The sequence below is a fragment of the Benincasa hispida genome, chromosome 9 (genome assembly GCF_027475165.1).
Source record: "Benincasa hispida cultivar pf3 chromosome 9, pf3_genome.v1.1, whole genome shotgun sequence".
NCBI classification, from domain to species: domain Eukaryota; kingdom Viridiplantae; phylum Streptophyta; class Magnoliopsida; order Cucurbitales; family Cucurbitaceae; genus Benincasa; species Benincasa hispida.
This window is the reverse complement of record NC_143486.1, coordinates 51,668,942-51,741,030: the sequence shown is the minus strand read 5'-3', so window position 1 is coordinate 51,741,030 and position 72,089 is coordinate 51,668,942. Positions and strand designations below refer to the sequence as shown.

Here is a 72,089-nt window from a genome sequence, read left to right as displayed (position 1 = left end):
AGTCCGAAGCATCAAGCAAATAAATCCCCTTATGTAGTTTACCCCTGCCAATCATCTTCAAAGTAAACTTGTCCTAAAGTATATTGTGGTCAATAAAAAATTTGACTGAAAAAGAAAAATCTCTTGTAGGCGCACTGACAGAAAGTAGATTATACTAAAATGTGAGAAAATAAAGAACATCTTGAAGAGATAAAAGATTCAATCAACTGAACAGAGCCAGTGAAATTAACTGACATATGTGAACAATTTGGTAAAGTGATAGAAAATCCCATGTAATGAAGTAAATGAAGACCAAGAAAAACATTATGTGTAGAAGCACAAGAATCCACTATCCAAAAATACCATGAAGGAACAAATAATATGAGAAGTGAACACCTCATTGTCTGGGTTTGTATTAAAGCACAAGAATCCCTATGGGTCGATTGCCCTTCTATTTACTGTATGGTTTGGTTTATGCCTATTGGATAGAAAAAGCTGCTAACACAGTGGGGGTAATACAACCAATTGTCCATTGTGGTTCTTCTTGTGTAATGAGAGAGAAAGCCGATAGTTGGTGGGGGATCCATGAGAAGAATTCGAGCGAACTTGAGTAAAAGACTCGTTAAGACCCACCAAGAAAGTCATCATGTACTCGAATTACTGGAATTTAGCGATAGCTTTGATGTCGTCTCACGAGTAGCTTTCATATGTACATGTTGTACGATATGTACCTAGTTCATCCCAAAGAGTTTCGAGTTTAATAAAATACATACCAGTGGATTGTTGATCTTAAAGGAGAGTAGCAATATTGCACTTGATTTGAAAATACGAGACCCATTTTTAGTTGGAAGCATTCACTAGGATCCAACCAAATATCACGAGCTGAATCTAAAAAAAAATATGCTGGCAGAAATTTCAATAGATGTAGAGTTGAGAGTCCATGCTATAACTCAAGGGATTGAATCCCAAATGGAAGCACGTAAATATCCTACAATTTCAATTCCAATTCGATACAAAACAGAAAAGAGAAGAAAAAGTAAAACTATTTTAGAGAATAAATTCATAAAATGAAGTGAATTGTTACATACCCTTGTAGACAATTATTCTTCACATTTCCACTCCTAATCCCACCAGGTCACAAACTCTTCTCACGAACGATTTCAAACCTTCCCCGATCTCACAAAATAAAAAATAAAAAAAAACACAGTAATGCAAATGGACACCACCACGAGGGCTTCCTCATTATTCTCTAGAATGAGAATCTTTGCAGAGTTGTGAACTCGCTATTGATGAATTTTGGGGAAAGGGAGGAGAAGATGTTTGAGGGAAAAACACCAAGAAATCCGCATGGAACTTCATCAGAGGGAGGCGTAGCATGAAGAAGGAGATCTCATCCTTCTGTCAAAACGTGGAACTAATTTCACGTATTGGGTTGATAGATTAATGGGGAAATTACCAAAATAATTTCCTCTCTAATTATTTAAAAATAAAAAATTAAATAATAATATTTTGAAATTTAAATAAAATATATAATAATTAATCTTATTTTATATAATCAAACTATATGATATATCACATATAACATATAACCTATAGTTTATATTATATTACATATAATATAACCTATAGTTCATTAATCTCTCATATAATCTATAGAATTAATATGAATCACATTCATATTAATTTTACCCTATAGTTTTTATATGAATCATATTCAAATATTTATTTCCTTTAATTAATTTCCTTTTATTTAAAGTTGTATAATATATCATATACATTATATTAACTATATTTTATATAATTAATTTCCTTTAATTTGTATAATTCAAATTAATCCTATAATGTCTCATATACATTATATTAATTATATCTCATATAATTAATTAAATTTCTTTAATTAATTTGAACAATTCAAATTAATCCAAAATTAATTCGATTCTCATCCTAATTGAGCTAACGATGGGACCTTATGGACCTACAGATTGAAGCTCCAATGGTACATGATTAATTAGTTAAACTCTTTAATTAAATTAATTAACTTCTACTAACTGTCGGTCACTTCACTAAAGACCGATAGTTGCATTCTTTGTACTATAGATATATTTCTATGTTCATTGGATATAACTAATCAATAATGCACTATAGATGCACTGGAACAACCTATGTTACCATACCCTTAACATTCTCATCACTTATCCATATCCCAATATTTTACAACTTTTGTCTTATAGTGTTCGAAAAAGTAAAGTATCTATTCTAATGAACAACCATAACATTACCATTGTTGATGTCAATTTTTGGCCAAGGAAAAATGTACCTAACCTCCACGTGACAACAATGGTAACTTTGTGATTCGGGGAAGAGATGACCTGAATAACAAAGAAAAAGGGATTTGATACCTAAGTTAGTACTAGATAATTGATAAGAAGTCAAAATTTCAACTCGAGACATTATGGTGTAATTATGGCATTCCTCCCCGATTCATTTGAGGATTCCTCGTCCTGATGAGACCATCAATAATCCTCATGATGGGAAGTGCCCCTGTATTTGGCCATGTTCTGTCTTGGGGTTTTCTTTCTTTTGCCTTTATTTCTTCAGAGTTTCCTAACCTTGATTTAACTTGCCTATGCACAAATTTTGTCGAACGGGTGGAGTTATCTTATAAGCACTTTCTCTTTTTTGTCGATCTATGGTGACAACTCGCTCTTGTCTATTCCTATTTTCTTGTCATTATATCAAATTAATCATAGCCCAAAATTTGGAGATTATTTTTATTATATTATGGCTCGTAAGAAAGCTTTGATGGGCAGTGTTTCTTCAGTGAAAAATTAGAAGGAACTTTGGTTTTTTGCTGGCAGTGATTGCTTATCTTTTGTTGAAGCGAGTATGTATAATAATATGGTTCAGATGAAGTCTAGGGATTATCGTAAGGATCTTTCCCTTTTCCTCTTGTTTGGAACCACATTGTTTTTCTCTCCTTTTACTTTTTCTCTTTACTGCCCTAGGAGTTTAATTTTTCCATTGTCGTAAGGAGTTTTTATAGGGCTATTCAAAGCTTAGATAAGGCTACGAAGCATAGTTCCAAATTTATCACCCAAGAGAACATGGTGTTTGTTGGTCTTGCCAACCCTAAGTCCCTAGAAGGTTAGCCTTTTGCTTTTTGATTTCAAAGAGAATGAGATGTCACGTTATTGCTTCGGGTCAGCCTCGGGTCAGTCTTGGCCACCAAGAGGCTAGTCTACACTGTCATGAACTAGTGAAGTCGGTGCCATCAATCTTTCTCAAGCTTTTTCTTCTACTCTCTATAGTTTCAAGTGAAGGAAATCAGACATGAATATCTCTATGAGCAGCGGAATGATCGTTCCAAATTTTCATTTGAAATTGAATGTACATAATTACAGTCAAGAAACGAAAACTTACAAGTCATGCACAATACGAAATTACAGCATGCTTTACAAGATAATTAAGGGAAAGATAACACATACCTTTGAAGACTCGTCTTCAAAATCCCTCGATCACAAACACTCGTTATATCTCCAAGATTGCAACACATGAACGCTCGAACACAGCAACCGCAACACAGTATGATCAATCAACAACCACCACACGAACACCGCGAACACAACGAACTGCCTCCAAAAACCTCGACTTCAGTTGAGTTGAGTAAGACACTACCACAATGGCTACCTTGGTACTCAGTGTGAGAATCCAGAAGTGTAGGATCTGTGTGGACTTTGTTTGAGGAAGAGACTGGAGGAATAAAAATCTTGTAAACCATTGAGCAAGTGGGAGATGAAAAAAGTCTTATCATATAGACGAATGCCCAATTGTTTAGCAAATGCTTCGCGGTCATTTAGCTATGACTAGTTGAGTGAACTATCGTGTAGTGTCACTCCACGATAATTTAGCCTCTCTTCAGCTATCGTTTAGTGAATCCGATTCACTCGACAGCCTTTCCATGAGTGAGTTTCTGAGAATGGAAAATCTCAAATCTTACTAAATTTAGGAAAACATTTTTCCTTTTATCTCACGGTTACCATGAAACCACCAATAACCTCCCATTCAATTGATTATTAAAGAAAAAGTTATAATTATCCAATAATTAATAATATTATAAATAAATAGGATAACCAACTTAACATATTATATTTATAACCTATAGTTTCAATATTTAATCTCATGAAACATACAAATCATAGTTCTTTTTCTATTTCATGGCACTTAATGTAAATCCCAATTAATCCTCCACTTGATGTATCTCATACATCACACCGATCATATCATATATAATCAAATTTCCTCTTGTCAATTTGAACATTTCAAATCAACACCAAGAAATGATTCTCAACTTGAATCCATTAAGCTACCAAGGGGACCTTATGAACCTGTAGCTTGAGGCTACAACAGTACGTGAATAACTAACTAAACTATTTAGTCACGGGATCCACCATCCGTTAACTGTCAGGCACTCATTAAAGATCGACACCTGAGCTCTCCTTACTATAGATATATTTTGTGTCCATATTAACCAATCAACGGTGCGATAATCCTTCACAGATCGCTCGTAAGTACAGCTGGCCAATAACTGTTATGCCCCTGTAGTTATATCTAAATCCTTAAGTACCATTGATCCCTCTAATGAACATAAGTCATAGTCCTACTATAACTGAGTCCTTTCTTCCAAAGAGAAGTTGTGGCCACTATGTTCAAGACCCAGAATCAACCCTTAAGGGATCAATCTATCTACTTACCCCTACTTCGAGAAAGGAGTGAATTCCATTTCGTGTAACTGAGTTCCTAGCTCCCAAATCAGACAAGTCAGCAAAAATCTTGCAATCTGGCCACTCTCACCCATACTAATCAAAGGACCGCCCTCAAAAGCAGGAGTTCCCAAAATACTCAGGATTGAGGTCATGTCACCTATGGTCGTTTAGGTGAGATGTAAGTCTCAAATATCAATGCGTTATATAAAGAGACTAGACATCTCGTGGTCTGGTCTTATACAAACTCTTTGTATAGGACATCCTCACTCGCATGTCTCCACATGAATGGTCAGGATCTGCCATCTATAGTAGTTCATAATACTTGCAAACCTCTATAGAGCAGGTCATATCCGTAGTATCACCAGGATCAGGTATCCCTCCTTAATCCTTATACTACAGATCTTTTTAGGATATCACTTAATTCATGATTCACTTGTATATCTCAATACATGCTTAAGTAAACATACAATAACCATGGAGCTTTGTTTATTGGATATGCCAAATAAAATAACTCTTATTTTATTCATAACAATGTGTACATATTACAAACTACGAGACTCCGGGAGAATTAAGATACCAATCCTAACAATCTTCTACTTGTTCTAATGCCTCGGGAGACTAATGTACAATACATGGTAAAATACAAATACAATATACAATAAACTAGGGCATACACTATACCCAAGTATCATCTCCCACTTGCCCTAGACAAGATGCCGCATGTCCCGCAGACCTAGACTATCCAGGTGACCTTCAATCACTTTAGGCATGAGAGCCTTTGTAAATGGATCAACAACGTTGTGCTCCGACGCGATCTTCATGACTATCACATCACCGCGAAGCACAATCTCCCTGATCAAGTGATATTTCCGCTCTATATACTTGCCTCTATGATGACTCTGAGGCTCCTTCGAATTTGTCACAGCCTCGGTGTTATCACAATAGAGAGTGATCGAAAAATCCATATTTGAAACAACTTTCAAATCTGTAAGGAATTTCCTCAGCCAAACAGCCTCCTTAGCTACTTCACAAACGGCTATGTATTCGGCTTCCATAGTGGAGTCTGTGATGCATCCTTACTTGATACTTTGCCACACTACAGCCCCTCCATTTAGAGTGAACATTGACCCTAATGTCGATTTACGAGAATCTCTATCAGTCTGAAAGTCAGAGTCTGTGTATCCTATAAGGATCAGATCCTTATCTCCATCACGAGCATATAGTCCCTCGTTCTTCGAAGATACTTGAGGATCGTCTTGACTATTGTCCAGTGATCAAATCCTGGATTGGGTTAATAACGATTGACAATCCCTACTGGATAGCAAATGTCAGTTCGAGTACACAACATTGCATACATTAAGCTTCCAACAGTTGAAGCATAGGGAATCCATCTCATCTCCTCAACTTCTTGAGGTGTCTTAGGACATTGATCCTTAGACAAAACGATTCCATGCCTGAAGGGTAGCAAAGCCCTCATGGAATCCTGCATCCTATACCTGATCAACATTTGATCGATGTACGATGCCTGAGACAAGGCTAACTTCTTGTTCTTACGATTCTGAATGATCTAGATCCCTAGAATATACTGCGCCTCACCCAAATCTTTCATTTAGAACTGAGCAGCTAGCCATGTACTCAAGAATTGTGCCTCACTCAAATCTTCTTCACCGATATTTTTTTCTCAAAATTTTGTATTTTTTTTTTCTACAACAACTCCAATCTTCTTTATATATTTAGATGAACATGCAAAGTGATGGAGTACATGGCTTGCAGCTCATGCTTGGAGAATTAAAGTAGAGAAGATAATGGTTTTTGTGTGAGCATAAAGATGATAGTAATGGAGAAAATCCATTTTCCATTTTGTGCAACCATGCAGATTGTTTTTCCATTTTCTTTTTAAGACACAAAATGACTTTTAAACCATTTTAATTCAAATTCTTTCTCTATCATGAGAAGGCGGGGATCCGATTGTTCAAGACCTGGAATCAGTACTTAAGAGAACAACCTATCTGTTAACCCTAAATCGGGAAGGAGTGAATTTCATCTTGTAGGGTTATGTCCCCAGCTATTCATCCGGTCTTATCCCCAAAATGGGAGGCTTATTGAGCAGTACTGTTGGACTAATCTCACCGTTTGCAGATCAAAGGATAATCTCGAACAAACAGGAGTTCATAGCTAGCTCAGGATTAAGATCAAGTTAACCTAGGTTATGTAATAAATGAAATAGTCAGTTTTAATAGTAAAAGGTCGTTATAAAGAAAAGTGACTATTTTCCATGGTCCAGTCTATATGCAAACTCATTGCATAGGATGCGCCCACTCACATGTCTCAACATGAACGATCTGTGGATCAAATCATTTGTAGCACTTTACAACTCTTGTAACAACTACAAAGTGGGCCGCATCTAATAGTGTTACCAGGATGAGATACCCAATTTCATCCATATACTTATTAGACCATTTAGGCTATATACTGTTAACTTAATCCTGTTTATGTCACTACATAAAATTACAGTATTCATACTATAGCCATGAATATATTTATTAGATTTTCATAATAAGATGCAAAATCAACAATTTATTATTATTGATAGAATGTTTAACACGAACTGCAAGTTCTAGGACATTCCCAACAGTCTATACAATAGAATTTTGTCATCTCCCACTTGCTCCATCATTTACACAATTTTTATTCCTCTGGTCTCTTCCTCAAACCAAGTCCACACAGAGCCCACACTTCTGGATTCTTACACCGAGAATACCAAGGTAGCCATTGTGGTGGTATCTTACTCAACTCGACTGAAGTCGAGGTTTTGGAGGCCGTTGGTTGTGTTCACGATGTTCGTATGGTGGTTGCTGATTGATCGTGTTGTGTTACGATCACTGTGTTCGAGCGTTCATGTGTTGTAGTTTTAGAGATTGAACGAGTGTTCATGATCGAGGGAGTTTGAAGATGAGTCTTCAAAGGTATGTGTTATCTTTCCCTTGATTATCTTGTAAAGCATGCTGTAATTTCGTATTATGTATGACCTATAAGTTATCGTTTCTTGACTGTAATTGTGTATGTTCAATTTCGAATGGAAATTTGGAACGATTATTCTGCTGCTCATGGAAATACTCATATCTGATTTCCTTCAATTAGTATCAGAGCCAAGTTATTCTGATATTCTAAATTTCACTTGAACTTCTTTTACAGTCGTGGTGAGTTTTCTGTATTGCGTTTAATTGTTAAATGCGTTTGTGGATGCCGTGAATGTTTACAGGTTTATTGCCTCTGTTTAAAGCTTTCTTTAAATTACAAATGTTAATTTGTAAAAGCCTCTGTATTTTTGGGCATAATTAACATGCTATCGAGTCTGTAATTCAAAGTGTTTGAGTTAGTCGAGTCATTCGTGATGAAGTTTTAAAGCATGGAGATGCGGTTCTCAGCAAAGAAAAAGATCAAAAGTTGGTTGTGTCGTGTAGCCTCAGGTAAAAGATCGTTGGGATTTACTAAACGATCGTGTTGTATTTACTTAACGATCGTTTAGCAATGCTAAACGATGGGGTAAATCGTTTACTCTATCGCGTAACAGTAGTTGCCTGATCGCGGAGACATTAGAGGTAGACGATTGTAATAGGAGTATATGATGCTTATCGTTTAGAAAAAGGAGTGTGCTAAACGATCGTGTAGTTAGCATGCCTCATCACATAGTTACTGACTACATGATCACGCACTATAAGATATGAAGGCGCTCGCTCAACGATCGTTTAGACGATGGTGCTTCACCATATCATTGTTGTTTAGACGATCGTGTAAGGTCTATGTTGCAATTTGTAAGGACCCCTGTGTTTTCGGGCATAATTAACATGTACTCGAGTCTATAATTCAAAGAGTTTAAGTTTGTCGCGTGTTCGTGATGAAGTTTTGAAGCATGGAGATGCAGTTCTCAACAAAGAAGAATACCAAGAGTTGGTCATATCGTGTAGCCTCAGGTAAACAATCGTGTATATTTTTTTATGCAATCGTATAGTATTTACTAAAAGATGCTAAACAATGCAGGTAAAGTGTTTGCTCTATTGCGTAGCATTGGTTGCCCCATGCCGTAGAGGTTGGAGGTAAACGATCGAGTGGAAGAATGTGATGCTCATCATTTAATAAAAGACGCACGCACTAAATGATCGTGTAGTTAGCATGCTCATCGCATAGTCACTGACTACACGATCACGAGGTATACGATACTTAGGCGCTCGCTCAATGATCATTTAGATGAATCGTGCTTCATCGCATCGTTGTCATTTAGACGATCGTATAAGGCTTGCATTGCGAAGCGCGCTGCATGATCGCATACCTCATGCTTCATCCTATAGTAAAAGGTACACGATCATTTAGCTGTGGAAGCGTAGGTAAACGATTGAGTAAACCGTTTACTCTTTCATGTGGACGATCGCTTGGCTTTTGGTACACGATCAGTGGAGACGTGGAATTCGACTAGACGGTTTAAGACCCAGTTCACCTGTTTGAACCGGAGACTCTTTGCTTTTGTAATAGTTAACTTTAGTTTTTGAGGATTTGAGGTAAATTATCCCGATTCATCAATTTTAGTTTAATATACATGAGATGTATGTCATTTATATAGCATAGTGTATGACATATAGATTTGAAACCCCAGCTTAGGTTGTGCAATTATTCATGCATCATGTATTATAAGTGTTATAATATAGCATGATGAAATTACAAGAAAGCATGCACATGCATCATGAAAATATAAGAGTTATATTTATGCATGCAGTAAGCATATTCATGCATCATTCTTATATTATAAGCGTATAGTATAAGGGTGAATGGAAGCATATTTTGCATTGTTCATTGCTGTTTTGTATAAATATTATAAAAAGTAGCAATGAATGAACAATGGATGGAGCATGATACTTAGGCTGTTTATAAGCATTATGAATGCCTTATATGTATTTTCTTTGCGTTGTGAATGGTATTGGTTGTTTCTGTCATAAGCGTTATAATAGAAATTAGAACTAAAATCGATAAGAAAGAGTTGCATGCAGACTTAGGGTGAATTCATAGACTGAACCATGTCCAACAAGGTTCTGTTTCTCCTTTCTGATACGCCATTCTACTGAGGTGTACCTGGGGTCAAGAGTGGGACGTAATCTCATATTCTATCATATAGTTCTGAAATTGGAGGTCCATATACTCTCCACAACGATTAGATCGTAGTGTTTTTATCTTCTTACCTAACAAGTTTTTAACTTCAGCCTTATACTCCTTGAACTTGTCAAGGGCTTCAGACTTACGTTGCATTAGATAGAGATACCCGTACCTTGAATAATTATCTATGAAAGAGATGAAATATTCATACCCACCTCAAACTCTAACACTTATCGGATCACAAAGGTCAGAATGTACAAGTTCCAAGGCTTCCTTGGCTCTGTAACCTTTTCCAGTAAAAGTTCGTTTGGTCATTTTGCCTTCGAGGCATGATTCACATACCGGTAAGGAGTTTTCTTCAAAACTCTTTAGAAATCCACTTTTCACCAACTGCTCAATTCTATTGAGGTTAATGTGACCTAACCATAGATGCCAAAGATAAGTGTTTTCTTTAGGAGAAACCTTGGGTCTTTTAGCTGTTGTCGCTGTACTGAACATTTTAGTATTAAACAAGGATTTTATGACTAACGGCCTTATTACATATAAGTTAATTTCCATTGAACCAAAAACAATCTTCATTCCATTCTTGAAAACAAACACTTTATTCTCAAAAAAGGAGATAGTATAACCTTTTTCAATGAGACAAGAAACCGAGATTAAGTTCCTCTTTATATGAGGAACTACGAAAATATTATCTAGTAACAGATAACATTTCTGATCAAAAAATAACGTCAGTCTACCTACAGAAACAGCTAAAACAACCTCACCAGTACCGATTCGTAGAGTCAACTCTCCCTGTGGCAACATTTTCCAGGAATTAAATCCTTGGTAAGAGAAACTGACGTGATTAGTAACACCTGAATCAAGGATCCAAGCAGAATCATTATTCTCTACCAAACACATCTCCAGGACCAATAAATCATATTTATTATCTTTAGACATTCTCTTTTGTAGAGTAGTAGGATCAGCATCAAAACCTAAATAAGCTCTAAGTTCAATATCAGAGAACACTTCTCGTTGATGAATTTCAATAGAGCCAGCAACACTTGCTTTCTCTTCCTAAAGGTTAACTGGGAACTGACACTACTGGTTTTGTCATCCATCCCTTTGTGCTCGAAAAGTAAGAACTGATGTTCAAACAAATCTTGCAACAAGTCCATGATCTCACATGCAATGACCATGTTCTCAACCCTTTTGGCCAAAACATCAGGTATGCTAGCCAATATGTGAAGTGGGGCCAATGAATTAGCCTTCATACATACCTTATATGCAGTATGAACAATTCATGATGCATCAAGGGTTGAGACTTGAGAACATTCCTCAACCATGACAAACTCGAGGTCGTTTACCACGAAATACGCTTTACAAGACTATTTCCACTGTATGTAATTGGTCAAACTAGAGGCATTAAACAGAAAATCAAACATGTTACTGAAAACAAAAACAAATTGACCTACGTCAGGTTTTTAAGTAAATACCCGTTGAAAAAACATAAAACATACAATATGGCTTAGCAAAACTAATATGAACCCCGTGTGACATCTATTTTCACAATGACGCTTCAAAGGTTTAGGACAAAAGCTGCCGAAGGGTGGTCAATTTATCCCTCCTCTGAATTGAGACATTCTCAACCAGTCATTAATACCAAAACAACTCTTGCTCCTATAACGACTAGCCATCATTGATTTGGTCAAGAAACTATTAAGTTGCTTAACAATTTTTCGTAAGTGTGACCCGTCATTTTAGGCCCTAAAGATTCGCCTCAAGTAGCCAATTCGAAGGGAAAAAATCCGATTGAGGCAAAAACTAAAGTGACCCTATCCATTTCTGGAGTTCACCTTGATATTGACCAACTACACAAAATCCATCCAAAGGGGGACACTCCCAAGGCGCCACGAGAGAGTGCAAGAATGATCTCACGGTGTGAACCAATAAAAGAGACCGTAGGACATGTTGACACACACCCTTCACCCACTTACTATAAACACTCTCTCCGTCCACCTTGATATTGACTCATGCAAACACCATCCGAAGGGGGATGCTCGCTACGAGGCCAAGCATGAATCTCACGGCATGAACATTTAGGGAGAAACGTGAATGGAATCATTGACATATCAGATACATCTCTTCCTCCCACTGAGTATTTTATAACCTAGAGTTTAGTTTAATTAGAAAAAACATGACTAAGAATTTTAACTAAGTGACTTTTTAGGTTTGCCCAAGAGTAACTTTTACCTTGGATACTTGAAACAACTTTTGATCATCATCCATTAAACTCTTTAATGAAGTCTTTGACCAACTGTCGCATGCTTGAAAAAAATCTATCTAATTCACCTTTCCAGGTAGGTTTCCAGATAGGGGTGTTTCATTTTGGTCAGCTTAAGTACTCTAGCCTAGACAAAACCTACCTTAGACGAAAGGTCCCTTATAGATAGATTTAATACAATTTTAATCTTTTATTCCAATCAATTTAATCCTATTAAACTGATTTAAAAGATTAAAATTAGGTTTTTAATTCCATTAGAACCTTGAACTTAGGTTTATCTCAATCCAATTTCAAAACCCTTTTAATATATGAGTTCACCCTAAGTCCGCATGCATATCTTTCTTATCGGTTTTATTTCTAATTTCTATTATAACGCTTATAACAGAAATAATCAATACCATTCACAACGCAAAGAAAACACATATAAGGCATTCATAACGCTTATAAACAGCCTAAGTGTCATGCTCCATCCATTGTTCATTCATTGCTACTTTTTATATAATACTTATACAAAACAACAAAAAACCATGCAAAACATACTTCCATTCACCCTTATACTATACGCTTATCATATAAGGATGATGCATGAATATGCTTACTGCATGCATAAATATAACTCTTATATTTTCATGATACATGCGCATGCTTTCTTGTAATTTCATCATGCTATATTATAACACTTATAATACATGATGCATGAATAATTGCACAACTTAAGCTGGGGTTTCAAATCTATATGTCATACACTATGCCATATAAATGACATACATCTCATGTATATTAAACAAAAATTGATGAACCGGGATAATTTTCCTCAGATCCTAAAAAACTAGAGTTAAATATTACAAAAGCAAAGAGTATCCGGTTCAAACAGGTGAACTGGGTCTTGAACCGTTCAGTCGAAGTCCACGTCTCCACTGATCATATACCAAAACCCAAGCGATCGTCTACATGAAAGAGTAAACGGTTTACTCAATCATTTACCTACGCTTCTAGAGCTAAACGATCATGTACCTTTTATTATACGATGAAGCATGAGGTACGCGATCATGCAGCGCGCTTCACAACGTAAGCCTTATACGATCATCTAAACGACAACGATGCGATGAAGCACGATTCGTCTAAACGATCGCTGAGCAGGTGCCTAAGTATCGTATACCTCGTGATAGTCTAGTCAGTGACTATGCAATGAGCATGCTAACTACATGATCATTTAGTGCGCACGTCTTTTATTAAACGATGAGCATCACATGCTTCCATTCGATTGTTTACCTCCAACCTCTACGGGATCGGGCAACCGATGCTACACAATAGAGAAAACACTTTACCCCCATCGTTTAGCATCCTTTAGTAAATACTATACGGTCGCATAGAAAAATCTACACAATCGTTTACCTGAGGCTACATGATACGATCAACTCTTTGTCTTCTTCTTTGCTGAGAACTGCATCTCCATGCTTCTAAACTTCATCACAAATGACGCGACAAACTTAAACTCTTTGAATTACAGACTCGATTACATGTTAATTATGCCCGAAAACACAGAAGCCCTCACAAATTGCAACGCAAGCCTTACACGATCGTCTAAAGGAAAATGATGCAGTGAAGCACCATCATCTAAACGATCGTTGCGCGAGCGCCTTCGTATCGTATACCGCGTGATCGTGTAGTCAGTAATTATGTGATGAGGCATGCTAACTACACGATCATTTAGCGCGCGCCTTTTTCTAAACGATGAGCATCATAAGCTCCCACTACGATCGTCTACCTCCAGCATCTCCGCGATCGGGCAACTACCGTTACGCGATAGAGTAAACGATTAGCTAAACGATCGTTAAATAAATACTACACGATCGTTTAGTTAAATCCCAACGATCGTTTACCTGAGGCTACACAACACAACCAACTCTTGTTCTTCTTCTTTGCTGAGAATCGCATCTCCATGCTTTGAAACTTTATCACGAATGACTCGACTAACTCAAACACTTTGAATTACAGACTCGATAGCATGTTAATTATGCCCAAAAATACAAAGGCCCTTACGAATTAACACTTTGTAATTTAAAGAAAGCTTTAAACAGAGTAAATAAACCCGTAAACATTCACGCCATCCACAAACGCATTTAACAATTAAACGTAATGCAGAAAACCCACCACGATTGTAAAAGAAGTTCAAAATAGAACTGGAATTTGGAATATCAGAACAACCTGGCTCTGATACCAATTGAAGAAAATCAGACATGAAAATTTCCATGAGTAGCAGAATGATCGTTCCAAATTTTCATTCGAAATTGAACATACACAATTACAATCAAGAAACAAAACCTTATAGGTCATACACAATACGAAATTACAGCATGTTTTACAAGATAAGCAAGGGAAAGAGAACACATACTTTTGAAGACTCATCTTCTAACTCCCTCAATCATGAATGCTCGTTCAATCTCTAAGACTGCAACACATGAACGCTCGAACACAACGATCGTAACACAACACGATTAATCAGCAACCACCACACGAACACCGTGAACACAATGAATGGCCTCCAAAAACCTCGACTTATGTCGAGTTGAGTAAGACACCACCACAATGGCTACCTTGGTATTCTCGGTGTAATGATCCAGAAGTGTGGGCTCTGTGTGGACTTGGTTTTAGGAAGAGACCGGAGGAATAACAATCGTGTAAATGATTGAGCAAGTGGGAGATGACAAAATTCTATCATATAGACTATTGGGAATTTCCTAGAACTCGCATTTCGTGTTAAACATTCTATCAATAATAATAAATTGTTGATTTTACATTTATTATGAAAATCCAATAAACATATCCACGGCTATAGTATGAATACTGTAACTTTATATAGTAACATAAACAGGATTAACTTAACAGTATATAGCCTAAATGGTCTAATAAGTATATGGATGAAATTGGGTATCTCATCTTGGTAACACTATTGAATGCAGCCCACTTTGTAGTTGTTATAAGAGTTGTAAAGTGCTACAAATGATGTGATCCACAAATCGTTCATGTTGAGACATATGAGTGGGTGCATCCTATGAAATGAGTTTGCATATAGACTGGACCATGGAAAATAGTCACTTTTCTTTATAACGACCTTTTACTATTAAAACTGACTATTTCATTTATTACATAACCTAGGTTAACTCGATCTTAATCCTGAGCTAGCTATGAACTCCAGTTTTTACGGGATTATCCTTTGATCTGCAAACGGTGAGAGTAGTTCAACAGCACTGCTCAATATGCCTCTCATTTTGGGGATAAGACTGAATGAATAGCTGGGGACATAGCCCTGCAAGATGGAATTCACTCCTTCCCGATTTAGGGTTAACAGATAGGTTGTTCTCTTAAGTACTGATTCAAGGTCTTGAACAATCGGGGGCCCTCCTTCTCATGATAGAGAAAGAATTTGATTCATAGGGATTATGAATCAGAATTGTTCATCAGAGGGTCAGTGGGAACTTAAGAAACAAGATGTATTCATAAGGGTAAAACGATTATTTTGACCCAACTGTGATTACGAACAACTTATGAAGGATCGACTTACTGATTATGGTTATTAAGTGGACATAATATATCTACAGTGAGGGGAGTTCAACTATGGGTTGTAGTGGAGTGACCAATTAGTTAACGAATGGGGGTTAGATCGGTCTAATGAGTTTAGCCGATTAATCTCGGATCGTTGGAGCCCATGTTCTATAGGTCCGCGAGGTCCCCCTACTAGTTCATAAATGGGTAAGCTTTAGGGTAGTTTGAGAAATTAATTTGAAACGTTCAAATTAAACAGAACAAGAGAATAAATATTTAAATATGATTTAAATATATGAAGATGATTATTGTGCAAAAATTATTTAATATTTGATATTAAATTAATTAGTATTATTTAAAAATTAATTTATGAAATTAATTTTAGAAAATTAAATTTTCAGTTTTCAAAATTGAATTTTGAAATCAGTTTTGATTTTAAAGAAAAATTGGAAAGTTGAAATACATGCATTAAAATGGAAAATCAAGATTTTCCATTACCATTTTCTTTATGCTCACACAAAACTCATTTCCTCATCTTCATTAACTCCGAGCATAAGCTACAAGTCATGCAGCATTCTTCTTTGCATGTTCACCTGCAATAAATAAAGAAGAATGGAGTGAAATTGAGGCATATATTTCAATAAAAATTTTAGAGAAAATTTCGTGTGGAAGAAGAGTTCTTCTCAAAAGTTTGTGCAGTGAGCTTTTCTCTATTTCTCCATTGCTTCAAGTTGTTCTTAAGTCCCACAACTCATTCTAAAGCACCAAGAAGATAGTGGGAAAGATCTTGAGGTGGTTCACGGTGTTCTTTGGAGAAGACTGTTGCTGTTGATCAAGATTTTGAAGAGTTCTTCAAAGGTATGACTACAAACCCTCTTATTTTAGATGAGCATGCTCTAGTTTCTTCCAAAATTAGTGAATTTGAATGCTTATTGATCCTTTTTGTTTCCACTACATGTTGATACATTCTTACAATTGGCACCAGAGAATCATATAAGCATTCAATACGGTTTAATTTTGGTGTGGTGGGTGTTCTTCATGAGATATATGAAACTGGCGCACTGATAGGGTTTTCTGAGTTTTAGCATTTTATTTCTCTTTAATTTCTCAATTAAATTTTTAATTGGCTCTTGTTTCATGAGCATATATGTGTTATCAAGAGTCTGTAATTTATTTGGAATCATTAGAGTTGAAATTAAGATGTAATTAAAGAAATAAGTGAAGATGGTCGAGCTGCTATTCCAGTTTTTCAGCTTCTGCTCAAAATCGTCGTTGAGGTTCAGTTGGTAAATGATCATCTAGTTCCAAGCATTACACAATGTGAAGAAAAGCTAGATGATCGTATAGCAATGGGCATTGGTTGTTGTGATGTTGAACGTTAGACGATCGTGTACCTGCGGGAGCTAAACGATGCGTTAAAATGCAATATGATAGCACTACGCGATCGTTTAGCTTTTCGTGGGAACTAAATGATGCATTGAAGGTGCTATACAATGGCACTACACGATTGTGTAGCTGCGGCATGCACTAAGCGATGTGATGGCACTAAGCGATCGTCTAGGCACAGAGCTAAGTGATTCGTTGAAGTACTATGCGATGGAACTAAGCGATCATGTAGATGTGGCACTCAACGACATGATGATGTTCTATGCAATGGAACTAAGCGATCGTGTAGCTGCGATGGACACCAAACGATCACATGAAGCGTATGCGATGGTGTTAAGCGATCGCGTAGTTCTACCCGAGAGCTAAACGATTGCACTATACAATAGACAGAAGACACTAAGTGATCGTGTACCTCTGTTCAACACTAGGCGATGGCGTTAGACAATAGCCTTCAGTGTTACACGATCGGCCTTAGCGAGATTTTGAGGTTGGACCGAGAGTAGCCGGTTCGACCGATTTTCTCGAGGTCCAATCCATTCAGCCTCAAAGGGTTTTTAGCTGGTCCAGTTCAAACTTTTTTGATCCGGTTCAAGATGCTTGGGTTCAGTTTGGAGCGGTTCGAGTGGTTCAAAGACGGTTTTGAAGTTATTTGTAATAGTTAGGCATCTGTTTGCTTGTTTATACCAAAACTAAAACCATATCAATTAGTATTTAATTGTTTATGCATGTGATGTATGTAATAATTAAATAATTCATGTATATGCATATAGTATGCCATGTAGATTTAAAACCTCACCGTAGGAAGCATGTTACATGCATTGAAAGTATGTTATAATTGTTATAATATATAGTATGCATGTTAGGGTTATATTTAATATAATGGTTATATTAGATATTGAATGTCTTTTCTGAATGTTGTGGATGTTTATCATGTCTAAAATGTTGTAAGCTATTATAAAATTGGGTTAGACGTTTAAAATCCAAAACAAGAAACAGTTGTATGCTCATTTAGGTTAACAACTAGTTTTAATTATTAAAATAGATTGTTACCTTGTAAAATTCGATTAAAAATTCATATCAGTTCATAAACCTGTCGAAGGCTGGGGTTACTTAAGTTGACGATTTATGGAACACCTTCTACCTGGGAATTATGACCGAAAGATTGAGCGTTGGTAACTGATTTTTTGAGCTTGCATGAGCGATATGAGGTAATAAAATGGTTTATCACCTAGACATTGTAGGTTAAATCCAATTATAAGCGTTATACTTGGATAAACCACTTAGACTTAGGTTGTTAAAATTAGCCGATACACATAAGTAAAATACCCAAGCATTTAGAACACTTCAGTGGGAGATTAACAATATATTTGACATATAGTTATTAGCTCTCACGTCCTCAAGAGTTCAAACCGTAAAATCCATGCTCGGCTTCGTGTCGCTTTTACTTCGACTGCTTCATTCGGAAAGTGTTTGCATGGGTCAATAACAAGGTGAATAAGGGAGGTAGTATGTATTAAGTGGTTGAAGGAAATGTGTCAACATTGTCCTACGGTCTCCTCAATTAGTTTGAACTGTGAGATTCCTATGTTGCGTCTGCTGTCGTTTTTAGGTGACACTAGCTAGTCATTAACCGCTGCAATCTTTTCAAAGGGTTATAACGTAGGATTCGGTCTTATAGTTCCGTCTTGGGTATTGTCTTCTATTTTGGAGGCATATTCATACCGTTCTATAAGATCTAAAAATGGCAGGTCACACTTACAAAGAATTACTAATTGTTAGTAAAGATCTTGACTGAAAGCGATAACCAAAAGAACTATCGGGATATGAGTTATTCTAGAGATAGTACTTGGTCAAGAATTATCTTGCTTCTGTGAAAGAATTCTTGACTGCCCCTCTGTAGCAATTGTTCTAAATCACTAAAGTATTGTTGCAAATAAATAAAGATTTATTGGGTACTTTATTATTTTTGCTAAAAAGGGATTTAGATGCATATTTAATAGAGATTATTTAAAATGTTTCAATAATGTCAAACTCAATCATACAATTGCTTGCTTCTAATAAATTTAATGGAGAGGGTTTTTCGAACTGAAAGTCAAACATCAATACGATATTAGTTGTAGAAGATATGAGGTTTGTGTTGGAGAAGTGTCCTCCAGTTCCCAGTTCAACAGCCACCCGAAATGTTTGGGACATCTATGATAGGTGGGTGAGGGCGAACGAGAAAGCCCGGGCCTATATCTTAGCGAGTATATCTGATGTACTCAACACGAAGGATAAGGTCATGCCCACCGCCCGTGAGATAATGGCATCATTACAAGAGATGTTCAGAAATCGTCATCTTCTGTTAGACATGAAGCCATTAAGTATGTCTATGTTACGCGCATGAAATATGGAACCAACGTAAGAGAAAACGTTCTCGATATGATGGTTCATTTTAATGTTGAGGAGGCTCACAGGGCGATGATAGATGAGACGAGTTAAGTGAGCATGATACTGGAATCTCTCCCAGAGAGTTATCTACCATAAGAACAACCGTTGTTATGAACAAAATCACTTATAATTTGACCATGTTGTTGTTACAGACTTATCAATCAATGATGAAATTGAAGGAAAAAAGAAATAAACGTTATTTCGAAACCTAAAAAGTTTTGTAAAGGGCCTACGTCAGGAACGAAACCCACTGATGATAAGAAGTTTACTACTGTTGATCGAGATCTTGAAGAGTTATTCAAAGGTATGACTACAAACCCTCTTATTTTAGATGAGCATGCTCTAGTTTCTACCAAAATTAGTGAATTTGAATGCTTATTGATCCTTGTTGCTTCCGCTGCATGTTGATACATTCTTACATAGACGAATACCCAATCGTTTAGCAAATGCTCTGCGATCGTTTAGCTACAACCGGCTGAGTGAACTATCGTGTAGTGTCACTCGTTTAGTCTCTTTTTAGCTATCATTTAATGAATCTTATTCACTTGACAACCTTTCCGTGAGTGAGTTTCCGAGAATGGAAAATCTCAAATCTTACTAAATTTAGGAAAACGTTTTTCCTTTTATTTCAAGATTACCATGAAACCACCAATAACCTCCCACCCACTTGGTTATTAGAGAAAAAGATATAATTATCTAGTAATTAATATTATTATAAATAAATATGATAACTAACTTACCATATTATATATATAACCTATAGTTTTAATATTTCATCTCATGAAACATATAAACCATAGTTCTTTTTATATTTCATGGCACTTAATGTAAATTTCATTTACATTAATCCTCCACTTGATGTATCTCATACATCACATCGATCATATCATATATAATCGAATTTTCTCTTGTCAATTTGAACATTTAAAGTCAACACCAAGAACTGATTCTCAACTCGAATCCATTAAGCTACCAAGGGGACCTTATGAACCTATAGCTTGAAGCTTCAATGGTACGTGAATAACTGACTAAACTCTTTAGTCACATGATCCACCATCCGCTAACTGCCAAGCACTCCACTGAAGATCGACAGTTGCGCTCTCTTTACTAGAGATATATTTTGTGTCCATATTAACTAATCAACAGTGCGATAACCCTTCACAGATCGCTCGTAAGTACAGCTGGGCCAATAACCGTTATGCCCCTATAGTTACATCTAACTCCTTAAGTACCACCAATCCCTCTAATGAACATAAGTCATAGTCCTACTATGATTGGGTCCTCTCTTTCAAAGAGAAGTTGTGACCACTATGTTCAAGATCCGGAATCAATTCTTAAGGGAGCAATCTATCTACTTACCCATGTTTTGGGGAAGGAGTGAATTCAATCTTGTGTAACTGAGTTCCCAACTCCTAAATCAGACAAGTCCCCAAAAAGGTAGGCATGTTGAGTTGGCAATTTGGCCACTCTCACCCATACTAATCAAAGAACCGCCCTCAAAGACAGGATTTCCCAAAACACTCAGGATTAAGGTCATGTCACCTATGGTCGTTTAGGTGAGATGTAAGTCTCAAGTATCAACAACGTTATATAAAGAGACTAAGCATCTTGATGTCCGGTCTTATACAAACTATTTGTATAGGACACCCCCACTCACATGTTTCTACATTAATAGTCAGGATCTACCATTTGTAGTACTTCACAACACTTGCAAACCTCTACAAAGTGGGTCATATCCGTAGTGTCGCCAAGATCAGGTATCCCTTCTTAATCCTTATACTACAGACTTTTTTAGGTTTTCACTTAAGGCATGATCCACTTGTATATCTCATATACATGCTTAAGTTTACATACAATAATCATGGAGCTTTTTTTATTAAATATGAGTAAATGCCAAATAAAATAACTCTTATTTTATTCATAACAATGTGTACATATTACAAACTACGAGACTCCGGGAGAATTAAGATACTAATCCCAACATCAAGGAAGTAAATGCTTATCATACATTTTTTTCTAGAGTCAGCCTTAATCTCGAGTTATGTTTTTTTTTTTCAAGTTTGATTTAAAGAGAAATATTGGGATTTGGCCTCATGTCGGCAACAAATTTCTTTGGGTTGTGGAGGGCATGATTTTTCCCTTTAAATTATTTATGTTTGAAATTAATAACGTAAAACAAAAGACTTGCCTCAACCTTGGCCACAAACTCCTTGGGTCAAGGAAAGCATAGTTTCTCTCTTTACATTATGTATGAAATTTAAAGAATGTAAAATAAACAAAAGACTTGCCTTGCCTTGGTGTCGGCTACAAATTCCTTGGGTTGAGGAGGGCATAGTTTCCTTCTTTACACTATGTACGAAATTTAAATAATGTAAAAGAGACAAAAGACTTGCCTCGATCTCAGCCACAAATTCCTTGGGTCGAGGAGGGCAGATCTCTTTACTTCCAATTTGGCCTCATCCTTTGCCACAAAGGCCAAGGAAGGCACAAATCTCTTTAATTCCAATTTGGTCTCATCCTCAGCCACCAAGGCCAAGGAGGGCACAAATTTCTTCAGTTTTAATTTGACCTCTTCCTCGACCATCAAGGCCAAAGAGGACACAAATCTCTTTTTTAACCTTTAGATGCTTGGCTTTCCTCTGTTGAGCCTTAGATTATGCCTCAAGCTCTTCCTTCATATGTTGTTTCTCTGTCATCAGTTTGCCCAGGTCAGTCTCCAAAGCCATTCAATTTTTTATTCTAATATCCTTGATTCCACCTCGACTCGCGCTCGGTGTCGTCTATGCTCGATCTTGGCTTCTCTATGGATGAGACCCAATTCTTTTCTAGATTTGCGATTTTCTCCTCTTCCTCTTCCTTCGTAGTTCGAGCTTTTAGGCAAGTTCAAAATAAACTGATTATTCTCTGATCGGCCTGTAACTTTTTGGGATTGCCTCTCTGAATGTTTCCTATTTCCGTCTGTATCGTTTGAAACTCTTTTTTCCACGGGTGTGCCTCGACCTCAGCCTAGATTTGGCATGGCTTTTTGTGCGCCGCTTCTCTTTGATTAGCTCCCTTAAGTCTGTGTCTGGGATTCTCTAGCTTTTTGTTCCATTCGAGTCAGTCTGCGCTTTTAGCGAATGAGTTCATGCTTTGTTCGCACATCTTCTTTATTCACTTTAAGCGTTCTCTATACTGCCTTGATATACTTTGTTTAGATTTTGACCTCTCTTCCACGTCTTCCCGTAAGTCGTTTTGTCCTTCCTTTTTTAAACGATCATGTTCATCAACGGAATTCCTTCCCAATAGTATTAAAACCTGTCCCATATTGTTGTATAGGACATCAATCTTCCTCTCAGAGCCACGATCTTCCCTTCTTCCTATGCCTTGGGAGGCTGAGGCCGAGGCGGGCTATGAACAACATTATTGTTCTTCGCTTGACTAACGGTTCTTCGAGGATGCCTTTCCTGATTTGAATCGCCATTCTTTTGTCGACTCATTACTTCTTCTGTTTAAATGGCGTGTTTTGAGATTTTCTTGCAGATATCACTTCTTCCTCCACAGAAAGCGCCAACTGTTGATACCAAATTTTGGCCAAGAAAAAATGCACATTACTTCCACGTGACAACCGTCAATTTATAATTGGAGTAAGGAATACCTCTAAGACTCAACTATAAATAGAGCATGGCAGCCCCATGAAAGGTAAGCTCATCTCCTCCCTTAAAACTATTTTCCTTGACATTTGTGCAAAGTACTGACTTAAGCATCAGAGTGTCTGTGGCAAGTACCACACCAATGTATTACTCTTTTGATTATCTTGCAGGTGATTTTTCTCCTAAATTACAAATTTACCATTGAAGACATGTAAAAATGAGGTGAGTTCCCTTGACTGAATTTTATCATCAACAACCATAAAACCTACTAGGTCCAAATGGTGACCAAAAAAATTGGTGGATGATGTTCCCATGAACGGATCATTAGATGCTATAATGCAAGCCATATAGAAACCCGTCAAAGTCCTTTGGTAAAAACTCAAGCACCTTCTTGATCATTGCATAAACAGAATCCATCAACAAGCTATCAGAACCAATGTAATGGCGAGGCCGTTACACTCCACATTGAGTAACTAGGCCAACTTTTCAAGTCCAAGTTCGCCATTTTGTAAGTAGTGGCAGTAGCAGCCATGTGCTTGAGGTCAACAACTGTGCCTAAGAGACATTGTGCCTTGGCAGCGAACACCATGATGGAATCCATAATGGATTTGATCATCATTGGGTTGAGTAGGTAAGCGACATCATAGAAGCTATAGAAGGTGACCCATTTGGTGATTCGACCACTACAGCAAATGGGCCAAAATGCCCTTTGAAACTCAGAAGATGTAATCCTTCTTTCAAACCCTTCGTTTTTTAAGAATTGTATGGACGAAGGACTACGAGGGTCATTAGCTTCACCAAAATCACTGAAATTGAACTCCTATATCATGCCAATATTCCCATTCTCATCGGCCAAAGTAATACCCAATTGAAGAAGCTTCAAGCGATTTACATTGAATTTTAAATCTTTGTAGAATGGTTCCTCTAGAGCACCCTCGGGGTGGATCGAAGAAAGCCAGGGAACTCGGTATCGAAAGCAACCACTAAAAACTTTGAAAAACAGTTGTTAAGAACGATCAATTCTTGAAAGAGATTACAATATCAGACTTGCCGAATGATCCCATGATTAGGGGCTGTTTGGTTGGAGGAAAAAGAGGGTGGGAATGGGACCCATATTTGGTTGGTGGGTTTTGTTTATTTATCTTGAAAAAGGCATTTTCCAGGCATCATTTAGGTACACAAGTGAAGGAATTAAATACTCATTGAGAAGTGTGGGTTTTCACTTCTTCTACCCATTCCTATCACCATTTTCCTTCCTTCCAGTAGCTTAGTTATCTTTAATTCTCACACATACTATTCCCGGCATTATTTTCTCATGCACAACCAAACATAGTCATCCTTAATTTCTAATAATTTTATTTTCAGACATATAATTCTCAGTTATCCGGACATTGAGAAAACTTCAATTTAAACGGCTCCTTTAAAGATTTTATTTAAAAAAAAAAAAAAAAAAAAAAAAAAAAAAAGATTGAATGTAAGAAGCAGGTATTTTGTTTTTGTTTTAGAAATTATCAAAGAAGAATATAATTTACCTGAAAAAGAGGGGTTTTTTTATATTTGATCTTTTTGTTGATCCTTAAAGGTTGATGAAACGCATGAAAGTGAGAACGAAACTAAGTTTTACAATGCAAACTCTTCTTATAATTAAGTTATATATATACTTCATCAAATATCACTTAAATATTTTTTTTTTTTTTATTTTTAAAAAAACTTTTTCCACCGTCATATATCTTTTCTTTTTTAACATATTTGCCTGCTTACTAAAATTTGAATTAATTTATGTAAAAAAAATTGTAATTAATTAAACTCTTCTTATTATAACATCATCAAATATCACTTTTTATCTTATTATCTAAATCTTTTGCACCCCATATCCTTTCGTTTTTTTTTAAACATATATATTTGGCTACTAACTAAAACTTTTAATTAAATTCTCACAGTTTCAAATATAATAATTATAATAAACGTTAATTCATTTTCATTTTCCAAATTTTATTTTTTAAAAAACAAAATAGTCGATTATCTTTGCCCTAAACTTTGGAATTGTTTCCCTTAACAACATCATATATGTGATAATTTTTATTAGATGGTAGAATTTTGGAAGAAAAATAATCTTGCATATAGCACCATATAAAAAAAAAAAAAAAAAACAAGAAAAATGTAATTATTTCATTTTAATGACCATTAATAATGTAACAGATTGGTGATACTTAAAAACTTTCATAAATTTTTAGGAATACAAAAATAAACTTCATTTTTTCTGTCAAAAATGTGTTTTTTTATGACAAATTTTTCTCTACCCATCCAATTGCAAAATTCTTTTTGTTGTAGTGTAATATTAGATTAATTCTTGAATTTTAAGAATCTTATATGCATGTGAAAATGGTATGTATTACCAATTTTAAAATAAAATCTTAACAAATAATTTAAATTAATTCACGTATGGAAATTTAGAGAACTTAATTTATTCAATTATTAATTTTTTTTAAAGTGATACAATTCAAAGTTTGGGTATAAATTATTTTAAAAATCAAATTTTAAATAACAAAAATAAGATGAAGGTTCTTAATTAATTTCTTGAAGAAAAAGTAAGAATCTAGCCCAAATATTTTTAAAACAAAATAAGATGACGGTGCATAAAACATAGAAATTTTTTTAAAGATAAAGATCCAATTTAATATATTTTTTATGATGTCATAACTTATAATTAGTTATTTGGGAAATTTATGGTAAGGTAAGATGTAATGGTGTATGAAAAGATGCAAGGGTTGAAAATATTCTAAGTGTTCTTTTATGATCTTATAAGAACAGTTCTCTTTGTTCAAAAACTCACTTTTAACGTCGAGATCAAAGGTTATTTGTTTGTTCTCTTTCTTCTATTTCTAAAACAAAAAAAAAAAATATTTGTTTGTTTGTGACTTTTCTATATGGTTGCGTTGAGTTGAAAAAATAAGTAATTATATTTTCAACAAAAGAAAAAAAGAAAAAGAAAACTTAATTACATTAATCTTTGTGCATCTTGCATCTTATCATATTGTTCAATCATAATTTGTTAGGTAGAAAATCCATAAATATGTGGATTGTTTACAAATAAAAAAAAATGAACCAAAATATTTACGAATATAGCAAAATATTTGATAAATCTTGATAGACTACTATCATCTATCACTGAAAGACTATGACATTTTGTTATATTTTAAAATATTTTTAGCAATTTGACATTTACTTGATAGTGAAGTTTTTAAAAATATTTTTGGAAGGACAACCCTTAAGTTAAATATAATTTAAAACAAAAAATTATGGATTTTCGGTGATCACCTTTGACACCGAGTTACTGGCTTTCTCCGATTCACCCCAAGAGGTGCTCCAAAGGAACAAAACATATAAGGCTTAAAATTCAATGTGGATCACTTGAAGCTTCTTCAATTGGGTGTTACTTTGGCCGATGAGAATGGAAATGTGGGCATGATAGAGAGGTTCAACTTCAATGATTTTTATGAAATTAAGGACCTCCACAATCCTTCATCCATATAGTTCTTGAAGATGGGAGGGTTTGTGTTGGATGAGATTTTCGGAGAAATGTGATTCGTTGAATTTGAATATTGAATTTGTATTGATTTAATCTCTACTATTTGATCCTTTGATATTTTCTCATGAAAAATAATCTTGTTGATCTTCTTGGAGGGTCGGTCTTTGGACTTGATGATTTGTTTGGATCGACCTCTGGTTTGTTGATCTACTTGGTCCCCCTCTGGCTTGTTGGTCGGGTTGGATCGGCCTCTAGCTTGTTGATATGCTTTGATCATCCTCTAGCTTGTTGATCCTCTAATTCTATGTATTTGATGCGTACATTTTATTTGAAGAAGCAAAAACGTAGATGTTCTTAAAGTTGAAGTCTTGAAAAAATGTTTGTATGTTCAGAGAATCTGAACTTCAAGGAGTGATTTAGTCACTTTGAAAGGAAATAGGCCAAATGGATATTTAAGTAAAGTTGAATGAAAAAATGTTGTTAGAACATTTAGAGAGAAAACCGATAGAAATTATGACTTCAGACAAATGAAAAATAATGGGGTGTATTAAAGGACTGACAGATATGGACAGACTTGGTTGGAAACAAGACAGGATTAGGATGGAATCCATTGGGTCAAACTATTGAGGCAACAAATGAGTGGTGAGAAGAAAAGTTAAAGGTATATCATTTATCTATATAGTTTTATTTATTAGGAATGAAAATTTTTATTAAATATTTCATTAACTAATCTTATGTAGGTTAAGCATGAGGTAGCAAAATTTCGAGCGAAGGGGTTACAAAGTGCAGACCAATTAGACATTCTTTTTAAGGATATTGCAATTACAGGAGAGGGAGCATGGACACCCTCTCAAGGATTTATACTTGAAAGTATTGAGGGCAATTCATATAAATATGTACGTGATGATGATACATTTGAAGACATGAAGCATAATGACACTAATGATACTGAATATTTAGCATATTCTACTGAGGATCACACTAAAGGGAAAGGAAAGAAAAAAGAATAAGAATAAGATCACAAAGGTGATGTTGCTAATAAATTTTGTAATCAGCTGAAACGTTTGTGTGAATCAATTGATAATAGGAAAAGAGATATGCCAAGTTGTTACATTCTTGAAGTAATGAATGCCTTACGAGATATACCTAGAATCGTGAACGACAATGAACTCTTCATGAAAGCTACAAACATCTTTACAGAAAGAGAGAATAGGAAAATGTTTGTAGCGCTTCAAGAGCCTAAGCTTCGAGTTGCGTGACTTTAGCAAAAGAAAGCTTGACCCTAAATTCTTAAAAAATGTTTGTTTAGATAGTGTGACTTTGAATTGTTTAGATAATTATTGTATTTAGCTTTTACCTTTGTTATGATGTTTTATCATTGAAATTTGTTTAGAATGTTTTTTAATTTCTTTATTTGAAACCCTGCCGGAATCTATATAACAAATGATATATATCCATTTTAGTTTTAGAAAAATAACAATAATTTTGATATAAAATCATAAACCAGAGCTAGAGATACTTAGCATATTTGGTTTCCCTAGAGCGAGTTGGAGCATGAGTGAGATCAAGATAGAGTGCGGAGAGCAATTTATTGATGAAGTCGAATTCAAAATTGAAAGCTCAAAAAATAGTTAGGAAAATATACATTTTTGGTCCTTGAGTTTTAAATAATAGGCTCATTTGGTCTCTCATATTTCAAATTAATCATTTTAGTTCCTTAGTTTTCAAGACTCGTCTACAAATAGATTCATTAAATTTAAATTAAAAAATTTACTAGATGGCTTATGTGGCAAGATGAGTTATAAAAGAAAAATAAATTTTTAATATATCTCTTCTCTCTCTTCATTCTTCTTTCTTTCTGAGATCTTTCTCCTCCATCCCCATTGGCAAAATTTTCTTAAAAAAAAAATAAAGAAAAACCAACTTCTGTAGGTCCCATTTTCCATTCAGGCAAGCACAACCCACCAGCATGGGAACAATCTGGTTATCTCAATTCTGCAATTACCATCGTCTATCATCTCACCTACTTAAGATTATTATCTGCATGATAAAATAGAATGAATTATTTTATGAATATGGTTTTGTTTGTGAAATGATCGGAAGAAGATTCGTACGAGTTGAGAGTTGTCTGGCGGGCAGGGTTGGTGACATGAGGAGGAGCTCAAATCGAGGTATAGAGACTGGCTAGATTACGTAAAAAAATCTGCATGGGTTACATGTAATCCAATAAAGGTAATAGGATTACCACCTCAATGGGAGCAATCAGATTACTATAATCACATGTGCCCCCACAACTCCTTTCCATTTCTAGAGTTCACAATTAGTTGGAATTGTCGATTGGTAAACGAAGCAGAACTTCATTAGTATTTTTTTTCTTCTTTTTTCTTACAGATTCTTTACTAGGATGTAAACTAAGTTCATTGGTATTTTTTTCACTTTGTTCAGTATGTTTTGTCTTGTTCAGGTTCTTTCTTAGGATCTATATAGTTGATTACTTCTTTTAGCCGGTTGATGTTGAGATCAACAATTGCTTAGCTCTTCCGTCGTGATTTTAGTTCAGTTTATTAGTATATTAACGTAGCCTAAGTGCCATTAAGGATATAATCCTCCACAACCAAACTTGTGAATCTTTGTTGTAATTAAAGCCTAAAAAAGAATACATGAGAGCAGATGTTGGGTTCAATTGCATGGAAACAGTCAAAAGGATCATGTGTTTCCAAATATTATTCGATCGTGACTAGCAATTCAAATTTCTTTGAATTGAGTTCCCCAAGGTTGTCGTCTTCTTCCCTGGAGTCGCCTTTGGTTGGGTTCCAAAATTCTTTAAATTGTCTATCTCATGTATTTCTTGTAAGATACCACAACCTTAGTTGAATTATTGATCTGCTTTTATCCACCAAGCTCTTGGTTTTGATTTTCTTGAATTTTTTCTTTTTAACCCTTGCCATTGTTCTACAAGCTGATCTATGTTTTCAATCATCTTTCCCATGGATTTCTTTCTCCCTTCCTCATTTCCTCCAACACTTCAAGATTACTGTACAAATTGACTGTCTTAACTTAAGTAAGGTATAACCCCTTAATTGTTGTATGATCAATTATTGCATTTTCTTGAATAAGTTTCAGCCTCATAATTGTTAGATTATTCTTCGATTTTCAAAAAATATATGTTTCAATTTGGCCATTTGATTATTTAATATTTGCAACTCATGATTAGCAAAGCTCACAAAACTTCCTCTTGATTGCCAAAAGCCTCCCAATCCAAACAACAATTATTGATCCCGAAAGTTGCTCTAATACCAAATTAATGTAGTTTAAATGATCCAAGAATCTATATTATCAATCTAAAGTATACATGAGACGGGACTCCTAATAAAATTCTAAAATGAAACTAAAGAATTAAAAACCAAATAAATAAATAAATAAGCATTAATCATAGAATTATTACTGACTTGACATTTTTTGAAGCCTCTTTTTTATATGGTTGTTCTACTAATCCTCCCTTGAGAAGAAATTATTATCTTCCAAGGCCCTTTTAGAGTCGTCAAATTACTTCCATAGGCATGGTCCAAATCCAAATCCAAATCAAGTAAGCACAATTTCCACAGAAATAAGTGTAAGATAGAATGGGTATATAAAGATTTCCCTTCTTAATATCCTTTTACATCATCTGTATCAATTTCAGTAGAAGAATCTCCATTTACGAAAAATTGAAGTCTCTAGAAAAATGAAATAGAATTCAATTACAAAACATCAATTGAGAAATAAAGGCTGATGAGAAATATTATTTCTGTTTTTAATGCAACATTAAATATTTGTTTGTCCACACCTGGTAGACATTCAGTTAGCAAATATTAAAGGATAAGAAAGAATAAAAAGGACCGCGAGGCAATTTGGTCAGATGATCTACAATACTAGCAGTACCTCAGTATGAAAAGATTATTGGAGAAATTAGAGACTTCAGCTGCACTGAAACTTTGGCTTGTATCATTTACCAATAATCATTGGAAACCCAAATTTTGGGATATATAAATGGAGACCCTAGAATAATTAATAAAGTTGCAGAAATAGGCATACAAGACTAGTATAGCAAATTCAATGACACTCGAGAAATTCACAGGAAAGGGAACCCCCCCACCAGATTAGCTTCATCAGTTCAGTCAATCCGAATCCATCAAAACAAGCTTAATTATAGTGGTGCCATGTGTCACAATGTGCATGTGTGCATATGCATTCGGGGTGGGTCGATCAAAGTATATCTTAGATGGGAGCTTCTAGGCTACCAGAATCAGCATATCAACACAAGTAATGTTCCCTCATTCTAGATTTCCTGCTTCCCCTAAAAAAAAACAAGCCTCTATCTGATTTTAAAAGAACAGAGAGATTTCTCACAAGCAATCTATCATCAACAAACTAAAATAAGAGCAGAAGACTAGGCATATATATATAGGACATAATAAATCTATCTAGATATCAAACTAATGTGAGGAATAAACACAACCAAGAAAAAGGTATATGCTAAAGCCTACACCATAGCACACTACATTGAAATTGTACTAGATCAGGACAACCATATTAGGCACAAACTAGCTTGCAGTAGTAGTCTACATAACAGTATCTAAAACCATACAATAAAATGTCTAATACACTCTTCTGGTCTTTCAAAAGCTTCCTCAGGACCTCTAGTATTTGTGAGAAGCGCCTATCACTGGGCCACAAAACTAAAGGAACCTGTGTGACTATGGCAAATCTTAGCAAGACAGCAATGGAGAAAGACTTCTTTTCTAGCTTCCAAAGGGATGGACGGGTACTATGTAATGATTCTACCTTGCATAAGGATGGTATCGACTACTCCCAGTCCCACTATAGCCTCCCCTTCCATACAAACCACCTGCTCCACCATAACTAGCACCAGGACCAGAGTCGTAACCTCCACCATAACCTGAACTTCCATAGCTCCCATAGCCATCAACCCCTCGTCCATATCCTCCTAAGCCACTCGTGCCATATCCCCCACCAAACCCACCACTGTAAGGTCCAAATCGACTAGAATAACCGAGGGATGATTCACCTCGGTAGCCACCTAAGCTATTGCCTCCAAATCCTCCATAACCACCACCAAAATCACCACCACTACCATAACCATAGCCACTCCCAATCCTACCACCAATACCACCTGGGTTCCTAAAGGGGCCAGGTCCAAAGCCTGCATCAAAGTCCCCATAAGAACTGCCATATCCACCAAAGCCATCATTGAATGAACGAGCCCTAGAATTGCTACCATATGCAGGAGCAGGTGGAGGGTTTGAGGATTTCTTGGGTTCAGCTTTCTTGATCTCCACCTACAACAAAGTAACTTAGTCAACCTAAATCTTCTGTAATTTAACTATTGTGATAGCCCTTTCCTTAGAAGATCTATACCTGTAATAACCTCCACCTAAAATTAGTAACAAAAAGAAGTAACTAATGGCATAATACTAAAAGATACATTTGCATAGAGTGAAAAGGTTGAAAATTGTCCATTATTATTAAAACTGGAGAGTAGGATAGTGCAAAATCCCTGGGAAACAGAATTCTGTTTACACTTTGCTCACTTACAGTCCATTTATATAAGCTCACCTGGGTACCAGACATATCTATCATATTTCCTTTGGATAAAATTTCATCTACAACTTCTTCCTCCTCAAAAACTATAAACCCAAAGCCTCGCGAGCGGTTGGTTTCATGGTCACGTATGATTTGGTGTTCCACAACTTTCCCATACTTGGAAAAGAAATGTTGAAACTCATCTACAAGCAAGAAACACGTAGACAGATTAAACACAAAACATATAAACTACAACAAAAGAATGAATAAATTTTGGAAAAAAAATGTGTACGCTTATCTACAAGCAAGACATGTTGTGATAAAGAGATTAAAACAAATAACACAAAAACCACAGCCATATGTGAAGGAACAAATAAACAGTGGCTGAAACAAATATTGGTACCACCAATATATATATATAAACGCCACAACATATAACTCAATAACCCTACCTTCAGTAACCGTTGATGGAATGCCACCAACAAATATCTTCTTCGTCTTAAAATCCTTTGATTGACCTTGTCCTTTCGGGATGGTTCTCTTAATTTCAACCTAATTCCATTTAGCAAAGTAAGTCACACAAGAAAGAAAAATAAATAAATAAAGCCTACATCCATGCAACAACAGATCACATTACAATAGTACCATGGAATGAAAGAGGGTACACCAAAGAAAAAACATTAACCATCCAATAGAACTCAAAAAAAGATTCACAATTGACCTCATAAGACCATGGGAGACCAAGAAGTAACGCCATTTAACAATATAGTAGAATAAAATGTTCCATGAGCCAGTCAGAAAAACAAAATAAATAGGATCACGCACTTGTTTCCCATTGATGATGTGTGTATCTTCAATAACCTTGTCAACCACCGAAGGATCAGCATAAGTGATAAACCCAAAACCTCTAGGCTGTCCCGTATACCGATCTTTCATGATCACTGAGTCTGTTATCTCTCCATATTTCCCAAAATGCTTGTTGAATTGAGCTGGTTTTTCCCAAGAAACACAATGAAAAGGACATCAGCTACATTCGGATCCAAGCTAACATTGCATTTAATCAATTCACACATATAGTAAATCAATAATTCATTTAATTGCCGATGCTCTTCAACAGATCTAATTGAAGTATAAACAACAGCTAAAGCACAAAAAGAAAAGGTCCTAAACTATCCATACAAAAAAGAATACCCATCAAGAAAAACAGGTATTTTCAGCAGAATTAACTATAGCTACAAAAACTAGAACCCTAAGAACAAAAACTCACTGTAAGTTGTATCTTTCGCCAATCCTCCAATGAAAATCTTCCTGGGAAAACAAAAGATAGCACAAAATCAAGATCTAAGGAAAATCGAGAGAAAGGAAGCGTTTGGCAGGCATAAAGGGGGGAAGGCATATAGTAATTAAAATCTGGTGCTTCAAAACCCCCACTTGAAACTTTCTAAGAGAAAGACCGAACGAGAACAAATTTAGAAAGGCAAAGACACAAACCCGGGGCTAGCGCCATCACCGGTGTGAGGGTTTTCGCTCTTCGATTTGGACGCCATCAGAAATATGGCTAGAGGCTGAACTTTTCTTCCGTTGCCGAAGAAGATCGATAGAAGGGCGAAGACGAAGAAGAAAGATGGTCGATTTAGGGTTTTTAGGAGAATTCCCAATTGGAAGAGAGGATAACGATTTTAAACTGTCTTGAGAGAGAAATAGCCCATTTTTATATTGGAATCGAACCCATACTTGGGCCCTGTCAATATATGGACCCATGTCATCGAGCCCAAACCTCGAAATGCAATCGGAAGCTTGGGGGAAATTATACTTTGGGATAATTACAAACTAAATCCCTTTTCTAAACTTATTTTCATAAATGTCTAAATTTATTGTTATTTTCAAATCTAAGATTTTTTTTTTATGAGATTCTCTATCAAATATACACTTTTCGATAGTGGGATGATTGATATTTTTCATATTTACGAGGTATTCTTAACGCTAGATAGAGTATATATTTATGAGAAATGAGTAATTAGTTGAGATTTTAAAACCATTTGATATTGGAGAGAGAAAGTCTATTGAATGAAAATTATCTATTTTAGTTGATATTGGAGAGAATTTTTATAGCATTAATTTGTTGAGATTTTAAACTCATTTGCAATTGGAGTGAGAAAATATTTTTAATGAAATTTTATTCTGGTTCCACGTTTTTTGGTTTTGCATTTTATTCTTTTTTTTCTTTTCATTAAAGTATTTGAAAATATTATGTCAAGGGTATAAAAATAAAAAATTGACTCAATATTTAACATAAATCGCAATATATATCATAAATTTCATTTATATCATGGTATATACATTTCATAATTTATTTTTCCATTTTCATGTATGAATTTGTTAAGATTCTAAACCAATTTACAATTGGAGAGAGAAAATGTATTTAATTTAATTTTATTTCTATATGTTGGTTCCACATTTTTTGGTTTCACATTTTTTTTTGTTTCATTAAATTGTTTGAAAATATTGTGTCAAGTGGTTAAAATATACCACAGTATAGAAATAAAAAATTGACCCAATATTCAACATAAATTGAAGTATATATCATAAATTTCATTGATATAATAGTATATATCATACATTTCATAATTATTTTTCAATTTCACACATGAAGCATTTTTCTATTCTTCCGATTGATTCATGGTTTTTTTTTAAACATTGTGTTAGGTGTTTAAATGTATTCTAACCAATGTATGAAATATTGGGAATGTCTTAAAACTCGCAATTCGTAAATATTAGAAACAGTCTATTTATCAATAAAAGTATTATTGAGTTGTTCATTCAATAAAATGTTATCGATATTGCATTATTTTGTAAAATCCAATAAATGATTCTATGGCTATAGTATGAATACTTTAACTTTATGTAGAGACATAAATATGGATCAAGTTTTAGTTTATAGTCAAAATAGTCTATAAGTATATGGATGAGATTGAGTACCTCATCCTGGTGACAATATTGGATATGGTCCACTTTGTATACTGATACAAATGATGTGATCTCAAAATCATTCATGTAGAGACATGCGAGTGGAGGCATCTTATGCAAAGGATGTCTGTATAAGACCGGACCTCGAGATAGTCACTTTTATTTCTAACAACCGTTTAGTATTAAAACTGACTATTTCAAATTTGATGACTTAGGGTAACTCAATCTTAATCATAAGCTAACTATGAACTCCTGTTTATTCGAGATTGTCCTTTGATCTGCATAGGTGAGAGTAATCCAACAGCCTCCCATTTTGGGGATAAAACCGGATAGATAGTTGAGGACATAGTCCTGCAAGATGGAATTCACTATTACCCAATTTAGGGTTAGCAGATAGATTGTTCTCTTAAGTACTGATTCCTGGTCTTGAACAATAGGGTCCTGCCCTCATGATTGAGAGGGTCATGGTTTATTAGTTGGACTATAAACCAATTGTTCAATAGAGGTTTAGTGGGAACTTATGGACCAAGATGTATTTACAGGGGTCAAATGGTAATTTTGACCTAATTGTAAATACGAATAACCTATGAATGATTGACTTACTGATTATAGTTAAAGTGGATAGAAATATAACTACCTTGAGGAGAGTGCAACTATCGAGTTATAGTAGTGTGTCTCGGTAGTTAACGAACATTGATTAATTTGGTCTAAAGAGTTTAGCCAATTAATCTCAAATCGTTGGAGTTCATGATCTGTAGGTCCATAAGGTCCCTCTATTAGCTCGTAAAATTATATCTTGGATTAGTGAATTGAGTATATTTGAAATGTTCAAATTCGAAATTAGGGCTTTGAATTTGAGGTGTTCAAATTCAATTTATGGTTTGATTAAGTATATTCGATATATTTAAACATTTAATTTATCGAAATTAAACGTAATTGGAGAGATTAGAATATTTAAATATTGATTTACATGAATAAGATTCATGTATAAATTAGGTGTTTAATTAATTTAATATTTGATATTAAATTATTATAATTAATCAATTAATTTTGTTTAATTAATTATTTAAATAAAACAAATTCAATTTTGTAATATTGAAAATTTGTTTTGAATTTTTCATTTAAATTTAATTTTGGTGAAAATTAAATAAAAACAAAATTGAAATTGAAAAATTTGAAATTAAAATTGAAAATTAGAAATTCCACTTTAGTGGAGTTTTCCAATTTTTCCAATGTTTGAGTGGTTTACTCCAAGTTAAATACCTAGACCACTTTTATGTTGATAATTGAAGTGACAATCAACAATATCAAGTATTACTTGCATGATTGAGTTCTTTAAAAGCTTGAATTTTCGAAATTATTGGGAATTAATGCATAAGAAATTCTGAAAATCACACTCTCTCTAAAAACCCTATTCCTCCCTAATCAAATTGAACTCAATATGAGATTCCACCTCTCAGTCTAAGTTATAGGATAGTAGAGAAGATCATTGCGGTGGTCTACTATCAATTTGGAGGTTCATGGAGAGAAGAAGGAATTTCTGTGGTTCATCAAAGGTATTGTATTCTGAAACCCTTCTCCTTTAAAAATGTTTTATTGCATATTATTAAAACTCAAATTAAGTGTAATTAAAATGCTTTGATTCTGATTTCTTCTGTTGCATGTATGATTACTCTATCATGAAGTATATTAAGATTTTTTAGTATGTTTGAAATGTACTATTCGAAAGTTTTGATATATACCATTTAACATTGCATTAATTTTTACAAATGTTATAACCAATATGAAATATATTGGTAAATATATTTAATATGTACTCAAATACAACTGCTTTACGATACTCAATGTTCAATATAAATTACAGTATATATCACAGTAATATATATCCTACTTAGAGATTTATATAGGTTAAACAAAATAAAAGAGGTTTCTTGGTTTGCTTGTCCAAGAATCTCCCCATATTCATCTTTGTTGTCGTTTAATTGTCCGTCGTGCCCATCGTCGTTGTTTGACTGTCTGCCACATATTCACCATCATTTGTGTCCTGCCATTATTCGCCATCAAGCCGAATCGCTCAACATCCGCCGTCCAGCTAAGTTCGTCGTTCATCATCCGCCATTCGTTTATCGTTGTCCGCCGTCCAGCAGAGTTTATTGTTCATCGTTAGTCGTCTCACTCCAAATTCGTTATTCATGGTTCGCTGTTCCATTCGTCTTCCGGTGTGGTTGCTAGTGTTGAAGGTGGAGAGAGAGGGAGAGAGAGAGAAAGAGAGTTAGAGAGAAAGAGGGTTAGAGAGAACGTGAGATAGAGAATGAGTGGGGTTTTGGAAAGTAATTTTGGATAAAATAAAAATTACACGTGAATCAAGGAAACGTTCGAGTTTCCTTTTTTGAAATGTGTAATTGAATATAGGTTGGGGACAAAAAGGTAATTGAGCCCTAATATTTATGTAATTAAGAAGTTAACATAAACATTCTTGTAAATAATAGAAAAGTTGAACATAAATATAATATAGGATTTTTGTTAAGGTCTTATCTGTTATTATCTCTTATATTTTGAAGGCATAAATCCTAAGTAAATAGGCCCAATTATAAAAATGTCCGTTTTTTCCTAGGGGCGATAGACAAATGTCTAATTGTAAAGTAATATTTTAAAAAATATATAAATATAGTTTCTACCCAACAAAAAATGTCTAAACTTAAAATAATAAATTTAAATATATGGTAGTTATATATAAAATTGGACCGATATACCCTTCTAGAAAATCTTCATGATTACACAATATTTAAATATAAAATCTAATTGAAAATTAAAAAAAGAAAAAATAATAAAAATCGCCCAAAATAAATAAATTAAGATTTAATTTAAATTCAATAGAAGTGATTATTCACAAAAAAAAAATACCGTTTGAAAGCAAAACCGAAAATGCATTGGGTTGACAACTTTCAAATACGTTGTCTACAAACATATATAAATAAAATTAGACTACATTAAACAAATACAATGTCTAAACATGATATTATGTTGTAAACTGCCAATAAGAGCATAGTTCAATTGGCATAGTGTTTATATTATCAATCTCGAGGTCTAAGATTCGATTCTCTCACCCCACACTTTAATTACAATACCCTTAAAAAAAATTATGTCTTAAACCTAAGAAACTATTAATTATGCGAAAATGGGAAAATGAATAATACTAATTATGGTGTAAATAACATAACACTCAACTGAAACCAACATGCAATCCATCATCCCAAACAAATACACCGTCTCAACATGATATCATGCTATAAATCCTAAAAGAATATTAGTTATGGAAAAGTGGGAAAATGAATAGTACTAAATATGATGTAAGCTTAAACACTCAATTGGAACCCACATGCAATTAATCTCTACCAAAAGAACCAATTTGTCTAACACACCATCCAATCAACCATTAATCACACTCTCTTACTCATGCTAATCATCCACCTTCTAAACCTTTTCAAATCCCTCATATTCTAAAAAAATAAATAAGAAAAAAGAAAAGAGAAAACCTCCCTATGCATCCATGCCACCATGCAAAACATTTCAAAACCCTCATACATGATACACTAAACAAAAAAGGAAAAAAGAAAAGAAAAGAGAGAGACTTCAAACCCTCATCCTTCAAACCCATAAATTATCCCATCAATCTTATTGTTCGGTGAAACAAAGAACCCACTACCTTTTCCTCGACAAAGATCTTGATATTACGTGCATCCATTAGCGACTACAAATGTTGTCAATGGCAAGACCCTCAAACGACGAACAGGACAACAACAAACGGTCAGGTCACGATGATCGAGCAAAGAACGGAACCTACAAAATAAAAGCTCGTTATAGGCCGAGCTCCGCGACTCTGCCCAAGTGTTCAAACAGGTCAGGAATACTGCCACATCGTCCCTAGGATAAAACAATCCAAAAATAAAATTGATCGAAAATGCATTGTTACTGACCAAAATACACACCCTTTCTGACTGACTGCTCGAAAAACGGAAAACATAAGAGAAAGTAGGCAGAGGAGAGCCTGCGATGGAAGGAAGTGTAATTGTGTATCTCTGAACTGCTGAAAGCCATGCCTTTTATAGGCCTTAGAGTGGAACTGTCGCATGAGAGAGAAGCGGGCAACCTTTAAACGTGCTAGGGCGAGCTGGAAAAAGTGGCTGGATGACGCGCACGCAAAAGACCACTGGGAATTTTTTTCTTGGTTTTCATTTATTAAAAGAGATAAATAAATAATAAAATACTAATTTTATTAAAGAAAAATAACGACACACACGCATGCCTCGCCACACCTACTCGATCGAACAGATGGCGGCACGCGTGTGGGACGTCTATCGAACCTACATTGGTCTATCTTCTCACTCCTTCCAAAATATGGGTACCCCTTGGGGCCCAAACTCATAGCCCAAGGTTAGAGTACAAAAGGGAGGCCTCCTTTTCAAAATTCTCCAATGTGGGATTCTTCAACCAAAGATTGGTTCCCTCTTATTTTGAAAAATAAATTTTCACCCAACAATCCCCCACTTGAAAATTTAAACAAAAGAGAGAAAGAGGTTTTTCGTCGAATAGTTTCAGTCTATATAACATTATGCATAAGCAAAGGTGTCTTACGACTTGAACATTTACGTAGTGTAGATGATTCAGAATATACTAGAGTAACCTTTGTTTTGAACTCTATCTCTAACAACATCTCACACATAGTGTCATTAGGGTGTGGTTCGAAAGCCCTGCTTTAAGACCTAAGTACAGATTTATGTGGAGTTTTAGTAATTTTAACCTGATTACAATATTCACATTTATCAAATCCATTCATGGATAACTTAGGTATCATTTCCAGCCTAATCATGTTATTAATTAAATTCTTATTCACATGAAAAAGTTTAGCATGCCAAACACTCATAGAACACAACATATACATAGAAGATTTCATTTTATTAAGGTTTAAATTTAATTTGAACATTCCCTCAGTTGCATACCCTTTCCCTATGAATACATTATTTTTGGTAAGGGTATATAAGTCTGCCCTTATAGTTTGAGTAAGCCCAGCTTTGTAGAGAAGATAGCTCGAGACAAAATTCTTTCTTATCATCAGAGTGTGCAGAACATCCTTCAACGTAAGGGTCTTTCCAAAGGAAAACTTCAGTTCTACCTTGCCGGTTCTAGCAACTTTCGTGGAATGGTGATCTCCCAATAGAATATTCTTATCTTCGTTTCAGATAAGTTTTAAAGAGACTAAGGTCGTGACAGACATGGTGCGTAGCGCTAGTGTCTATCCACCACCCTTCACAACCACCAATCACATTTACTTTTATGATCATGACAACTAACGGTTCTTCTGTCAGATTCGCCTGATCAGCAGGACGACGTCTGTGCCTACAGTTCCTAGCCATGTATCCAGGTTTATTACAATTAAAGTAGAGGAACTGTATCGTTTCTTCTAAAAGGGGTTTCTACTTTTTTTGTTGGTTTTAGTTGCTGGTGCCAAGGTTCTAACCTTTCCTTTTTATCTCCTTTGATTTTTGGTCAGGTTTTACCATGGCAGATGCGAGTCTCCTAGGTACGGCGTTCACCTCTTCCCTCTGGTCCTACTTTCGAGCTTCCTCCCTAATCCTTAGTCAGGTGATAAGACTCTCCAAGGAGAAATCGTTGGTGTTATGCCTCAAAGTGTTCTTAAAATTCTTCCACAAATGAGGCAGTTTATCAATAATAACAGCAACTTGGAATTGTTTGTCTAGAGACATACTTTCAGTAATTATCTCATGGGCTATCTTCTAGAGTTCATGGGACTGGGCCTCCACAGATTTGTCACCCATCATCTGGAACTTGAGATAATGGTTGACAACATATTTCTTCGACCGGGCCTCTTCAGCGTCGTACTTCTTTTGCAGAACATCCAAAACCTCCTTTTTGTCTTCATTGTGTTGTAGTTAGTCATATAGATCATCAGTCAAACCATTTAAAATAAAGTTCTTACATTGAAAATCTTTCGCTTCCCAGTCAACAGCTTCTTTTATCTGTTGTTCAATTGGTTCTTCTAGAGGGATGATCGGATTATCTCTGGTACAAGTGTCAGCAACTTTATGAAAGAAATCACAAACGGAGATCTACATGAGTAGCGGAAGTGGATCTTTCCAAATTCCATTCCAAATGAACATAACAATCATAGTCTACTAGAAACATACAAATTATGCAACAATAGAAATTACAACATGCTACAAGAGATTCAATGGATAGAGTATGCGTACCTTTGAAGAACCATTCTTCAAGTATCCCTCGATCGAAGTCCAATGCGTCCAAAACCAGCACACGAACGCAACAAACAGATTGTGACTAACAACACGAATAACTTGATGCTTCTCAAACCCAAACGAGTCCAACTCAATCCACGAACTGAGTTGTGGGCTCTGTATCATCTTGGCTTGAGGAAGAAAAGAGGTATGCGATTAAGTAAGTGAGAGATATAAACACTATCTATCGCATAAACGATGTACTCGATCGTTTAGTAAACTGAAGCCTATCGCATAGACTTTGCTACTCGATCGTGTAGTACGATCAACTTAGTAACTATCGTATAGTTAACTCTAAGCGATCGGGTAGACTCTGTCAATGCTATTGCTTAGTAAAACTCCTTTTACTAGATAACTTTTTCCGTGAGAAATTTTTTCGAGTGAATCAACTTCTAATTTTGGAAAACAATTTTCCTTTTATCTCACGGTTACCATAAAACTTCCAATAACCTCCCACTCAATTGGTTGTTAGAGAAAAAAAATTAATTATCATATCATTAACATATTATAAATAAATATGATGACTAACTTATCATATTATATTTATAACCTATAATTTTAATATTTCATCATATGAAACATATAAACCATAGTTCTTTTTCTATTTTATGGTACCTAATATAAATCATATTTATATTAATTCCTCCATTTAATGTATCTAATACATTACACCAATTATATCACATATAATTGAATTTCATCTTGTTAATTTGAACACTTCAAACTAACCCAAAATCTGATTCTCAACTTTAACCCATTGAGCTACCAAAGGAACCTTATGGACTTGTAGCTTGAAGCTCCGATGGTACGTGAATAACTGACTAAACTCTTTAGTTACGAGATCCACCATCCATTAACTGCCGGGCACTCTACTAAAGACCAACAGTTGCACTCTTCTAACTACAGATATATTTCTGTGTCCATATAACCAATCAACAATGTGATAACCCTTCACAAATTGCTCGTAAGTATAGCTAGGTCAATTTACCGTTTTGCCCCTGTAGTTACATCTAACTTCTTAAGTACCATTGATTTCTCTAATGAATAATAAGTCATAGTTCTACTATGACTGAATCCTCTCTTCCAAAGAGAGGGTGTGGCCATTATGTTCAAGACCCAGAATCAACCCTTAAAAGAGCAATTTATCTACTTATCTTTGCTTCGGGGAAGGAGTGAATTCCATATTGTGTAATTGAGTTCCCAGCTCCCCAATCAGGTGAATCTCCAAAAAGACATGCTTGTTGAGTTGGCAATCTGGCCACTCTCACCCATACAAATCAAAGGACCGCCTTCATAGGCAGGAGTTCCCAAAGCACTTAGGATTAAGGTCATGTCACCTATGGTCATTTTAGTGAAATGTAAGTCTTAATTATCAACGACGATATATAAAGAGACTAATCATCTCATGGTCCGGTCTTATACAAACTCTTTGTAGGACACCCCGCTCGCATGTGTCCACATGAATGGTCAGAATCAGACCATTTGTAGCATTTTACAACACTTGTAAATATCTACAAAGCGGGTCGTATCTGTAGTGTCGCAAGGATAAGGTATCCCACCTTAATCCTTATACTACAGACCATTTAGGTTATTACTTAAGGCATGATCCACTTGTATGCCTCACATACATGTTTTGAAATAACCACGGATCTTAGTTTATTGGATATGAGTAAATGCAAATAAGATAATACTTATTTTATTAATAACAATGTGTGTACAAAAGGTTTACAAACTACGAGACCATCAGGAGAAATAGGACACCAATACCATCAATCTCCCACTTGTCCCAATGCCTCGGGAGACTAATGTACAATACATAAAATAATACAATATACAATAAACTAGGGCATACTTTATACCCCAGTATCATCTCCCATTTGCCCTAGACAAGGTGCCGCATGTCCCATAGACCCAGACTCTTCAGATGAACCTCGAACACTTTAGCCATGAGAGTCTTCATAAACGGATCAACAATGTTGTGCTCCGACGCAATCTTCGTGACTATCACATCACTGCGATGCACAATCTCCCTAATCAAATGATACTTCCATTCAATATGTTTGGCTCTACGATGACTTCGAGGTTCTTTAGAATTTGCCACAGCCCCGCTGTTATCACATTAAAGAGTGATCAGCAAAGACATATTTGGAATAACTTCCAAATCTATAAGGAACTTTTTAAGTCAAACAACCTCTTTAGCAGCTTCACAAATGGCTACATATTCGGCTTCCATAGTGGAGTCTGCGATGCATCCTTGCTTGATGCTTCGCCAAACTACAACCCCTCTATTCAGAGTGAACACTGACCCTGATGTCGATTTTCGAGAATCTCTATTAGTCTGAAAGTCAGAGTCTTTGTATCTTGTAAGGATTAAATCCTTATCTTCATACATGAGCATATAGTCTCTCATTCTCCGAAGATACTTGAGGATAGTTTTGACTGCCGTCCAGTGTTTTAATCCTGGATTGGACTGATAACGACGGATAATCTCTACTGCATAGTAAATGTCAGGTCTAGTACATAACATTGCATACATGAGGCTTCCAACAGCCGAAGCATAGGGAATCCGTCTCATTTTCTCAACCTCTTGAGGTGTCTTAGGACACTGATCCTTATACAAAATAATTCCATGCCTGAAGGGTAATAAACCCCTCTTGGAATTTTACATCAGTATCTGATCAACATTTTGTCAATGTACGATACCTGAGACAAGGCTAACCTCTTGTTCTTACGATCCCGAATGATCTGGATCCCTTGAACATACTGTGTCTCTCCCAAATCTTTCATTTAGAATTGGGCGACTATTCACTTCTCAATGTCAGTCAAAAAACCTACATCATTCCTAATGAGTAGGATATCATCCACATACAGTACCAGGAAAGCTATTGAGCAATTGATAATTTTCTTGTAAACACAAGGCTCATCAACATTCTGATCAAAGCCAAACGATTTAATTGCACTATCAAATCTAATGTTCCACGATCTAGACACTTGTTTCAACACATAAATGGACCTATTAAGCTTGCAAACCCTTTGCTCTTGATCTGAAACAATGAATCCCTCTGGTTGAGCCATGTAGATGGTATCCTCAAGATTACCATTCAGAAAGGCATTCTTGATGTCCATCATTGATTTGGTCAAGAAATCATTAACTTGCTTAACAATTTCTCGTAAGTGTGACCCTTCATTTTAAATCCTAAAGTTCCACCCCATGCAGCCAATCCGAAAGGAAAAAATCCGATTAAGGCAAAAACTAAAGTGACCCTATCCATTTTTGAAGTTCACCTTGATATTGACCAACCGCACAAACCATCCGAAGGGGGATGCTCCCAGGGCGCCACGAGGCTTGCAAGAAGATCTCACGGTGCAAACCAATGAAAAAGACCATAGGACATGTTGACACACATCCTTCACCCACTTACTATAAACACTCTCTCCATCCACCTTGATATTGACTCATGCAAACACCATCCAAAGAGAGATGCTCCCAGGGTACCACGAGGGCACGCATGAATCTCACAGCATGAACATTCAAGGAGAAACGTGAGTGGAATTGACATATCATATACATCTTTTCCTCTCACTAAGTATTTTATAACCTAGGGTTTAGTTTACTTAGAAAAAAACATGGCTAAGGATTTTAAATAAGTGACTTTTTAGGTTTGCCCAAAAGTAACTCTTACTTTGGAAAGTCGAACAACTTTTGATCATCATTCATTAAACTCTTTAACGAATTTTTTGATCAACTGTCGCATGCTTGTAGCAAATCTATCTAATTTACCTTTCCAAGTAGATTCCTAGATAGGGGTATTCTGTTTCGTCAGCTTAAATACCCCAGCCTAGACAGAACCCGCTTTAGACAAAAGGTCCCTTATAGATAGATTTAATACAAATTTAATCTTTTATGGAATCAATTTAATCCAATTAAACCGATTCAAAAGATTAAACTTAGGTTTCTAATCTCATCAGAACCATGAACTTAGGTCTATCTCAATCCAATTTTTAAACCCTTTTAAAACATGAGTTCACCTAAGTTCGCATGCTACTATTTCTTATTGATTTAAGTTCTAGTTTTCATTATAACACTTATAACAGGAAACAACTAAAACCGACCACAATGCAAAGCAACATATACAAGGCATTCATAACTTTTATAAATAAGCCTAAGTGTCATGCTCCATGCATTGTTCATTCATTACTACTGGTATATAACACTTATATAACAAAGCAATGAACCAAGCATACATGCTTCTATACACCCTCATACTATAACTCTTATGATATAAAGATGATGCATGAATATACTTAATGCATGCATAAATATAACTCTTATATTTCATGATGCATGAGCATGCTATCATAAATATAACTGTTGGGATTGGTGTTCTATTTCTCCAGAGTCTCGTAGTTTGTAATATAAACACATTGTTATGAATAAAATAAGAGTTATTTCATTCTTACTCATATCCAATAAAAAAAAAAGCACCATGGTTATTGTATGTAAACTTAAGCATGTATATGAGATATACAAGTGGATCATGCCTTAAGTGGTAACCTAAATAGGTCTGTAGTATAAGGATTAAGGTGGGATACCTTATCTTAGTGACACTACGGATACGACCTACTTTGTAGAGGTTTGCAAGTGTTATGAACTTCTACAAATGGTAGATCCTGACCATTCATGTGGAGACATACGAGTGAGGGTATCCTATACAAAGAGTATGTATAAGACCGGACCACGAGATGATTCGTCTCTGTATATAATGTCATTGATACTGGAGACTCACATCTCACCTCAACGACCATAGGTGACATGACCTCAATTCTGAGTATTTTGGGAACTCCTGCCTTTGAGAGCGGTCCTTTGATTAGTATGGGTGAGAATGGCCAGATTGCCAACTCAACATGGTTACCTATTTGGGGACTTGTCTTATTTGGGAGCTAGGAACTCAGTTACATAAAATGGAATTCATTGCTTTCCCGAAGTAGGGGTAAGCAGATAGATTACTCCCTTAAAGACTGATTCAAACATAGTGGCCACAGCTTCTCTTTGGAAGAGAGGACTCAGTCATAGTAGGACTATGACTTATGTTCATTAGAGGGATCAGTGGTACTTAAAAAGTTAGATGTAACTACAGGGGCATAACGATTATTGGCCGAGCTATACTTATGAGCGATCTGTGAAGGGTCATCACACTGTTGATTGGTTAAGATGGGCACATAATATATTTATAGTAAGGATAGTTCAGTTGTCGGTCTTTAGTGGAGTGCGTGGCAGTTAATTGACGGTGGATCCTGTGACTAAAGAGTTTAGTCAGTTATTCACATACCGTTTGAGCTTTGAGCTACAGGTCCATATGTATTTATAATAATATTAATTATTGGATAATTATCTCTTTTTCTCTAACAACCAATTGAGTGGGAGGTTATTGGTGGTTTCATGGTAACCATGAGATAAAAGAAAAAATGTTTTCCTATATTTAGTAATGTTGATTTGAGATTTCCATTCTCGGAAAAGTTCTCATAGAGAGATTGTTAAGTAAATTAGATGTTAAACGACAACTTGGAGAGACTAGACGATCGTGGAGTGTTTCTGTGCGATAGATACTCAGCTGGCCGATTAGCCAAATGATCCCATAACTTTTGCTAAATGATCATATAGCTTTTGTTAAACGATTGGGCATCGTCTATACGATAGACATCTGCCATCTCCCACTTGCTCAATCGTTTACACGATTGTTTTTCCTCCAGTCTCTACCTCTAACCAAGTCCACACAGAGGCCACACTTCTGGATTCTCACACTGAGAATACCAAGGTAGCCATTATGGTGGTGTCATACTCAACTCAACACTAGTCGAGGTTATTTGGAAGTCGTTTGTGGTGTTCGTGTGGAGTTCGTTGTGTTTGTGATCTTGGAGATCGCGGTGTTTGAGTTCTTTATTGATCGTGTTGTGTTGCGATCGAAGTGTTCGAGTGTTCATGACTGCTGTGTTGCTGTTTGATCGAGCGTTCATGATCGAGGGATCTTGAAGATGAGTCTTCAAAGGTATGTTTGTTCTTCCCTTGATCTTAGTAAAGCATGTTGTAATTTCGCTTTATGCATGACCGTATATTTCTATTTCTTGATTGTAATTGTGAATGTTCAAATACGATTGAAATTTGGAACGATCCTTTGCTGCTCATGGAAATCCTCATGTCCGATTTCCTTCATTAACTATATTATAACACTTATAATATATGATGCATGAATAAAATGCATAACCTAAGGTGGGTTTTAAATCTATATGTCATACATTATGCCATATAAACAAACATACATCTCATGTACATTAAGTAAAAGTTGATGAATCAGGATAGTTAGCCTCAAATCCTTAAGAAAAAAACAAAGCTAACTATTACAAAGAGAAATGAGTCTACCAGTTCAAACAAGCGAACTGGGTCTTGAACCATCTGGGCGAAAAATGCGTCTATTTGATCGTGTACCAAATCCTTGTGATCGTCTAGCAACACTGTGTAAGCATAAACGATCATTTAGCAACAATCGTATACCTTTGACTATGCAATGAAGTATGAAGGCCACACGATCGTGCAACGCGCATTGAGCAACGCAGGCCTTAAATGATCAACTAAACGACAACGATGCAGTGAAGCATAATCGTCTAAACGATCGTTGAGCAAGTGTAAGGTATTGTATACTGGATGAAGTCATTTAGTGCTGAACTACACGATCATTTAGTGCACGCGTCTTTTATTAAACGACGAGCATCAAATACTCTATGCGATCGTTTACTCCACGCGTCCACGCGATTAAACGGCCAACACTACATGATAGAGTAAACTTTTTACTCTATTGTTTAGCATTAGCTAAACGATTGTTTAGTAAATACTACACGATCGGATAGAACTTTTCTACAAGATCGTTTAGCTTGGGCTACACGATACGACCAACCTTTGGTCTTCTTCCTCGATGAGAACTGCATCTCCATGCTTTGAAACTTCATCACGAACGGCTCAAACAACTTTAAACACTTTGAATCCAGACTCGATTTCTTGTTAATTATGCCTAAAAATGTAGGGGCCCTTACAAATTAACACATTGTAAACTTAAAGAAAGCTTTAAATAGAGGCAATCATCCCGTAAAAATCCATCAATACATCCACAAACACATTTAACTCTTAAATGCATTATAGAACTAACTCAAAACCCACCACGACTGTAAAGAAGTTCAATACAACAATGAAATTTGGAATATTAGAACAACTTGGCTCTGATACCAATTGAAGGAAATCATAAACAGAGATCTCTATGAGCAGCGGAAGTGGATTGTTCCAAATTCGATTCTGAATGAACACAACAATCACAGTCTAACCGGAAACATACAGATTATGCAACAATAGAAATTATAGCATGCTACAAGAGATTCAAGGGATAGAGTATGAGTAACTTTGAAGAACTATTCTTCAAGTATCCCACGATTGAAGTCCAATGCGTCTAAAACCAGAACACGAACGCAACGAACATATTGCGACCAACAACCCGAACAACTTGATGCTCCTCGAACCCAATCAAGTCCAACTCGATCTACGAACTGAGTTGAAACACCACCACAATGGTTACCTTGGTATTCTCGGTGTGAGAATTCAGGAGTTGTGGGCTTTGTATCATCTTGGCTTGAGGAAGAAAAGAGATATGCGATCGAATAGACGATCGAGTAAGTGGGAGATATAAACATTGTCTATCGCAGAGACGATGTACTCGATAGTTTAGTAAACTAAAGCCTATCGCATAGACTTTGCTACTCGATCATGTAGCAACGATCCACTGAGTAACTATCGTTCAACTCTAAGCGATCGTATAGACTTTGTCAACACTATTGCTTAGTAAAACTCCTTTTACTTGATAGTTTTTTCCGTGAGAAAATTTTCCGAGTGAATCAACTTCTAATTTTGGAAAACAATTTTCCTTTTCTCTCACGGTTACCATAAAACTTCCAATAATCTCCCATTCAATCAGTTATTAGAGAAAAAGAATTAATTATCATATAATTAACATATTATAAATAAATATGATAACCAACTTATCATATTATATTTATAACCTATAGTTTTAATATTTCAATATATGAAACATATAAACTATAGTTCTTTTTCTATTTTATGGTACTTAATATAAACCATATTTACATTAATTCCTCCATTTAATGTATCTAATACATTACACCAATTATATCACATATAATTGAATTTCCTCTTGTTAATTTGAACACTTCAAACTAACCCAAAATCTGATTCTCAACTTGAACCCATTGAGCTACCAAAGGGACCTCGTAGACCTGTAGCTTGAAACTCCGACGGTACGTGAATAATTGACTATGCAATGAAGATGGATGAAAATGAAAGAAAAAAGAAGAAGCTAAAAGAAGAAGTGAAACTGTTTAAATATCTTTTTTAAAAAATAAAAATACTAAATGCAAAAAGATATTAAAAATCTAAATAATCTACAATATCTAAGGGGATTCACAAAAGAAATTGTATTAAACTAAAATATGTTTAAGATAATTAAAATTGAAAAAAATCTCAAAAGATTTCCAACTATCCAAAAATAGTGCATCCACGATAAGATACTAGTTAGTTAAAAAGGTAAATTGGGCATACCATTATCTTGCCTACCCCGATCGCAACATACATCATTCAAAAAATAGACATTTTTCAAAAGAAAAAATAAATAGACATATTTCAAAATTATTCCCCATTTTTAGACATCTGACACAATTTTTCTTTTTCCTATTTTTACAAGATAGCATAATTAGGGGTGTTCATGGATTGAGTTGAGTTGAAAGACTTTTTAGACTCAACCTAATTGTTCGGGTTGTAATTTTTTTTCAACCCAAATAACTCTTATTAAAAAATGAACCCAACCCAACCCAACCATTAAATATTTGGGTTGGGTTGGTTTGGGTTAATCGGGTCATTTATTTAAAATTTTATTTTAAAGAGAAGCAAAACGTAAATATGTAAAAATAAAATTTAATTATTTTCATATATTGAATTAAGATTAAGAACTAAATTTCAATTTATATAGTGAAAATTTTCTTTCTAAAGTGCAAAGAAACTACTTTTAAGAGGAGTTGAAGAATAAATTATTCAAAAAATATTGGAATTAAATAAAGTTAAAATCAATATATGTATAAATAATTATGTTATAAGTAATAAAAAATATATATTTTAAAGTTAATAATAAACTCGGATTGGTTTGGGTTATATTAGGTAAACCATGCACCAACCTAACCCATAAAATTTTCATTTATTTTAACCCAACCCAATCCAAACCGTACGGGTTGGGTTGGGTTGATCGGTTTTTTTGGGTCATCGGACTTTTTGAACACCCTTAAGCATAATGACTTCTATTTTACACAAAAGTTCGGTCCAAATGTCCAAAACAACCCTCATGCCATTCAGACATTTATATATAAAAATAAAGGGAGAAACTTAGGTGTAGCTTTTTAGCCTGAGGTGCACTTAATGGAAAACTGTAAAAGGTGAGTGCATGGGCTAGATTGCACCTAATCATTGCTAAAAAATAAAAGAGTAATTGCCATGAGTAGCATTTTTAGTAATAATAACCAAGTATATAACAATATTTTTTTAAAAAAATTGCAAATATAGTAAAGTCTATCAATGATTATGAACGATATGGTCTATCACTATTAGACTCCTACCAGCAATAGGTTTATCATCGATAGACAATCTAGATTTTATCTTATTTATAACTTTTTTTACATTATGCTATGTTTGTTAGTACTTTGAGCCTAATTGCTATATTTATCCCAAAGTAAAAATATCAAATGTCACTTATGGCAAGAAACTTTCAATACACATTGGGTAAAGGAATTTTTCCATAACCGATTCATTCTCACGTTGAAGGAAAACAACAATCAAAGAAATACTTGGAAGGAAAAGACAGCAAAAAACTCGAAGTAACGCCAACGAGAAGTTTCTTCCTAGGTATGATTTGAACAACTTCATGAGTATATTTAACCTTGAGTAATCCTGGGATGCACCCATCTTTATCCTTCTCTCTCTCATCACTCACACCAAAAAAGAATTGAAATATTTTAAAAAATAAATAAGAACAATTTTCTACATGACAAATTATGATTGGATAATTTGGTAGGGTGCAATAGGTGCCACATTTATATCTTTCTATTTCATAAAATTTGGACAACTCCATGGATGACTTCATATTTGGTGATTAATTTTTCATATAAAGATGTGGAAGAAAATAAACTAAATATCCTACAATCAAGGAAACATAAATTTGAATTATCCTACATTAAATGCATTTCAACCGAGATAGATTAGAAAAAACCAAACGTCAAATCCAAAAATTAACTTAATAAGGAAATAATTACAAATTTCGGAAACATAAAATTGAATTATCCTACATTAAAATATTAAAAGTAAAACCAAAGTCTAATCTAAAATTTAAATTAATAAGGAAATAATTAAAACTTTCAAAAAATCTTGAAATAACTATCAAAATGTTTCGTGAATTTTTTATGATATAATGGAAATATCAATTCATCCATCATGTCAATATTGAATTTGTGGAAACATGAAAATATCAAAGTGTCAATAAAAATTAAATAATATGATTATAGCCCACTCCATGTTTGGGACTTCAAATATAATAGTGGTGTTTACAACTATTTATAACCTACGATTAAATATAGTAAATACTCTTTCAAATTTTCTTTGCTATAACATTTATTATTTTCCACTCATCCCCTCTCACCCTCCTTGTTACTGTATTTACTATTTTCTACCTAGACTAAGGTAGTTGACGCCCCAAACATGGACTATTATAACTCGGACCAAAATATTGTCTGCACCTTAAATATAAACTATTATAACTCATAATTATAATAATCACTGGTTATAATATGTAAATTTTAACTTCATAATTATATAAAAGAAATCCTAATATTGTATGTAACGATAAAAGTCAAGATCTTTGAACAAGATAATTTTCACAATAACATAAGTTAGAGTAGCATATCTTGATCCATGATAATGATATTGTGAGGGATTGTATTTCTCTCTCTTGGTCTTCCTTTAAAACTTGATTAGGTCTTCTTGATGGAGAGAAAAGTTACTTAATGAGGGAAAGTGAGAACCAACCCTAGGGTTTTATATTAATATAGACACCTCTCATTAATATGTTTAATTAGGAAATTATCTTTACTTAATTGGCCAGTAAAATAATAGGCCTAAAAGATAAACGATCATAATGCATATGGGTAATATTAATGATAGTATTAAATTGAAGATAAATCTAACATTCTCTCACTTTACCTATTTGACATTATTTGCCATATACTTTCACAAACATAATGCATAGTAACAAATAAAATTTTTATCTTCATATCATGATATTAATGTCAAGTCAAAGAAACTTCTAAAGGATCATGACGATCATACATTATTGCATTGATATACTCCTTTCCATGCACTATGAGAAATCATATCTTTCCTGACGCTCAAAATCATTGGAAAATGGTGGAAAACGCATCGAGAAATCCTCTTTCGACGACGTACCAATCGTCGGAAGTGTGGTCGGGAGAAATCCATCAAGAGTAGAACTCCCGAAGCTGCAAAAGGACCGTCGGGAGTTACCCAACTCCCGACACCTAATATATGTCGTTGGGAGTTCCCCTAACTCCCAACAGCCCTTCCTTGCGTCGGGAGTTCCCCTAACTCCTGACAACCCTTTCCTCGTGTTGGGAATTCCCCTAACTCTCGATGGCCCTTCCTAGCGTTGAGAGTTCCTCTATAACTCCTGACGGTCCCTTTTGGCATTGGGAGTTCAATTTCAACGGTTGAGTATTAACTTTTAAAATTATTTAATTTTTAATTTTTAATTTTTTAATTTAATCTAAATAACCTGTAAAACATCATTAACCAACTCAAACATATTCATATAAAAATTAAAACAAACAAACGAAGTCCATACTATTCTTTATTACCTAAAATAGAGAAAAGTTACGAGATAGTTTATAAAGAAATATGTTTTTAGAAATGCATGAAAGAAATAAATGAAAACAACGTCAAGAAATATGTCTTCAGAAATACACAAAAGAAAGACAAGACAACGTCTGAAACACAACATCTCTAACATAGCATCTCAAACAATCGTCCAACCTCATCTCTAAACAGCATCCTACAACAAAACAAAAACATTCAAATGTCATAAACTTCCAGAAACAAACAAAAAAAAAAAACTCCAAGTTCAACTCCAAAACGAGTATCACGAAACTCAACCCACCCCCACAGCATATTCAAACTTCATAAACATCTATAAATATACAAAAACTCCAAGTTCAACGGCAAAATGAGTATAACTAAACTCTACCCACCCCCCACGACATTCCCAATGCTCATAAACATCCAAAAACACAAAAAAAAAACCTACAAGTTCAACTCCAAAATGAGTATAACCAAACTCTACCCACCCCCACACATTCAAACTTTACAAACATCAACGAACAGATAAGAAACTTCAACTTTCCCCCCAAAACAATCTAAACCAAACTCAACCCACCCCTCCACAACATATTCAAACTTCATAAACATCCATAAACACACAAAAACTCCAAGTTCAACGACAAAACGAGTATACCAAACTCTACCTACCCCCTTGACATTCCTGACACTCGTAAACATCCAAAAATACACAAAAACCTACAAGTTCAACTCCAAAATGAGTATAACTAAACAAGAAGTTGATCAACTTTAAACTATAAGAATAAGAATATGATCATATATAAGCATAATAGGAAAACCTAACCAAACTAAATGTGTAAATATCCAAATATTTCAATTCAGTGATTAAGCTTATTTGTTATTAAACTCCAAAGCTAGTTAACTATGAAAGATATGTATTAGTATTGGATTAAAAAGTTACCAAATTTATTTGGAAGGGGAAAAAATCAAGAAGAGGAAATCATAGAGACTAGGAAGCTCTCGAAACTTTCGCCTATTGTTGGTAAATAAAATTGAGGCTAAGCTTATCATATTCATAATATTTGTTGAAGAAAGAAATATATGCCATGTACAAGGACACTATTTCTCACTAAGAGTTTGCCTTCATGCATAGTTTTTCAGTTTTTATGTGTTCCTTCTCTTTCTAAATAGAGTTCCTAGGATCACTGTCTGTTAGTATTATACTAATATCATATTTTCTGTTTCTCTCAAGTGAGGCTACTTGTTTCCTTTTACTTATAAGATTTCAACTTTATCGTTAAGGATTTTGGCAATTTCTTTGGTGAGTCTGCTTTCCTTGCCTCGGCTTGCATGGGAAATCTACATGGGTGAATAACCTTAATCGTTCTGGAATATTTTTGCTTCAAAATAATGAATTTGTAAAGACAATATCATCTAAAACATGTCACTTTACCTGGTGCCTGCGTATTCAATCTTAATATATGATCTATAATTTATGCATGTATACTACATGAAAATCTAGAAGCACTCATAGAATTCACATCCATATATTGGTATTGCCATTGTTGGGCTATTGTTCATGAGAAAAGCTTTTAGTTTGTGGAAGATAAAAATATGGGAGATTGTATTTCTGGATGAGCATGTATTTCTGGATGAGCATGGAGATCTTGTTAATTTGGTGTTTCTTTGTTGTCCTCAATTATGAAATGTTGTTATAACTTATAGTATTTCTTAATTATTTTTATATGATCAATTGGAATGCTTTTGTGTAGTTATCTTTCAGCTCAGGCTAACCTAGTCATTCTTACTTTTCGTATTGTTATTTGTTGGTTGAAATGTTTCTTAGGACTTTAAGTGTAAATCGATTACAGAAACACTTCCAACTTATACTATACATTCTGGGATGTCTACTGAAGATAATCCAATTTTCATTGACGGTCTCATCTTTTCTTTCTTTCATTCATATATACTGACATTTTTCTTACCAAAGGTGGGTTGGGTATTTATCGAAAAATTGGTTGGATTAACAATTAGCTTTACAGAAACATATACTACCCCAAATGCGAGAGTTGGGGATGACTCCAGGTTTACTACTCCAAGTTATTAGATAAAAAAAAAATTATTGGTTACAAAAGTGATGATAATTTATCATGACATTTTGATTGTAAACCTTTTTATTTAAACATCTTTTTAAGTTCTGCCATAATTCTTAGAAAAAATTATAAATATAAAAAAAAACAAAACACGCGAAAGTAGTACTTACTGGCAGCGACAGAGCAGGTCGAATGGGCGACGGAGTTGGGTTGGTCGAACGGGCGGCGAAGCTAGTCGACGATGAGCTCAACAGCAGTAGCGAAAAGGCTTTGAACAGGCGGATCTGTCGTGGCCAAACGAACGATCAACGGCTGTAAGGCGCGCGACAAATGATAGGCAAACAGACGGGGATCTATTTGGGAAGAAAATTGGCGATCTAAGATTTTATACTAGGGTTTATCGAACGACGAAGGGGCAAACGATCTACTAAGGAACTCCTGACGAATAAATAGTCCATCGGAAGTTCTTATAACTCCCGATGGGCAGTGTCCTATCGTTGGGAGATAATTCCAATCTCCCAACGACTAGTATATGGCGTTGGGAGTTATTTCTAACTCCCCACGCTTCTCTTACGTCATCGGGAGAGACCCTATCTCCCAACGATCGATTTTCTGATAGCGGTTTAGGCGTCGGGAGAGCCTCTTTTTCTTGTAGTGATGTATCAAGGAAATAGTTCTTCATCTAATATGCTCTATAATAAAGGTAATCAATAATAGTTCAACAATAATTGTCTTTATCAAAGAAAATGTCATGTTTGATGTACATAATTCATTTATGTATATACAAATCATAAGAATCAGGAGTGTAAGATAAAATAAAAAACAATAAATAGATGAGTTTAAAGTGTCAAATAACATAATAATAATATCATACGTTTGAGATGTTCATTGATTGTCTTTGGTGCCAATAATTTGGTCTGTGGATCTGCAATCATAAGGTTAGTGTCAATGTGTTTGATTGACACTCTTTGTTTATGAACTTCTTCAATGACAAATTATTTTAATTCTATATGTTTAGCACCTTTTGAGTACTTGTCATTTTTTTGGAGAAAGACTACTGTAAAATTATCACAATAAATTTTCAATAACTTGGAAATAGTATCGACAATTCTAAGTCCTGAAATAAAGTTCCACAACCATAAGCCATGAATTGTAGTCTCAAAGCATGCTTCAAATTCAACTTCCATAGTGGATACATCGATGATAGATTGTTTCGTACTCTTCCATGAAATTGCTCTTCCAGCTAATAGGAACAAATAGCCAAATGTAAATTTTCTTGTTACTTGGTAAAATTTGAATCTGAATATCTAATCAACTCAATGGGATTTAGGGTGGGTATGAACATGTTTTAGATTATTTTTCATGTACTATTTTTTATCTTGCAACATGTCACAGGCTTTTCATATAATTATAGGTTCTAATTTGGGTGTGAGATGCTGCAAGATACTTTGAAGATTGTTAATTTTTTTGTTTTTAATTTTTGTAGGAATTAAATACTTTTCAATAATTTAAGGATGACCCATGTTCGAATTTTAGTTCGTTATGGTGGACTATGGGATGAGAGATGAAAATAAATATGGCGAATACTCTAATGTATTAAGACTTGTAATTTCTAGAGATATTATTGGAAGAATTCAATGATAATATGTATACCCTTATTCTAAGTAATCTTTTATCTTGTCTTTACATTACAAGTGTCCTGAAAAAGTATCTCGCAACTAACAAAATCTAAAAACTCATTGTGACACATATATATGTCAAACATTAGGTGTGTATTTCACACGTCTTCAACAACAAACAATATGACAAATATTAGATGTGTTTCATACATCTCCAACCATAATGAAAATAACTAAAGTATTCAATAACACTTTTTCCATTAATCTTGTGCAATTGACTTCCCAGAATATGCAATTTGGTTACATCTACCACATTTATGTAATTTGGGATAATCACCAACATAATCATCAAGTGTCTTCCACTCTGAGACATTGTCAACTAGAAATATGGCCTCTGCATATGCTGCCAACAAAAATTCATGAGTATAATATTTAGCACATAAACTATAAACATTTATGCTTCCATCCCTTGCTGCAACAATTGTATACCCACCGTAAAATCACCTAAAACATATATAAAAATAATTTGGAGTTAGACGTTTCAAGTTTGGAAGTTGGAAAGTTATTGCGAGATAAAAAAGCGGTGCCTAAAAAACTCTCTAAAACATGTCTAAACCCACCCTAGATCACCTAAAACACATATAAAATTGATTTGAAGTTAGGAATCTTACATTTGGATGTTGGAAAGTTGTTCTAAGATATTGCATGATGTTGCGAGATTAAAAAAAATGTAGTACTTAAAAAACTATCTAAAACATGTGTAAACTCACCCTAAATCACCTAAAAGACATATAAAAATGATTTAGAGTTAGGAGTCTTAAATTTGGAAGTTGGAAAGTTGTTGTCAAATAAAAAAACTATAGAATCGATATGGCAACCTTAGAGAGGGTGAAAAAGGTTTAATGAAACTAACTAAAACTTTTTACTAATGCAGACTCATTAAGTAAATTAACGAATTTTTTGCCAACAAGTTATTTAAAGAAAAATTAATACAAACAATTTCATCTTGAAATAAACAAGTTATAAAAATGTCCGATTTTTTCTAGGATGACTAGACAAATGTCTAATTGTAAAGTAATATTTTAAAAAATATCTAAACATAGTTTCTACCCAAAAAAAAAAAAAAATGTCTTTAACTTAAACTAATAAATTTAAATACATGTAGAAAATTGGATAGATATACCCTTCCAGAAAATCTTCATAATTACACAATATTTAAATATAAAATCTAATTAAAAATTACAAAAAGAAAAAAATAATCTAATCAAATATTACAAAATCACACACACAAAAAAAATAGTACTTAATTTTAATGCAAACAATTTCACCTTGAAATAATAATATAACAATAACACTTCAAAGCATCTTATTTAACTGTAATAATAAGATTGGTAAAGGATTTATAAAAATCAATTCAACCAACCTAAATAAGTCCAATTAATTTTAAGGATAAATTATGACAATTAATTTCATACAATAAAATATCATAACAAATTAATTGCAAAACTAAATAGAAATGGATAGAAAAATGACACCAAAAACTTATTGGTATGACACAACCAACCTACACCACTTCCCTAGTTCCTCTTGGGTATTTCACTAGGAGTCTTTTAACTCTTTTCATGACTTAGAATCGAACCGCTACAAGTTTTTTTTTTCTAGAGTAAGAACAAATCTGTTCCTTTCCATGATTGAGTTTCAAACCGTTAATAACACTTTTGTTATAAGTTCAAGAGTAATTGTTTACAATAGATTTGAAAATGAAGAACAATATGAGAAAACTCTCTTGAGTAGTAGATTTACAAATTTAAGCACTCAACTAATCAATTTTCACCATATAATTAATCTCTCTCAAGAATTAGATGAAAAGACGAAAATTTAAGCACTCAATGGGAATCAAAAGTGGGACCCACCATTTTTTATTACATCCAATCATGTGATCCAATTGATTTGAAGATAGGTGGTATTTTGATTTGCAATTTCAAATTACATGTGACCCACACCATTTTTTTCTTCACTTTAAACCATCCACCATTTCTTTCATCTTTTATTATTTTTTTATCAATTTTTAGCTCTCCCTCTTCACCTCCCTCTCCCAATCTCTCACTTCTTCTCTTGCTTTCCCCCTCCCACACTTTCGTTTTCCCTTCCCCCTCTCTCACTTTTCCTTGAAAAACTACTCTCCCTTTTTTGCAATATGATTACCTAAAAAAATTCATATCAAAATTTATACCCATGGTTGTCCACGATTTGAACACCATCAACAAACTTATCAAAATCCCTGAAGTTTAGGTTTCAATCTCGAATTTAAGTTTTAGTTGATCTTGCTCTCACTCACGTTGCTTGATCGTACTCTTGCTCATACCTTAATCCCTATCTCAAATCCAAGTTTCAATTGATCTGCGATTTCATCGTTCAATTCCTTTCTCACTCTCCATTTCGCTCTCATTCTCACTCTCGCTCATGTATTTTCTCGTTCTTGTTCCAACTCTTGCATTTTGGCCAAAACCAAACAAGTTGAATACGTCTCACTTTGGTTTAATATTGTATACCAAGATTTTTGTTATATTTTCAAATATATATATATATATATATATATTCATTATATATATATATATTCATTATATATATATATTCATTATATATATTTTATATAGTTAAAGATTTTGTTATATATAACATCTAGAATTTTATTTACTAAATAAAATAAAAATAAGTAAAAAAAAAATTAAACAGAGCACCATAAAATTAATTAGATTTAATTTTCATTCCCATTACATAGAAAAGGAAACACCATCAATAAGTTTCTGACTGTGATTCAACTCATTCACATTACATGTTGGTAAATACAATGAAACGTAATTTGATTATCATCGCAACCCATTCTCTTTACAATGTAATCTAATTACGATTGCATCCTAATTTCAAGAATAGGTCAACGAGACCTTAATGCAATCTGATTTTTTTTTTATCTTTAACTTTAAGATATAAACATACATACATGTATGTATGCATGCATGCATGTATATTATGTATATTTATGGGAAATGTAATGGGTAGCAAAATTATATATATATATATATATATATGTGGTATTTGCAAACATAGCAATGATTTTCTAAGGAAAAAAAATCAACCTTCTTTTTCAATTCTTTTTGTTATTGTGATTTTACCGTCATTTGTATATCAACAGGTATATCTAATATACTTTATATTTAGATATATTGGTCAGATGATGTACTTTATGTTTGGTATATCAATCAGTCGATATATTTTATTTAAAGAATATCATTTATATAATTTATATACTATGATTTTAATTATGTCATGATCGACGTTGTTTGTTCGATTATGCTAAATATTATTCTTATTTTTCTCATTTTGATATGGAGTTATTTTCATCCATTGGTTCAATTTTGATGTTAATGGTATATGTTAAATGCATTAATTTTATCAAATGATATACTAGATATAAATTATATTAGTTTATTTGTTTTATTTTCAAATTTTTTATATGATTTTAATGGTATATAAGTTATATTTAATTTGGTATTTTAATTGTATAACAAATACTTCATACTTAATTTATTAATTTATTGGTATACCTAATTTAGAGAGAAAAAACATTTCAATGATATTATTATATACCAAATATGAAGTATATCTTTTAGAAAGATACTAAAAGGTATGACATTGATATTTCAATTATATATTAGTGCTAATTCAAAATGAATAGCATGTAGATCATTAGTGTATTAATAATATATCATAATGAGCTCAAAATGCAATACAAAGTATTTGATGTATTAGTAGTGAAGGAATCAAATTCCTCAGCCGAAGTGTATGCGCGTGTGCCATCGAAAATTGTTTTGTAAGATCTTGAAAAACAGAGAAATTATATAGAATATGTACAAGATAAACATTAATTCTACAACATGCTCTTAGGGAAAGAGAAGTACTTACCCTTAAAGACTTCTTAGAAATCTTCTCCACGTCACAAACACTTCGACTGTGAAATTCTCCCTCGAACTCGAAGCTACTTTCAAGAACACGAACAATTATAAACAATGGACACCACTAGTCAGAAATCTTGATATTCTCCTATCACAAGGATCTCGAGATGGTGATTATAAAAAATCGTTTGTGCTACATAGATTATGACCGTCCTTAATGCAATATGTTATAAAAAATTATAGTGGGATGTGACATAAGCAGAAGGTTAGAATGCATACATTTGTGAGGGGTTGATCATCAATCATAAAAATACTTTGAAAATGGTCAACTGTACAAAAAAAAAAAAAAAAAAACTCTTATTTTAACTAAAAAAAACTTCTTTAATTATGTTTCTTTTCAAATAATATATATACCTTTAAGTCAAATTTCCCTTTTCCATCTTAGATTCCAAATATCTCGATACCTTCTCCATATTTTTTATAAGATAATTATCTTCTCCAATAAACTCAACTTTGACTCAAAAATTCAAAATTAAAAGAAATATTAAACTTCCAAAATTATGAAACTTACATTCAAAATCTCTAATTAAAAAATAAAACCGAACTATTTTAATTTAATCTATCGTAAATCTAATTTATTAGATCTCAAACATCCATTAAAGCAAATTAAGCCAAATTTTGATTTCATCCAATCCACGACTTATCCAAAAATAAGTAACAAAGACAAAATATGTAACTAAAATTGAATTGATGGAAATAACTATTTCTAAAAGGTTGGGGCATTATATAAAACCTCATAACTTTACATTACAATTACATATACATGTAAATATAGATTAGTTAAATCTCATAGTTTTATATTACTATTACACAGTATTTGTAAATATATATTAGCTAATTATCAAAACATATTGATATTAGTAGAGAAAAATTAAGAACATGCAAATATTCCGTTATAATTAGGAATCATGAAAAATGATGGTTTAGACCCTCGTAACTTCATACTACAATTACACTTGTGTATAAACGTAGATTAATTAAATCTCATAGCTTCAACTTTACCTAAATTTCATAGCTTCATATTACTACTAGGAAATAAAACATGACAAGAATACAAACAAATGAATTGAAAAAAAAAAGATGGAAACAGATAAATAACACTATATATGTATAAAAAATGAAAAAGAATTAGATAAAAGATAAAAGAAATCGGAAAATAGTTAGATAAAACCGAATCTGAAAAGAAAAAGTAGATATTTCAAGAGAAAAATCACGAAGTATCATTTGTTTAAATGGAAAAATATATAGCATCTAGGGTTTTGTATTTTGGTTTTTATTTAATCAAGTTCGGATGAAAACTGAAAACAAAAGATAAATTCAAAGAAAGATATACGGAAGAAAAACTAGGAAGGATTATTTATCTAAATGCAAAAATATATAGCATCTACGGTTTTTTTTATATTTATTTAATTATATTCAGATGAAAATTGATAACTCAATAGTTAATAATTACTGTATCTATAAATATTAATAACTCAATCTTCAACTATTATATTGTATGTACTACAAACTAAATTGAGGGTAAATAAGAAATTAGAAAAAAGTCAGATCACGTACTCCACAATAAATTTGTTAAAATTCTTATTCAATTTTGGTTTTATCATTTTTCTAATTGAAACCTAAAATCATGTTATGTCCTTCAATTCTTTTAAAAAATTAAATCTCCAAACTTATGAATCGCAGTTATTAAAATTGGACTTCAAAATTGGTATATGAATTATAGTAAATAACGAATAAAAAATGTGGGGAAATAATTATTTTTCACATTTTTATCTAGTTAATTATGTTAGAGAAGAAAATAAATTTTGTTACAAACATAAATTTTAATAAGAAAATTTTATCCATGGATTACAAATATATGGTTTTAATTCCTACAGCTCTCTGCACAAATTTGGACAAAAATAACATGCAATCCAATACACATATTATTATAATCCATACTATTTTAGTCAATTAGTTTATTACTAAGTGCGATTTTTATAACAATGTTATAAAATTTTAAAATATAACCACTTTATAGAAGTTATATGTGATTTTATTAAATATTATTTAATATGTTGTCTATTCAATGAATTTAATTATTATCTTTATATATGACTATAATAATTATGAAAGGTGGATAGAATAATTTTCTCACTTATTCCAATAACATACTAAAACTTCCATTCACTCAAAAGTTTTACGATAATACCAATACAAAAATGATATTGATGATCTATAACCCTTAATTTATAGGTATTAGTTGCAATGTATTAGAGAATCTGTTATCCCGTTAATATATTTATTCCGCATTATTTCATTATATTGTTAATTTGAGATAGAAAGATCTCTAATTTAAAACAATTATTTAAATATTGTTTAATCTTTTAGTTGCAAATATTATTTAACTCAATATTTTGAAAGAAGTCATTCAAAATGATTTCTAAGTTTAGTTAAGTGGTATTAACTTACACTCCCATCGAAGAGGTCGGAGGTTTAATCCCCACTCTATAATAGTTGTACTAAAAAAATCATTATAATTAGGGATCTTTTTAAATATAAAAATATTTAAAAATATTTATATTTTATAACAACAAATTTAAAAAACAAAAACACTTGTCAAATTTTTTGCTATAAAGTGTAAATATTTTTAGAATTTTTTTATTTACAAGAATTTCTCTATAAATTATTTAATATTTAGTTCAAAATATTGTTTAATTTAATAAATAAATATGTAATTGAATTATTTTATTATTTGATTTCTTTAATTCCAGATATTGTATTTCAATTTCTTTAATTCCAAATATTGTTTAACTTAATAACTAAATATACATTTGAATTATTTTAATATTTTTAATCACAATTTAGTGATAAAAATATTAAATCTAAAACCTAATTAAAGATGTCATTCCCCACACAAATTGAAAAATTGTAAATATCAAACTAAACTCATTTATTTTAATTTTAAGAAACTAAAGTTTTTTACAAAATTCAAAAATTTATCTATTCAATTTTAGAGGTTATTTGCATCTCCAAATTATAATTCATTCTAAAGTTTTTAATAATTTATTTTATTTACCACATTGGAGAATCACACAATGAAAAATTTTGATTTGGAAGTCTCATTTTGTACTCCAACCTTGGGCTTTAGGTTTGGACCCCAAGGGGTACCCACATTTTGGAGGGAGTGGAGAGATAGACCAATGTGGGTTCGATAGACATCCCACACGCGCGCCGCCGCTGTGCATTCCTACGTGGCGCGTGTGTGTGATTATTTTTCTTTAATTAAAATTTTATTTTATCTCTTTTAATAATTAAAAATGAAAAATTTGGTCTTCCATGTGCACGCGTCTTCCAACGAGTCTTTCGGCCCGCCCTCGCACGTTCTGAGGTTGCCCGCCTCTTTCTCACGCCGCAGTTCCATGTTGAAGGCTTATAAAAGGCGTGGCCTTCAGTAGTTCAGAAGACATATCATTTTTCTACTTCCTTCCATTCTTCAATTGAAAGTTCTGCTCTCTTACTTTCTCTTCCACTTTCCGTTTTTCGAGCAGTCAGCTAGAAAGGGTGTATGTTTTGGCCGGTAACGGTGCATTTTCAATCGAATTTTCTTTTTGGGTTATTTTATCCTGGGGACGACGTGACAGTATTCCTGACCGGTTTGTACACTTGGGCAGCACCGCAAAACGTCTTAAAGAGAGCGAGCTTTGCGACTCAGCCTATAACTAGCTTTTGTTTTGCAGGTTTTGTTCTTTGCTTGACCGTTGTGTCCTGACTGTTTGCCACTGTCCTGTTTGTCGTCTGAGGGTCTTTCCATTTCCAACAAGTTAAAGACGCTTCCCTGCCACATCATTAATAGCCTCACTAGCAACAACGACGTTATGACACCTGACCTCAACCGTATATTCCAGTTCGAAGGAGCGAACTTCAAACGGTGGAAGCAAAAGATACTATTCTTTCTCACCGTTAAGAAAGTTTTCGACACTTGTACTAAAGATAAGTTGATCGTCCCTCTAGAAGAACCAACTGAACAACAGATAAAAGAAGTTGCTAATTGGGAGGAGAAAGATTTTCTTTGTAAGAACTTTATTTTAAATGGTTTGACTGATGATCTGTATGACTACTATAGTACAATGAAGACATCGAAGGACGTCTGGGATGCCCTGCAAAAGAAGTACGACCCCGAGGAGGTCGGGTCGAAGAAATATGTTGTCAACCGTTATCTTAAGTTCCAGATGATGGATGATAAATACGTGGAGGCCCAGTCCCATGAACTCCAGAAGTAGCCCACGAGATAATTACTGAAGGTATGCCTCTAGACGAACAATTCCAAGTTGTTGTTATTATTGATAAAATGCCCCCTTTGTGGAAGGACTTTAAGAACACTTTGAGGCATAAGATCAAGGATTCTCCTTGGAGAGTCTTATCACCTGGCTAAGGATTAAGAAAGAAGCCCGGAAGCAGGACCAGAGGGAGGAGGTGAACACCGTACATGGGAAACCCGCCTCTGTCGTGGTAAAACCTGACCAAAAATCAAAGGGGAAAAAAAGGAAAGATTAGGACCGTGGCTCCAACAACTAGAACCAACAGAAAAAACATAAGCCCCCTTCAGAAGAAATGGTACAGTTCCTTTGCATTAATTGTAATAAACTTGGGCACATGACTAGGAACTGTAGGAATAGGCGTCGTCCTACTGGTCAAGCGAATCTGATAGAAGAACCGTTAGTCGCTATGATCACAGAAGTAAATGTGATCGGTAGTTGTGAAGGGTGGTGGATAGACACTGACGCTATGCACCATGTCTGTCACGACCTTAGTCTCTTTAAAATTTATACTTAAACTAAGAATAAGAATATTCTGTTGGGGGATCACCACTCAACAAAAGTTGTTGGAATCGACAAGGGGAACTGAAGTTTACCTCTAGAAAGACCCTTACGTTGAATGACGTCCTGCACACTCCAGAGATAAGAAAGAATTTGGTCTCGGGCTATCTCCTCAACAAAGTCGGGTTTACTCAAGCTATAAGGGCATACCTATATACCCTTACTAAAAATAATATATTCGTAGGGAAAGGGTATGCAACTGAGGGAATGTTAAAATTAAATTTAGACCTTAATAAAATGAAATTTTATGTGTATGTGCTATGTTCTATGAATGTTTGGCATGCTAGACTCTTTCATGTGAATAAGAATTTAATTAGTAACATGATTAGGCTGGAAATGATACCTAAGTTATCCATGAATGAATTTGATAAATGCGAGTATTGTAGTCAGGTTAAAATTACTAAAACTCTGCATAAATCTGTATTTAGGATTTCTGAGCCTCTAGATTTAATTCATTCTGATTTATGTGAATTTGATGGCATCTTGACTAAGAACAGTAAAAGATATTTCATTACTTTTATTGACGACTGCTCTGATTTTACTTTTGTATATTTGTTGAAAAATAAAAGTGATGCTTTTGATGCTTTCAAACTTTTTGTTTCTGAAGTAGAGAATTAGTTTAATAGAAAGGTTAAAAGACTTTGTAGTGATAGGGGAACTGAGTATGACTCGGACAGTTTTAATGAGTTCTTTAACTCATATGGAATAATATACGAAAAGACCACACCTTATTCTCCTAAAATGAACGAAAAAGCCGAAAGGAAAAATAGAACTTTAGCTGAGTTAGTAGTTGCTATTTTACTTAGTTCAGGAGCTGCATTACCTAGTTCAGAAGCCGCGTCTTATTGGTGGGTGAAATCATCCTTACCATTTGTTATGTCCTAAATAGAATCCTAAAGTCTAAAAACAAAGTTTTACCTAAGAAATTCTCAAGAATAAGAAACCAAACTTGTCTTACTTTAGAAAATGGGGTTGTCTAGCGTTTGTAAGGATTCTAGACCCAAAAAAGAGAAAGCTGGCTAGTAGAGCCTACGAGTGCGTCTTCATATGTTATACCTTAAATAGTAAAGCCTATAGGTTCTATGATCTAGTGAACCAAGTGATCATTGAGTCAAATGATGCCGACTTCTTTTTGATAGATTTCCTTTTAAATCAAGGAATAATGGGGGCTCGGGATCAGGTGGTCTAACCCCAGTTAGAAATCCTAACCCTAGAGAGGAGACCGGCCCATAACCTAGAAAAAGAAAAAGAGCTAGAACTGCCAAAGATTTCGGGCATGACTTCCTGACCTATAATGTAGAGGAAGATCCTAAAGATCTGAAAGTCCTCAGTAGATGCCAACCTATGGCAAGAAGCCATAAATGATGAGATGGACTCACTTAAGTCAAATAAGACTTAGCACTTAGTAAATCTACCCACAGGTTGTAAGGCAATAGGGTACAAATGGATCTTAAGGAGGAAACTTAGACCTGATAGAACTATTGACAAATTTAAAGCTAGGTTAGTGGCAAAGGGCTTTAGACAAAGAGAAAACAGAGATTTCTTTGATACCTTCTACCCTGTCACTAGAATCAGTGTCATGTTCTCTCGTTGCCCTTTATAACCTCGTAGTACACCAGATGGATGTAAAGACCACTTTCCTAAACGGTGAACTTGAAGAAGAGATTTACATGGAACAACCTGAGGGTATTGTAGTCCATGGTCAAGAAAATAAGGTGTGTAAATTAGACAAATCTCTCTATGGACTAAAATAAGCTCTTAAGCAATGGCATGAAAAATTTGACGATCTTATCCTATCTAAAGGTTTCAAGGTTAATGAAAGTGACAAATGCATCTACTATAAGTTTGAAAATAATATTTGCACTATCTTATGTCTATATATAGATGATTTGTTGATCTTTGGTCGAACTTGCACGTCATAAATGATGAGAAATCAATATTAAGTGCAAACTTCGAAATGAAAGACTTAGGAGAAGCTAACGTAATCTTAGACATAAAAGTGAATAAGTCTAAAAAGGGAATTTCTTTGGATCAGTCTCGCTATACATAAAAGATTCTAAAGAAATATTATTACTTTGATTGTAAACCAGCCTGCACTTCTTGTGACCCTAGTGTTAAGTTGTTCAAGAACACTGGTGACAGTGTTAATCAATCTGAGTATGTGAGCTCATAGACATCTTAGATACGCTGTTGGTTGTACTAGGTCTGACATAGCTTATGCCGTAGGATTACTTTGTAAGTTTACAAGAAAACCTAGTAAAGAGCATTGGAATGCTATAGAAAGGGTAATGAGATACTTGAAAAAAACCCAAAACCTAGGATTACACTATCAAAAGTTTCTCGCTGTCCTGAAAGGGTTCAGCGATGCTGAGTGGAACTCTCTTTCGGATGATTCAAAGGCTACAAGTGGCTATATCTTTAATATAGCAGGCAGAGCTGTCTCTTGGAAATCCAAAATAGACTATTTTAGCCCAATCTACGATGGAGTCAGAAATGATAGCACTAGCGACAACTAGTGAAGAAACAGATTGGCTTAGAAGTCTGCTATCAGAGATTCCCTTATGGGAAAAGCCGATACCAACCATATTGATCCATTGCGATAGTACTACAGTAATCGCAAAAGTTCATAATTGTTACTACAACGGAAAGAGACGATAAATACGTCGTAAGCACAATACTATTAGAGAGTTTCTCACTACTAGTGTAGTTAGAATGGATCATATACAGACCGATGAAAATTTGGCAGATCCTTTGACAAAAGGACTGGCCAGAGAGAAGGTTTTTAGAACCTCATAAAGGATAGGAATCATGTTTATAGAAAGATTAATCATCGTGAGAAAAACCCTTCCTGTAGATTGGAGATCCTAAAAAACAGGTTCAACGGGTAATAACTGATCATAAGTGATATATAGTGAATCGTGCCAAACTAAACACAGAGTTCCATTCCTATGACTTAGAGTCTGAGCATGATATCTTGAAGTGTAAGAAAGGTTGAACTCAGTTCTTAATGAGATCTATACTTGATGACAAGTGGGGTACCTAGCTACAAGAGTACTCTTGATAGATTAACTTATGTCAATGTGGAAGTGAGAGCCACTTCTTATGGAGTTTTTAGGCAAACTCTCTAGAGCGTTCACTAAACCAGGATACACGTGCTAAGCCTTAAAGCAAGGGCTTTCGAACTACACCCTAATGACACTCTATGTGAGATGCTGTTAGAGATAGAGTTCAAAATCAAGGGTTACTCTGGTATATTCTGAATCATCTACACTACATAAAGGTTCAAGTCGTGAGACACCTTTGCTTTTGCACAGTGTTGTATAGACTGAAACTACTCGATGAAAAAAAAAATTCTCTTCTCTTTCGTTTAAATTTTCAAGTGGGAGATTGTTGGGTGAAAATTTAATTTTAAAAAATAAGAGGGAACCAACCTTTGGTTGAAGAATCTCACATTAGAAAATTTTGATTTGAAAGCCTCCCTTTTGTACTTCAACCTTGGGCTTTAGGTTTGGGCCCCAAGGGGTACCCACGTTTTGGAGAAAGTGAGGAGATAGATTAATGTGGGTTCGATGGAAGTCCCACATGTGTGCCGCTGCCATCCATCCCGTCATGGCGTATTAATAACATGATCTGAATCTGAGTGAGTTTTGAACTCCTGCTTATGAAGGCGGTCATTTGATTTGTATGGGTGAGAATGGCCAAATCAAAAACTCAATAAGGCTACCATTTTGGAGATTCGTCTAATTGGGGAGTTGGGAATACAGCTACATAAGAAGGAATTTGCTCCTTCCCCAACATTAGGGTAAGTAGATAAATTACATTATCTCCTGGCCCGAGAAAGATTTGATCATAGTTGGACTATGATTTATTGTTCATTAGAGAGATCAATAGTATTTAAGGAGCTAGATATAACTACAAGGGCAAAACGGTAATTTTGGCCCAGCTGTACTTACGAGCAATTTATGAAGGGTCATCGTATTGCTGATTGATTATATTTTATGGACACAAAAATATATCTGTAGTGCGAAGAGTGCAATTGTCGGTCTTTAGTGGAGTGCCCAACAGTTAACAGATTGTGAATAATTTAATTAAAATACTTTAATTAATTATTCGCTTACCGTAGCGTACCGTTGGAGCTTCAAGCTAGAGGTCCATGAGGTCCTCTCGGTAGCTCAACAAGAATAAATGAGAATCAGTTTTTGGATTAATTTGAACTGTTCAAAATTAATTGAGAGAATTAATTATATATGATATAATTATTTTAATTTTCATTATATATGATATATTTATTATAATGTATTTGATACATTATAATATAAAGTATACTTAAGAGAAAATAAATATTTGAATATGATTCAAATATTAATTATATATGAATTGGATTTATATAATTAAATTTAATATAAATGAGATTTATATTAAAAGCCATTGGTAGGAGAGAATTGAAACTATAGGTTATATTGTATTTGATACAATATAAAAACTATAGTTTATATGTTATATTTGATATAACATATAGTTTAATATATATTATATGATAAGATAGTTATCATATACACACATACATATATATATAAATTTATTTTATTTTATTTATTAATTTATTTAGAAAAACTAATTATGGGAGGAAGTTCCTCCTTTTGCTCTCTCAAACGTGTAGGGAAGTTGTTCCTTATTCTTTGTAGTGTGTGAAAACAGAGAAAAGATAATAGAGAAATTTTCTCTTTGCAGAAGGATTCTGTGAAATCCTTTCTTCTTCTCATCTCCTCTCTCAAAATTCTTTCTTCTCTACCGTAGCCAAAGCCCACAACTCCTAAGTTCTCATCCCAAAGAATACCGAGGTAGCCATCATAGTGGTGTCTAAATTGTACGAGGGAATCCATTGAAGAATGATCTTCAAAGGTAAGGGTTCTTGAATCCAATTTTATTCTTCCACATTTATTTTTGAGCATGCAACAATTTCTTTACTAAATGCATAATTGTATGTTATTCTTCTGTAAAGTTCTGTATTCTGTGAAAATTGGGACGATCCACTTTCGCTCAAGGACCTTTAACCAGATTCCTTCAAAGTTGAGTTGGTATAATATACCAACTCAATGTTTGGCCCACTAGCTTTAAATGTTAGTAGAGTTGAGTTAATGTATTTTACCAACTCATCCCAATTCATCCAACTCTCCATTCTTCCAATGTTTTCAATGGCTCCACCTATTGGCCACCGTCGGCGACTATCGCTATTACATCCTGGGAACTAACTCCGAGCTCAGATAACCACCTCCAATGACAACTCCGATGAACAACTTCAGACTCCAACAACCACCTTCAATGAAAACTCCAAAAAACAACTTTACACTTCGACATCTACCTTCGATGGAAACTTCGATGACCAACTCCAGGCTCTGATAACCACCATTGATGACAACTCCGATGATCAACTCTGGTCTCCACACAACCTTCGTGTGATCAACTCCAGCAACCACCTCTAATGACAGTTTCGGTGACCCAATTCCGATGACCACTTTCGCACTACCAACTCTAACGACTAATTTCAGGCTCCAACCACCTCTGAAACACAAACTCCGATGACCCACTCTGACAACCACCTTCGTAGGCTCCGATAACCACTTCCGCTACAAGCTCCGATGAAAATCACTTTCGATGAGCACCTTCGAGCGAGCAACTTCGATGACCAACTCTTCGATAACCACCTTTGACGACAAACTCAGGCAACCAACTCTAATACCACCTTTATGTGAACAATTTTAAGCTCTAACAACCACCTTCGATAAAAATTCCGATGAAAATCATCTTCGATGATCAACTTCAATGACCACCTTTGTGCGATCAACTTCAGGCTCTGAAAACCACCTCCAACGAAAAATTTCGACTACCAACTCCAATACCACCTTCGTAAGACCATCTTCAAGCTCCGACAACCACCTCCGACTACAAACTTCAGCAAAAATC

General features: G+C 34.3%; 1 protein-coding gene and 1 pseudogene across 1 annotated transcript; one reads left to right on the top strand and one right to left on the bottom strand.

Annotated features, from left to right (window-relative positions):
• The first annotated feature begins 23,677 nt into the window (after positions 1–23,677).
• Positions 23,678–27,956, top strand: LOC150033892 (L10-interacting MYB domain-containing protein-like; annotated as a pseudogene).
• Positions 27,957–31,187: 3,231 nt separating this feature from the next.
• On the bottom strand, positions 31,188–33,983 carry LOC120086778 (RNA-binding (RRM/RBD/RNP motifs) family protein). Its single transcript, XM_039043573.2, has 6 exons — positions 33,751–33,983; positions 33,527–33,567; positions 33,085–33,248; positions 32,712–32,811; positions 32,293–32,462; positions 31,188–32,015 (listed from the first exon to the last, which is right to left on the bottom strand). The coding sequence occupies exons 1-6, from the start codon at positions 33,804–33,806 to the stop codon at positions 31,497–31,499; spliced, it is 1,050 nt and encodes a 349-aa protein (XP_038899501.1). The 5' UTR covers positions 33,807–33,983; the 3' UTR covers positions 31,188–31,496.
• Between the last annotated feature and the right edge of the window lie 38,106 nt (positions 33,984–72,089).

Excerpts from the sequence above, each read along its gene's own strand:
- LOC120086778 (XM_039043573.2), bottom strand. The coding sequence starts at position 33,806 with ATGGCGTCCAAATCGAAGAGCGAAAACCCTCACACCGGTGATGGCGCT. Across the intron at positions 33,568-33,750 it reads GGTGATGGCGCTAGCCCCGG|GAAGATTTTCATTGGAGGAT; the intron begins GTTTGTGTCTTT and ends TTGTTTTCCCAG. Across the intron at positions 32,463-32,711 it reads TCCATCAACGGTTACTGAAG|ATGAGTTTCAACATTTCTTT; the intron begins GTAGGGTTATTG and ends TCTTGCTTGTAG.